This window comes from Melanerpes formicivorus, unplaced genomic scaffold, assembly GCF_026170545.1.
Source record: "Melanerpes formicivorus ecotype bairdi unplaced genomic scaffold, bMelFor1.0.p_v2 SCAF_73, whole genome shotgun sequence".
Classification (NCBI taxonomy): Eukaryota; Metazoa; Chordata; class Aves; order Piciformes; family Picidae; genus Melanerpes; species Melanerpes formicivorus.
Window position 1 is genome coordinate 2,487,434 of NW_027142425.1, and position 69,784 is coordinate 2,557,217.

The 69,784-nt window shown below is 53.8% G+C and overlaps 1 protein-coding gene across 2 annotated transcripts; it reads right to left on the bottom strand.

Annotated features, from left to right (window-relative positions):
* Nucleotides 1-24,455: 24,455 nt before the first annotated feature.
* Nucleotides 24,456-58,432, bottom strand: SLC6A14 (solute carrier family 6 member 14). Of its 2 annotated transcripts, none has more exons than XM_068163637.1 (14): nt 58,367-58,432; nt 56,218-56,386; nt 52,442-52,573; nt 50,435-50,596; nt 47,104-47,239; nt 42,944-43,076; nt 37,943-38,083; nt 36,663-36,891; nt 36,452-36,577; nt 36,244-36,362; nt 33,837-33,936; nt 32,466-32,575; nt 31,032-31,199; nt 24,456-24,689 (listed from the first exon to the last, which is right to left on the bottom strand). In XM_068163637.1, exons 1-14 carry the CDS (start codon nt 58,412-58,414, stop codon nt 24,651-24,653), a joined length of 1,812 nt encoding a protein of 603 aa, XP_068019738.1. In that variant the 5' UTR covers nt 58,415-58,432; the 3' UTR covers nt 24,456-24,650. The 2 variants fall into 2 exon arrangements, with proteins under 2 accessions (XP_068019738.1, XP_068019737.1); XM_068163636.1 differs by lacking the exon at nt 24,456-24,689 and adding an exon at nt 26,888-28,953.
* Between the last annotated feature and the right edge of the window lie 11,352 nt (nt 58,433-69,784).

Genomic DNA, 69,784 nt, shown 5'->3' on the forward strand with positions numbered 1-69,784 from the left:
TGCAGTAGATAATCTCTGAGGTCCCTTCCAACCCTTCTTTGAATCACAGAATCCATCTTCAGTCTTCCCCTTTCTTTTTGTGCTCTTCAGCTGATTTTGCTGCAATTGTCAGAAACTGGAAACCAGACACCTTCTAAGTCAGGAGGTCTGAGTATTCCTGCTGGATAAATGTGATCTTCTGCAGCTCAGAGGATCTCAGGCGAGAGGCTTTGCCCTCATCCCAGCTCATTGCTGCCATGCTCTCAAGCAACGAAGCTCAGCACAGCATCTGCTGAGCACTGAGCTCCAAAGCACAGAAAGGCAGAATTAAGCAAGAGCAGAAATTGCACTCTGGGTCACAAGAGATTCTTCTGAGCCATTCTGAGGGGCAGACTCCTTCAGAGCTGTTAAGGCTTAGGGCTGGGCTGGTTGCTAGATAAATGGGATCTCCTCTATGAGCCTCTCTCTTCCCAAAGAGAAGAGAAAGGGAATCAGGGAGAATCACAGAATCATAGAATCAATAAGGTTGGAAAAGACCTCAGAGATCATCAAGTCCAACCAAGCACTCAACACCTCCTGACAACTAACCCATGGCTCCAAGTGCCACATCCAATCCCCTCTTGAACACCTCCAGGGATGGGGACTCCACCACCTCCCTGGGCAGCACATCCCAATGGGCAATCACTCTCTCTGTGTAAAACTTCCTCCTAACCTCCAGCCTAAACCTCCCCTGGCACAGCTTGAGACTGTGTCCTCTTGTTCTGGTGCTGCTTGCCTGCCTGGGAGAAGAGACCAACCCCCACCTGCCTACAACCTCCCTTCAGGGAGTTGCAGAGAGCAAGAAGGTCTCCCCTGAGCCTCCTCTTCTCCAGGCTAAGCAACCCCAGCTCCCTCAGCCTCTCCTCACAGGGCTGTGCTCCAGACCCCTCCCCAGCTTTCTTGCCCTTCTCTGGACACCTTCCAGCAGCTCAACATCTTTCCTAACCTGGGGAGCCCAGAACTGGACACAGGACTCAAGGTGTGGCCTAACCAGTGCTGAGCACAGGGCACAAGGACTTCCCTGCTCCTGCTGGCCACACTCTTCCTGATGCAGGCCAGGATGCCCTTGGCCTTCTTGGCCCCCTGGGCACACTGCAGGCTCATGTTCAGCTGCTGCCAATCAGCACCCCCAGGTCCCTCTCTGCCTGGCTGCTCTCAGCCACTCTGACCCCAGCCTGTAGCACTGCCTGGGGTTGTTGTGGCCAATGTGCAGCACCTGGCACTTGGACTTGTTGAATGCCATCCTGTTGGACTCTGCCCATCTGTCCAGCCTGTTGAGGTCCCTCTGCAGAGCTCTTCCACCCTCTAACAGATCAACTCCTGCTCCTAGCTTGGTGTCATCTGCAAATTTACTGCTGATGGACTCAATCCCCTCATCCAGATCATCAATAAAGATATTAAAGAGCATGGGGCCCAGCACTGATCTCTGGGGCACACCACTGGTGCCTGGCTGCCAGCTGGCTGTGGCACCATTCACCACCACTCTCTGGGCTCAGCCTCCAGCCAGTTCCTAACCCAGCTCAGAGAGCTGCTGTCCAAGCCAGGGGCTGACAGCTTGGCCAGGAGTTTGCTATGGGGGATGGTGTCAAAGGCCTTGCTGAGGTCCAGGCAGACCACATCCACAGCCTGCCCCACATCCACCAGGAGGTCACCTGGGCATGGAAAGAGATCAGGTTGGAGAGGCAGGACCTGCCCTTCCTAAATCCATGCTGGCTGTGAGGCTTTGCCCTCATCCCAGCTCGTTGCTGCCATGCTCTCAGACAACGAAGCTCAGCACAGCATCTGCTGAGCACTGAGCTCCAAAGCACAGAAAGGCAGAATTAAGTAAGAGCAGAAATTACACTCTGGGTCAAAAGAGATTCTTCTGAGCCATTCTGAGGGGCAGACTCCTTCAGAGCTGTTAAGGCTTAGGGCTGGGCTGGTTGCTAGATAAATGGGATCTCCTCTATGAGCCTCTCTCTTCCCAAAGAGAAGAGAAAGGGAATAGAGGAGAGAGGCTCCTCTGGAGCCTTTCCAGCCCTGTCTGGATGCCTTCCTGTGCACCTGTGCTGGATCCTGTGGTCCTCCTCTGGCATTTTCATGGCCCTCCTTTGGAACTTCTCCATCAGGTTCATGTCCTTCCTATATTAAGGGCTCCAGCAGCATCTGGAAAGAGGAATGGAGTGAGGCAGCTGCTCTCCATAGCATTTTGGATGGCATGACCTTAAATCTACCCTTCCCAAAACTGCCATATGAGGAACTGGGGTTGTTCAGCCTGGAGAAGAGAAGGCTCAGGGCAGACCTCATCACCATGGAGCAGGACATGAAGGGTGGCTGCCAGGAGGATAGAGACTCCCTTGGTACAAGGAATGCCATGGAACAGCCAAGGGGGGATGGGGACAAGGTACTGCTGGGGACATTCCCATTGCACTCCAGGAGAAAATGTTTGCCATGAGCACAGTCAGAGCCTGGAATCATCTCCCAAGGGCAGCAGTGGAGTGCCCTGCACTGGGCAGTTTGAGACTCAGCTTGCCAGGGTGCTGAGCCAGCTCATGGCAACTGCACTGTCACCTGGAGAGGCTGGAGCAGAGCATCCTTGGGGTCCCTTCCAAGCTGGCAGTCTGGGAGTCTGTGTGCAAGCTAAGCCATCCTGCATGGCACCTTTCCATGCCAAAGGGCAGGAAATTGTGTGAACAAAACAACTCTCAGACGGTGCACAAGCATTAGAGAGCCCCCAGGCCTTGCCAGTGCTCTGGACAAAATGATCACAAGCCCTAAAACGTTTTCTTGAGCACAGGCTTGAGGAAGCCTCTTTCTGCAAGCCCAGTCACTTGGAGAAGGGGCTGAAATCACAGCTCACTGGGAGGCTCATTACAGCCAACCCAAGGACAGTTTTATGACCTACTTAACATGTAATGGGCAACATTAGCAGCTTCAGCCCTCTGTGTCACAGAACCTTGGAGGTGTTCATCTTTTTCCACGCTGCTGAGAGCTTGCTGGATGCTCAGAGGGCTGGAGCACCTCTGCCACGGGGACAGGTGCAGAGTGTGGGGGCTGTTCAGCCTGGAGAAGAGAAGGCTCCAGGCAGACCTCAGAGCTGCATTTCAGTATCTGCAGGGGAGCTGCAGGCAGCTGGGGAGGGACTGTTCAGAAGATCCCAAACTCCAAGCCCAAGTCCTTCTCTGAGCAGCCTCTTCAGCTCTCAGCCTGTCCCCACAGCAGAGGTTCTGCAGCCCTCTGATCATCTTGGTGGCCTTCTCTGGTCCTGCTCCATCAGCTCCAGGTCTCTCTTGTGTTGGCAGCCCCACAGGTGGGGCCAGCCCTGCAGGTGAGGTCTCCCCAGAGCAGAGCAGAGGGGCAGGATCCCTCTCTCCAGCTCTGGCCACACTGCTTTGGATGCAGCCCAGGCTGCCCTTGGCCTTCTGTGCTGCCAGTGCCCATTGCTGGCTCCTGCCCAGCTTCTCCCCCACCAGCACCCCCAAGGCCTTCTCTGCAGGGCTGCTCTCAATCTCATCACCCCCAGCCTGGGTTGATAACAGGGATTGCCCCAACCCAGGTGCAGGACCTTGCACTTGGCCTTGGTGAACCTCACGTAGGAAGATTCTGCTCAGCTCTGCAGACAACCCAGGGAGCTTTAAAACCCAGGGGCTTGGGGAGCAGCTTGGCAGGGGAGGGATGAAGCAAACATGTGAGTTTTGCTTCGTGCTCTGCCTGTGCCACAGTGGGTTTAAACAATGCCAAGCTTCCCACTCTCCTGTCAGTTCAAAGCTGAGCTCTTCTCCCCCTTCCAGGATGAATCACAGGGTGATGACCTTGCCTGCTGTGTCAGGGCACTAATGCAGCACTGCACTGCCTGGCACCAGACCCTGCCCAAAGCTCCAGTGGCTTTATTAAGACTCTCTGAACTCTCATGTCCACGGTAGTAGGTCATGATATAGGGCTGGGATATTTTTGTGTTGGCTCCCAGCAAGCAGACTCATTTCCAAGTGAAGCTTTCCATCTGTGTGCACTGGGGGGAGGAAATGAGATAGCCAACTGGATGTCTCTCAGGATGGCATGCACCAAGAGAGACTGACAAAATGTCATCTGCATTGCTCAGCTGCTTAGCAGGGACACATGGAGCAGGGAAATTGGCTGCAGTCATAGCAGAGAGCTTGCTGACTGAGCCAGCTTCCCACAGGGCAAGGAATTAACAAGTGGTGCTCTGGAAAGAAGCAGCAGAAGAGAAGGGCCATGGCAGAGCAGGCTGGGGTATCCTTGTCCTGCTTCTGTTGCTGTGGTAGTTTTAGGCTGTGCCTTTAAAATCTTCCATGGCTCCTGAACAGGAAGTGGTGAGATGGAAATAAATCACTGCTGGGGGTGACAAATTCAGGCACCAGTGGTGTCCCCCAGGGATCAGTGCTGGGCCCCAGCCTGTTCAATAGCTTTATTGATGAACTGGAGGAGGGGATGGAGTCCATCAGCAGTAAATGTGCAGATGGTACCAAGCTGGGGGCAGGAGCTGAGCTGTTAGAGGGTTGGAGAGCTCTGCAGAGGGACCTGGACAGGCTGGACAGATGGGCAGAGGCCAAGGGCAGGAGATTGAACACATCCAAGTGCCAGGTTCTGCACATTAGCCACAACAACCCCAGGCAGAGCTACAGGCTGGGGTCAGAGTGGCTGAGAGCAGCCAGGCACAGAGGGACCTGGGGGTGTTGGTGGACAGCAGCTGAACAGGAGTCTGCAGTGTGCCCAGGGGGACCAAGAAGGCCAATGGCATCCTGGCCTGCATCAGGAAGAGTGTGGCCAGCAGGAGCAGGGAAGTCATTGTGCCCTGTGCTCAGCACTGCTTAGGCCACACCTTGAGTCCTGTGTCCAGTTCTGGGCTCCTCAGGTCAGGAAAGATGTTGAGCTGCTGGAAGGTGTTCAGAGAAGGGCAACAAAGCTGGGGAGGGGTCTGGAGCACAGCCCTGTGAGGAGAGGCTGAGGGAGCTCAGAGGTAAGTGCAGATCAGGTTCGTGATCATCTGAAGAACCTGAAAGTGTTCAAGTCCATGGGACCCGATGGGATACACCCACGGGTGCTGAGAGAACTGGCAGAGGAGGTTGCTAAACCCCTCTCTATTATATTTCAAAAGTCCTGGCAGTCTGGTGAAGTCCCCACAGACTGGAACAGGGGAAACATTGCCCCCATCTTCAAAAAGGGCAAGAAGGAGGAACCAGGGAACTACAGGCCAGGCAGTCTCACCTCTGTGCCTGGAAAGATCATGGAACAGATCCTCCTGGAGTCACTACTCGCTCAAAAGAATAGTGAAGAGGTGATTGGGAACAGTCAGCATGGCTTTGCCAAGGGCAAATCCTGCCTGACCAACCTGGTGGCCTTCTATGAGCAGGTGACAAAATTAATAGACGAGGGGCGAGCAACTGATGTCGTTTACCTGGACCTGAGCAAAGCCTTCGACACTGTCCCACACCACATCCTGGTCTCCAGGCTGGTGACACATGGGTTTGATGGGTGACCACTAGATGGATAAGGAACTGGCTTGATGGCTGCACCCAAAGAGTGGCTGTCAATGGCTCCATGTCCCAGTGGAGGCCAGTGACAAGTGGAGTCCCTCAGGGATCAGTCCTGGGACCTGCCTTATTCAACATCTTTGTGGGGGACATGGACAGTGGCATTGAGTGCACCCTCAGCAAGGTTGCTGATGACACCAAGCTGTGTGGTGCAGCAGACAGGCTGGAGGGAAGGGAGGCCATCCAGCGGGACCTGGACAGGCTGGAGAGGTGGGCACAAGCCAACCTCATGAGGTTCAACAAGACCAAGGGCAGGGTCCTGCATCTGGGTGGAGGCAATCCCAGGCACAAATACAGGCTAGGCAGTGACTGGCTGGAGGATAGCCCTGAGGAGAGAGACTTGGGGGTGCTGGTGGACAAGAAGCTCAACATGAGCTCTCAGTGTGCACTTGCAGCCCGCAAAGCCAATCAGATCCTGGGCTGCAGCAGGAGAAGTGTGGCCAGCAGGTCGAGGGAGGTGATCCTCCCCCTCTACTCAGCCCTGGTGAGACCCCACCTGGAGTACTGCCTCCAGTTCTGGAGCCCCTATTGCAAGAGGGATGTGGAGGTGCTGGAAGGTGTCCAGAGAAGGGCCAGGAGGATGAGCAGAGGGCTGGAGCACCTCTCCTATGAGGGCAGACTGAAGGAGTTGGGGCTGTTCAGTCTGCAGAAGAGAAGGCTCCCAGGTGACCTCATTGTCGCCTTCCAGTATCTGAAGGGGGCTACAGGAAGGCTGGGGAGGGACTGCTCAGGATATCAGGTAGTGATAGGACTAGGGGGAATGGAATGAAGCTGGAGGTCGGGAGATTCAGGCTGGATGTGAGGAGGAGGTTCTTCACCATGAGAGTGGTGAAACCCTGGAATGGGTTGTCCAGGGAGGTGGTCGAGGCCCCGTCCCTGGGGGTGTTTAAGAGCAGGCTGGATGAGGCTGTGGCCAGGCTGATGTAGTGTGGGGTGTCCCTGCCCATGGCAGGGGGGTTGGAACTAGATGATCCTTGTGGTCCCTTCCAACCCTGAATGAAACTATGAAACTATGAAACTATGAGCTGGGGTTGCTTAGCCTGGAGAAGAGGAGGCTCAGGGGAGACCTTCTTGCTCTCTCCAACTCCCTGAAGGGAGGTTGTAGCCAGGTGGGGGTTGGTCTCTTCTCCCAGGCAGGCACCCAGCAGCAGAACAAGAGGACACAGTCTCAAGCTGTGCCAGCGGAGGTTTAGGCTGGAGGTGAGGAAGAAATTCTTCCCAGAAAGAGAGATTGGCCATGGGATGTGCTGCCCAGGGAGGTGGTGGAGTCCCCATCCCTGGAGGTGTTCACAAAAGGCTTGGAGCCATGGTTTAGTTGTCAGGAGGTGTTGGGTGCTAGGTTGGACTTGATGATCTCTGAGGTCTTTTCCAACCTTATTGATTCTATGATTCATTGGATTCATATCTAGAACAGGAAGGGCTGTACCTAACCAATTCTCTTCTTCTCTCCTGATCTCTTCTGTTTTGCTTCACTCAGGAGAGATTAACCTGCTTGTCAGCTGGCCTTGGCTGAGCTGCTTAGTTAAGTCTAACTCACTGCTTTCTGTCTGCTTCTCTCCCTCTTGTGGGACAGGGGGAGGGGGGGCAGGGGAACAACTTCCCTGCTCTCTGACCAGGGAGGCTTTAGTGCTGTTTGCCAGTTATAAATCTGTGTATAACATTGCAATCCTGGATATTTTGTACACATTCACTGCACTCCATTGGGGAGGGGAGGTCTGGCTTGTAAATACAGCTTCATGTGCTGCTAGCTGAGTTGGTCTGGCAAAGTTAATGCTGGGGGAGGGGGAAAACTTCAACCCACCACATGCAGGTCTAACCTAACCCTAACCCTAACCCTAATTCCTAACCCAAACCCCTAAAACTAATCCCTAATCCTAACCCCTAACCCCTAACTGTAAACCCTGATCCCAAACCCTAACCCCTAACCCTAACTCCTAACCCTCACCCTAACCCCTGACCCCTAACCTGTAACTCTAACCCCTAACCCTAACCACTAACCCTAATCCTAATACTAACCCTAACCCTAATCCTAACCCCTGACCCCTAACCACTAACCTTAATCCTAACCCTAACCCTAATCCCAAACCCTAACCCTAATCCCAAACTCTAACCCCTGACCCCTAACCCATAATTCTAACCCCTTACACTAACCATTAACCCTAACCCTAACTCTAACCCTAATCCCTAACCCTAACCCTAAACCTAACCTGAATCCCTAACCTTAACCCCTAAACCCTAACCCCAACCCCTAACCCCAACCCCTAAACCTGATCCCTAACCCTAACCCATAACCCTAATCAATAACCCTAACCCCTGACCCCTAACCCATAACCCTAACCCCTAACCCTAATCCCTAACCCCTAACCCTAACCCTTAACCCTAACCGTGACCCCCTGACCCTTAACCCTAACCCAATCCCAGCTCCCTCATTCTCTCCTCATAAATCCCACTCCCCAACCTCCTCCCCAGCTCCATGGCCCTCCAGAGTCACAGATGGGGTGGGAAAGGGAAACAGAATAGAGCTCTTTCCTGTTTTGTTTTGAACAGAGTCACAGCATGCCAGGGGCTGGAAGGGACCTCCAGAGCTCATCCAGTCCAACCCCCTGCCAGAGCAGGGTCACCTAGAGCAGCTCACACAGGAACACAGCCAGGTGGGGTTGCAATATCTCCAGAGAGGGAGACTCCACAGCCCCCCTGGGCAGCCTGCTCCAGGGCTCTGGCACCCTCACGGCGAAATAATTCTTCTTGCTCTTTCTTTCAGCCTCATTCCAAACCAGGAGAGGGAGCAGCTCCATTCCTGCGCAGAACAGATGCAGGAAACCCTTGTGGGGCCGTGCCCTGCTGGAGGGGAGCTTCCTCCTCCCATCGCTTGCACAAAGCAGCTCTGAGCCTCAGGAAAGATTTTTAGGTGAAGTGTTTAAACCCGCATTGCTCCAGGGGTCCAAGTCACTCCCACCAGAGCTCACAGAGCTCATTTGCTCTGCTTAAGCTTTCTTCCTTTTTAGGTGGTGTTGGATGATAGGTTGGAGACGATGATCTTGAAGGTCTCTTCCAACATGGTTTATTCCATTCCATTCCATTCCATTCCATTCCATTCCATCCTATTCTTTTCCATTCCATTCCATTCCATTCTATTCCATTCCATTCCATTCCATCCTATTCTATTCCATTCCATTCCATTCCATTCCATTCCATTCTATTCCATTCCATTCCATTCCATTCCATCCTATTCTTTTCCATTCCATTCCATTCCATTCCATTCCATTCCATTCCATTCCATTCCATTCCATTCCATTCCATTCCATTCCATCCTATTCTATTCTATTCTATTCTATTCTATTCTATTCTATTCTATTCTATTCTATTCTATTCTATTCTATTCCATCCCATCCCATCCCATTCCATTCCATTCCATTCCATTCCATTCCATTCCATTCCATTCCATTCCATCCTATTCTATTCTATTCTATTCCATCCCATCCCATTCCATTCCATTCCATCCCATCCCATCCCATTCCATTCCAACACATTCTCTTCCCCCTCAATGAAGGGACATTAGCTCCATCACACTGTGGCACCACCAGGATGCAGTTGCCAAGTGACTACCATGGGAAGAGGAGGGGCCAGGACTTCATGAGAAAGGTTGATGTGCCTGGCTGAGAGTTTTGCCTGGTATGATAAGAGAGGCTGAGAAATGAGCCCAACCCCCACACCACAGAGATTTAATCCCAATCCCCCTGCTTCCAGTATCCTGAGGGATCTGATCCACAGACAGACTGAGAGAGCTGGGGCTGTTCAGTCTGGAGAAAGAGAAGGCTCAGAGGAGACCTTCTGGTGGCCTTCCAGTATCTGCAGGGGGCTACAAGCAAGCTGGGGAGGGACTTTTCAGGGTGTCAGGGAGGGATAGAACTCGGGGGGGTAGATCCAAGCTAGAAGAGAGTAGATTGAGATTGGATGTTAGGAAGAAGTTGTTCCCCAGGAGGGTGGTGAGAGCCTGGCACAGGTTGCCCAGGGAGGTGGTGGAAGCCTCATGCCTGGAGGTGTTTAGGGCCAGGCTGGATGGGGCTGTGAGCAACCTGCTGTAGTGTGAGGTGTCCCTGCCCATGGCAGGGGGGTTGGAACTGGCTGAGCCTTGAGCTCCCTTCCACAGAATCACAGAATCACAGAATTGCCAATGTTGGAAGACAGCTCAGAGATCCTCAAGTCCAACCTGTCACCACAGACCTCATGACTGAACCATGGCACCAAGTGCCACATCCAATCCCCTCTTGAACACCTCCAGGGATGGGGACTCCACCACCTCCCTGGGCAGCACATTCCAATGGCTAACAACTCTCTCTGGGAAGAACTTCCTCCTCACCTCCAGCCTAAACCTCCCCTGGCACAGCTTGAGACTGTGTCCTCTTGTTCTGGTACTGCTTGCCTGGGAGAAGAGACCAACCCCCAGCTGGCTACAACCTCCCTTCAGGGAGTTGTAGAGAGCAAGAAGGTCTCCCCTGAGCCTCCTCTTCTCCAGGCTAAGCAACCCCAGCTCCCTCAGCCTCTCCTCACAGGGCTGTGCTCCAAACCCCTCCCCAGCTTTGTTGCCCTTCTCTGGACACCTTCCAGCATCTCAACATCTTTCCTAAACTGAGGGGTCGACAACCCTGACAATCCTATGATCCTGTGGGACCCTGAAGGATTCATTCCCCAGCTTCTCCTGCTCTCATCCCATGCATGCTGCTGCAGGATGGGAACTCTCTTCTGTCTTCCACAGCTGTGAGGCCCTCGATGCCGTGAGGAGCAAGGTCAGGATCTGTGAACTGCATATCAGGGGCACAAAACTCCCAGGGGAAGGGGCAGGGCTTCAAACTGTGGCAAACTCTAGCACAGGAGTAAGGAAATCAGGGCAAATGCTGCCAAAGCAAGAGAGGAGAGATAGCATCAGATGGGAAGAGCTAATTGAAATTATCCCAGTGTGGATAAAATAATTAAGCTGAAGTTTACTTCTAATAGCAGCTAATTCTCCTCTGAAGGAGGCTGCCTTCCAGTGCCAGCTGGGCAGGCTCCCTCTCACACCCTGCCAGCCCCCACCACTGCACCAAACCCACCCACTTCCCCACCTCAGGCTGGACACTGCCATCCTGAGAGGGGCTGCAGGTCCCTGCTCACCTCTGAAACCAAAAGGCTCTGGGGTTGAAGTGCCTCAAGCCCCTGCATGGCACAGAGCTAGAGGAAAGGGGACCCAAAGTAGAGGCATATCCCTTCCTCCCAAGCTGGTGCCTGAAGGCAGCAAAGGGATAGGCCATGCTTTGGGGCTGGGGAGTTTTGCTTCCACTGCTGCCTCAAGGGAAGGTCCTCCTCCCTAAAACAAGAATGCTCCCAGCTCACCCTGAGGCTACAGATGTGGAGCAAACCCAGCAGCACCTCAGGTAGCTGCTCATCCACACACAGCAAACAGCCTTAGAGCTGAGTCCCTTCTTGTCCCCAGGAAAGGGTCTCCTGGTAGAGCCCTCTCTTGTCACCCTTGTTTCACAACACCACAGAAACAACCAGGCTGGAAGAGAGCTTCAAAATCATTAAGTCCAACCCCAGCTCCCTCAGTCTCTCCTCACAGGGCTGTGCCCCAGACCCCTCCCCAACTTTGTTGCCCTTCTCTGGACACCTTCCAGCATCTCAACTTCTTTCCTGACCTGAGGAGCCCAGAACTGGACACAGGACTCAAGGTGTGGCCTCAGCAGTGCTGAGCACAGGGCACAAGGACTTCCCTGCTCCTGCTGGCCACACTCTTCCTGATGCAGGCCAGGATGCCATTGGCCTTCTTGGCCCCCTGGGCACACTGCTGGCTCCTGTTCAGCTGCTGTCAACCAGCACCCCCAGGTCCCTCTCTGCCTGGCTGCTCTCAGCCACTCTGCCCCCAGCCTGTAGCTCTGCCTGGGGTTGTTGTGACCAAAGTGCAGCACCTGGCACTTGGATGTGTTCAAACTCCTGCCCTTGGACTCTGCCCATCTGTCCAGCTCTGCACCTCGAGTTCCCTTAGTTCTCTCTTGTATACTCCAGCTTCTGCCCGCCACCATCAGGGACCCTTTCTCTCTGTGCCTGAGGCTCACATTCATTGGTGCCTTGCAGTCCCTTAGTCCCTCAGCTTGCAGAATCATAGTATCACAGTATCAGTCAGGGTTGGAAGGGACCACAAGGTTCATCTAGTTCCAACCCCCCTGCCATGGGCAGGGACACCCCACACTAGATCAGCCTGGCCACAGCCTCAGCCAGCCTGGCCTTAAACACCTCCAGGAACAGGGCCCCAACCACCTCCCTGCACAACCCATTCCAGGGCTTCACCACTCTCATGGGGAAGAACTTCCTCCTCACCTCCAGCCTCAATCTCCCCACCTCCAGCTTCATTCCCTTCCCCCTAGTCCTATCACTCCCTGAGATCCTGAGCAGTCCCTCCCCAGCCTTCCTGTAGCCCCCTTCAGATACTGGAAGGCCACAATGAGGTCACCTGGAAGCCTTCTCTTCTCCAGACTGAACAGCCCCAACTCCTTCAGTCTGTCCTCACAGGAGAGGTGCTCCAGCCCTCTGATCATCCTCCTGGCCCTTCTCTGGATCCTCCTGAGCCAGAGGGCTGAAGCCACCTGCTGCTCTTCTCCATGAGGCTCTTCCAGCCTGCCCTGTGGTCAGCTTTGGCCCTCAGCTCCCAGGAGTGGCAGCAATCAATGACTTGCAGGCTGCAATGATGAGGAGTGATTGCACTTCAATCAGCAGCCGGCCCTGCAGGGGTCAGCAGGTTGGATTGTGCCTGAGGGCAGAAAGGGATGTCAGAAATACTCCAGCCTTGAGCCTAGCTGGTCAGGGGAATTCTTGAGAGATGAAGTGAAGCAAAGATGATGTTAGGAGGGGAAGAGATTTCCACCCCACAAGGCTGACCTGAGTGCTCAGTGGTGCTGTAGGTGATATGCTGGAGGTACCTGAACTGCCTTCACAGCTGTAATAGGAGGAAACTGTCACCTTAAGAGCAAGACCCCAATGCTTGCCTCTCCCAGAGCCCAGGGCTCTTGCTGCAAGTATTTGGCAAAGTTAACTTCTGCCTCCACTTTTTGGTGCCTCAACAGGGGACTGGCACTGACACAGCTCAGAAGGTTAAAGCACTCAGATGGATTAGTTGTCTAAAGCAATGGGCTGGGGTCGACAGTGCCAGTGGCAGTGTGCCCAGAGATGTCCCTCTCATGGGTTTGATCACAGGGGCTGGAAGATCTTCCAGTCCAACCACCCTGACAGAGCAGGAGCAGAGAATCCAGCACAGGTCACACAGGAACACATCCAGATGGGGCTGGAAAGGCTCCAGAGAAGGAGACTCCACAACCTCTCTGGGCAGCCTGCTCCAGGGCTCTGGGACCCTCACAGGGAAGAAGTTCCTCCTCATGTTGAGGTGGAACCTCCTGTGCTGGAATTTATATCCATTGCTCCTTGTCCTATCCCAGGGCACAGGTCATCAGAGGCTGTATCTATCCCTTCCCTCCTGACCCCCAGCCCTCAGCTATTGATAGACATTGATCAGATCCCTCTCAGCCTTCTCCTCTCCAGACTAAACAGCCCCAGGGCTCTCAGCCTCTCCTCCCCAGGCAGTGCTGCAGTCCTTTCAGCATCCTTGTAGCCCTCCCTTGGACTCTCTCCAGCAGATCCCTGTCCCTCCTGAACTGGGGAGCCCAGACCTGGATGCAATTCTCCAGGTGAGGTCTCAGCAGGGCAGAGCAGAGGGGGAGGAGAACCTCCCTGGCTCTGCTGGACACACTCCTCTGAATGCCCCCCAGGACCCTCTTGGCCTTCTTGGCCCCCAGGGCACATTGCTGTCCCATGCAGAACTTGTTGTCCAGCAGCACTCCCAGGTCCTTCCCCAGGGGGCTGCTCTCCAGCAGATCCCCTCCCAGCCCAGGCTGTTCCTGCCTTCCAGGGGGCAGGAGAGATTTGGGTCACACAGTCATAGCTGTTTATCATGCACTTGGTTTCCCTCATTAGCACCCTGAGGGGTGTCAGCTTCCATATTACCACTGCAGTTAATTGGGCAAAGGGCACCCTGGCCCTCACAACCTGCTCTGCACTTGGGTGTTTCTGTTACTTGAGCCATGCTCCATCACTTTTAGCCAAAGCAGAGCTGCCTGCTCTTCACAAGGCTCCCTCCTTCAGCTCCCTGGCAGTCAGCTGGGTGGCTCCTCACTGAACACAAACCTGCTGACTGGAAATGACCTTGGTCCCAAAGCAGCCAAATCAGCTTCCCTGCCAGCTGGGTGGTTTTATCCCAGAAACCCAACTGATGTTGTGAGCTGCTGCAGTGCACAAGGGAGTACTGCACCCAGCCCAGGACATTTGTACTCTGAAGGGTGCTGCTGAAGTCACTGCATGAAGATGAGAGGCTGGGTCCATATTTAGTGACATCCCTAAACAACAGCTAAGGAAGTTATTAATGAAATCCAAGAGAAATTGAGGGTACAATCAGCATCCTCAGCACAGCACAGCAAGGACTGAGTCATGGACTCCAGCTAGGAGCAGAGGAGCCTGAGGGCAGCCCTCATGGCTGGGGATAAAGATGTGCAGGGCTGGAGCCAGGCTCTGCTCAGGGATGGCCAAGCACAGCACAAGGGGCACTGGGGGCAAGCTGGAGCAGAGGAGGTGCCAGGGCAAAAGAAGGGAGAAGTTTGTCCCTGTGAGGATGCTGAGGCCTGGAGCAGGCTGCCCAGAGAGGTTGTGGAGTCTCCTGCTCTGGAGCCTTTCCAACCCCACCTGGATGTGTTCTGTGTGGCCTGCCCTGGGTGACCCTGCTCTGGCAGGGGCTTCGACAGAATGGAATGGAATGGAATGGAATGGAATGGAATGGAATGGAATGGAATGGAATGGAATGGAATTAACCAGGTTGGAAGAGACCTTTGAGATCCAACCTATCACCCAGCACCATCTGATCAACTAAACCATGGCACCAAGCACCCCAATCCAGGCTCGTCCTAAACACCTCCAGGGATGGTGACTCCACCACCTCCCTGGGCAGCACTTCCCAATAGCCAATCTCCCTTTCTATGAAGAACTTCTTGCTAACATCCAGCCTAAACCTCCCCTGGCACAGCTTGAGACTGTGTCCTCTTGTTCTGGTGTCATCTTGACTGGATGATCTCTGGAGGTCCCTTCCAGCCCCTAATGTTCTGTGAGTGTGTGACTGCCACCAGTGCTGGGGAAGTTGGCAAGTGTGACTGCCAAGCTGCTCCCGAGCTGTCAGGTGCCTGCATGGCCTCTTCTGTCAGTGTCTCCTGCCTCTTGTGATGTGAAGGCATAGGTGAGGAATTGCTGATCTATCCAAACCATTAACTGAACACCACCAGTTTCCTAATTGGTTATTGGGATGTGCTGCCCAGGGAGGTGGTGGAGTCCCCATCCCTGGAGGTGTTTAGAAAGAGCCTGGATGAGGCACTTGGTGCTATGGTTGAGTTGATCAGGTGGTGCTGGGTGATAGGTTGGACTCAATGATCTCCAAGCTCTTTTCCACCCTGGTTAATTCTATTCTATTCTATCAGCTAAATGCAAAAATGAAGAATGGAGACTAGTTGATGCAACCTGGGAAACCCATCTGGGCCAAGCAGCAGGAGTGAGATGCCAGAAGTTCTCAGCTCTGTGTGTCCTGTGCTCCCTCACCCAGGAGCCATGCCAGCCCTGCAGCTCTGTGGGTTTGGAGCTGCCCTCCTCACCTGCTGTGCCTGGCTGAAGGCACTTCTCCCCCTAAGCCTAACCCAGAGCTGGAACTCTGGTCTCATCTCCCCTGCAAGCCCCTGATCAGTGCTGCACATGCTTCATGCTGTGGGAATTAAAACCCAGGCTGAGTCCTTGTTGCCTTCCCACAGCTAAGTCAGGAGTTCAGCCACTGCAGCCCAGCCAGTCACACACAGCAGAGTGAGGAACAAATCATCTCAGAGCCACAAATCGAGGGGGCTTGTCCCACATCCCCCGTGGTGGCAATCAGCCTCATCTCAAGCTTGTCTTTTTCTACCTGAAAGTTATAGGTTTTATAATGCACAAGTAATCTGCCCTCTCTCTTCAGAGCAGCACCTCCCTGCAGGAGCAGGGAAGTCATTCTGCCCTGTGCTCAGCACTGCTCAGGCCACACCTTGAGTCCTGTGTCCAGCTCTGGGCTCCTCATCTTAGGAAAGATGTTGAGCTGCTGGAAGGTGTCCAGAGAAGGGCAAGAAAGCTGGGGAGGGGTCTGGAGCACAGCCCTGTGAGGAGAGGCTGAGGGAGCTGGGGTTGCTTAGCCTGGAGAAGAGGAGGCTCAGGGGAGACCTTCTTGCTCTCTCCAACTCCCTGAAGGGAGGTTGTAGCCAGATGGGGGTTGGTCTCTTCTCCCAGGCAGGCAAGCAGCACCAGAACAAGAGGACACAGTCTCCAGCTGTGCCAGGGGAGTTTAGGCTGGAGGTGAGGAGAAATTTTTCCCCAGCAAGAGAGATTGGCCATTGGGATGTGCTGCCCAGGGAGGTGGTGGAGTCACCATCCCTGGAGGTGTTCAAGAGGGGATTGGATGTGGCACTTGAAGCCATGGTTTAGTTGCCAGGAGGTGCTGGGTGACAGGTTGGACTTGATGATCTCTGAGGTCTTTTCCAACCTTATTGATTCTATGAAAATCCACCTTTCTTTCCTGCAGAGCACTCCAGCTTTGCCAGCTCACCTCTCTAGCTGCCAGGCAGAGGAGAGCCTGCTGCAAGGCTGAGCTTCCCTGATTTCCATGCCTACCCTGCACCCAGCCTGCCCTGACCTAAGCAAAACTAAAACCCAGCCAGTAAGGACATCCCAGGCAGGATCAGGGCAGTGACTGTCCCCCAGTGCTCAGTATTTCAAGGTACACACCTTGAATCTTGGGCTCTCTTTTGGGGCCTTCATTGCAAAGAGGGAACTGAGGGCATTGATCTTGTCCAGGGGATGGCAGTGAAGCTGGGGAAGGGTCTGGAGAACAGGGCTGGGGAGGAGCAGCTGAGGGAGCTGGGGGTGTTGAGTGTGGAGAAGAGGAGGCTGAGGGGAGACCTCATTGCTCTCTACAGCTCCCTGAAAGGAGGCTGGAGCCAGGTGGGGGTTGGGCTCTTCTCTGTAGTACCAAGTGATAGGATGAGAGGAAATGGCCTCCGGTTGTACCAGGGGAGGTTTAGATTGAATATTAGAAAGGTTCTCAAAAACCAGAACGTGGTCCCCAGGGAGGTGGTTGAATCCCTATGCCTGGAGGTGTTTCAAGGAGGCAGAGCTGTGGTGCTGAGGGCCATGGCTTAGCAGCAGCCTGGGCACAGCTGGAGAATGGTTGGACTCCTTGATCTTAAAGATCTGTTCCAGCTGCAGCCATTCTATGACGCTGTGCTAAAATCTCAGCACAGGGAACACCTCTGGCAGGCAACTACTGCAGAGAGACAGATTTGTAATCTCAGGGGTGGCTGTGTGGATAAAGGAGAGCAGGCAAGGGCTGAAACCAGCAACACCTTCCCCCTGCACTTCCAGGCTTTGGACTTTTCACAGATCTTCCATGAAAAATGTGAAGCCACTTGGACTTGCAGCTTTTCCTTTTACATCTCTTTTGTCTTACTGTGGCTGTTTGGTGACTTACTCTGTCTAAAGCCTCCTTTCATCTGCCCACGCTCCACAGGTGCACTTGAGAGAGACCAAGGATGCTGGAGGGACTGGAGCACTGCCTGGGGAGGAGAGGCTGAGAGCCCTGGGGCTGTTTAGTCTGGAGAGCAGAAGGCTGAGGCGGGATCTGATCAATGTCTATCCAAATCTGAGAGCTGGGGGTCAGGAGGGAAGGGATAGATACAGCCTCTTCTGACCTGTGCCCTGGGATAGGACAAGGGACAGTGAATGGAAACTCCAGCACAGGAGGTTCCACCTCAGGATGAGGAGGAACTTCTTCCTTGTGAGGGTCCCAGAGCCCTGGAGCAGGCTGCCCAGAGAGGTTGTGGAGTCTCCTTCTCTGGAGCCTTTCCAGCCCCATCTGGATGTGTTCCTGTGTGACCTGTGCTGGATTCTCTGCTCCTGCTCTGGCAGGGGGGTTGGACTCGATGATCTTCTAAGGTCCTTTCCAACCCCTAACATCCTCTGAGCCTGTGAACCTGTGACTGCAGCTCTTCCCCATGCTGGCTGAGCCAGTGTTGCCCTGGGGCTCCCAGAGCAGCTGTGTTCAGTCAGGTTGGCTTTGGGGAGAGAGCAGCATCTGCCTCTGAGCATCCAGGTGAATCCAGGTCAGAGTCTGGCTGGGATGTGTTCCTTTGTGCCCTCTGCTGGATTCTATGCTCCTGCTCTGGCAGGGGAGTTGGACTGGAAGATCTCCAGAGGTCCCTTCCAACCCCTAACATCCTGGGATCCTGTGTGATCCTGTGTCAGATCCCTCTCTGCAAGCATGATAAGATGGAATGGAATGGAATGGAATAAATAAGGTTGGAAGAGACCTTTGAGATCATCAAGTCCAACCTATCCCCCAGCACCATCTGATCAACTAAACCATGCAACCAAACACCCTATCAAGTCTCCTCCTAAACACCTCTAGGGATGGTGACTCCACCACCTCCCCAGGCAGCACATCCCAATGGGCAATCACTCTCTCTGTGTAGAACTTCTTTCTAACCTCCAGCCTAAACCTCCCCTGGCACAGCCTCAGACTGTGTCCTCTTGTTCTGGTGCTGGGTGCCTGGCTACAACCTCCCTTCAGGGAGTTGCAGAGAGCAAGAAGGTCTCCCCTGAGCCTCCTCTTCTCCAGGCTAAGCAACCCCAGCTCCCTCAGCCTCTCCTCACAGGGCTGTGCTCCAGACCCCTCCCCAGCTTTCTTGCCCTTCTCTGGACACCTTCCAGCAGCTCAACATCTTTCCTAACCTGAGGAGCCCAGAACTGGACACAGGACTCAAGGTGTGGCCTGAGCAGTGCTGAGCACAGGGCACAATGACTTCCCTGCTCCTGCAGGGAGGTGCTGCTCTGAAGAGAGAGGGCAGATTACTTGTGCATTATAAAACCTATAACTTTCAGGTAGAAAAAGACAAGCTTGAGATGAGGCTGATTGCCACCACGGGGGATGTGGGACAAGCCCCCTTGATTTGTGGCTCTGAGATGATTTGTTCCTCACTCTGCTGCCTGTGGCTGGCTGAGCTGCAGTGACTGAACTCCTGACTTAGCCGTGGGAAGGCAACAAGTCCCTCAATGTCCTTTTAAACTGAGGGGCCCAGAACTGGACACAGGACTCAAGGTGTGGCCTAACCAGTGCAGTGTACAGGGGCAGAATGAGTTCCCTGCTCCTGCTGGCCACACTGTTCCTGATGCAGGCCAGGATGCAATTGGCCCTCTTGGCCCCCTTGGCACACTGCAGGCTCATGTTCAGTTTACCATCAACCAGCACCCCCAGGTCCCTCTCTGTTTGGCAGCTCTCAGCCACTCTGACCCCAGCCTGTAGCTCTGCCTGGGGTTGCTGTGGCCAATGTGCAGCACCTGGCACTTGGATGTGTTGTGCCAGATGGCACAGTGCCACACGGGACACCTGTCTCACAGACTTCCTAGGCCTTTTGTTTCCTTTCCCATCAAGGCACTAAGCCATTTCCAGGCACTCCAGAAAGCCAGCAGGGTGCCCACGGTGCCCCAAGATCAATCCCCAGCTTTACCTTAGCTCTGTCAGGAAATAATGATGCACCTGATGGCAGCATAATGAGGCAAAGCTTAAGGCAGCTGCCTGGCAAGGAAAGATGAGGATGACTTCACAGGACCTGGTCCTTTCTGCAGTGAAGTCACCTCTCTGTCTGCAGGCCAGATTTGAAGCTGTGCTTTTCTCTGATGTGGAATTGAACCTTCTGATCAAAAAAGGGGGGAAAAAGGAGGGGGGAAAAAAAGCCCACATCTGACAGGAGCAACTGGAGCCAATTTGATTTGCAGTGCTAATCTGCAGCTTCAAGAAGGTTACCATGTGGAGCAGCCATTAGAAGCATCAGGAAATCCTGGGATGGGATAAAGCAGATAAAAGCCTCTTTGTCTGGGCTGTGATTGCAGGTGAAGAGTGCTGCAGAGAGGCAATGTCCCTGCAGTCCACTCTCTTGACAGGTTCAAAGCTGGGATCAATCCTTCCCACAGTGTGCTTGTGCAGAGAGACTCTACAGCAGTCCCCTAATTACAGCAGTCCCCTAAACTCTTTCTCTCTTTGCCTTTGTATGCTTTGGGTGCTTCCTGAGTTCTCACATCCACCCCCCAAGGCCTTCCACACTTCCTTCATTCTCCATGAGTGGCCCAAAAAGAAGGGTGGGGTGTGCTGTCTTTGATTCTTCAGGGGCCCAGTGGCCCACTGGAGATATGCCAAGGGGTGTGGGAAGCAGCCAGGAAGGTCCTGAGCTCTTGGAATAGGTTATGCAGGGAGGTGGTGGAGTCCCCATCCCTGGAGGTGTTCAAGCAACCTGTGGATGTGGCACTTTGGGCCATGGTTTCATGGCCATGCTGGTGTTGGGTTGATGGTTGGACTGGATCTTGGAGGTCTTTTCCAACCCAAACTCCTTGCACAAAGCTCACAGAATTGCCTGGACTGCAGAAGACCTTTAAGATCATCATGTCAATCATTGGCCTGCCACTGACAAGTCCTTGGCTAAACCACAATAAGGTTGGAAAGACCTCAGAGCTCATCAAGTCCAACCCAACACCTCCTGACTAACTAAACCATGGCTTCAAGTGCCACATCCAGTCCCTGTCACCTCAGGCCCTGCTCAGAAGTCTGTCCCCAGCTTTCTGCTCAGCCCCTGAAGCACTGAAAGGCCACCAGAAGGTCTCCCTGGAGCCTTCTCCTCTCCAGACTGAACAGCCCCAGCCTGGCCTCACAGCAGAGGGCTTCCAGCCCTCCCATCACTGCTGTGACCTCCTCTGGCCCAGCTCCCACAGGTCCCTGTCTGTGCTGAGGACTCCAGAGCTGGCCCCAGCACTGCAGATGGGGTTTGAGGAGAAGGCTCTGCCTCAGAGGAGAAGGAAATGCCTCTTCCCAAATTCTTGGAAGCAAGTCCCATGTAAACCCAATGTCAGCTTTGTCAGTGTCTCCAACACCACCAAATCAAATCACACCAGGAGGCTGAAGGAGGCTGAAGGAGCCCCACCTGGCAAGGAGCAGGAGGTTTCCATTGCTCCCTTTGCCAACTCTAGGCAGAAGGGGGGAGCAGCCAAAGCTGCTCTTAAACAGCTGGGGAAGGGCCCTTGAAAGACCTTGCAGGGGAGGAACAGTCAGGCATCTAGGACTGCCTGGGGTTGTTGTGGCCAGTGCACCAGGACATAGCACTCTGTAGTTATGTTTAATGATCTGATCCAGAGACCTCTCACATCACCCCCTCCAACCTTCCTGGCTGTGTATTTCCTACTTCCATGCAGATTATAGATTCACAGAGCCACAGAATAGGTTGGGTTGGGAGATAGCTTAAAGCTCCTCCAGTCCCAAACCCCCTGCCATGGGCAGGGACACTTCCCACCAGCCCAGCTTGCTCAAGGCCTCATCCAGCCTGGCCTTCAACACCTCCAGGGAGGGGGCAGCCCCAACCTCCCTGTCCCAGTGCCTCCCCACCCTCCCTGTGAAGAACGATGGAGATGTCATTTTCACTTGTATTTTCTCTTAATATCCCTGGATGTGATGAAATTCTGGGTTTTAATGGTTGAAGCACAGCATTTTGCCAGGCAGATTTATTTCCCCCTCCCCCCAGAACCCCTCCCCTCCTTCTTTTGCTGCTGCTGCTGCTGCTCTAACATCATTATGTTGTTTGCAGGAATTATGGGGTTTGACTCCCTGTCAACAAAATATGCATGCAAATAAGACTTGGATTATTTATAGAGCAACACCCAATTAAACTGCTTGTCTAATGACTTAAAACTGGTGATCTCCACCCTGCATAATGTCTGTTTGAACACAGCCCTTGCAGCGAGCTTGGCTCATCAAAGGGGGAAACAGAAACACAATGGTGCTGATTTTAATGCATCCCAGAATGTGCTCTGCAGCTCCCAGCACTGCAGCCCTTCACAGGGCAAGGGAAGGTTCACAGACCCTCAGAAACATTCAGGTTGGAACAGACCCTCAGGATCACCAAGTCCAACCCAGAGCCCTGCTCTGCAAGGCTTACCCCTAAACCATGGCCCCAAGCACCACAGCCAAACCACCTTCAAACACAGCCAGGCCTGGGGACTCCACCACCTCCCTGGGCAGCACATTCCAATCCCTGACCACTCTGGATGGGGAAAATGTTTCCCAATGTGCAGTCTGAACCTCCCCAGTCACAGCTTGAGGCTGTTCCTCTTGTCCTGTCACTAATGACCTGTGAGAAGAGACCAGCAGCAGCCTCTCCACAACCTCCTTTCAGGGAGCTGTAGAGAGCCAGGAGGTCTGCCCTCAGCCTCCTCTGTTTCACACTAACCATCCCCAGCTCCTTCAGTCTCTCTCCATCAGATTTCTTCTCCAGGCCCTTCCCAGCTTCCTTGCCCTGCTCTGCCCTGGCTCCAGCACCTCCACATCTCTCTTGGATGGAGGTGCCCAGAACTGGACACAGCACTCAGGGAGTGCCAGGGGACAATCCTTTCCCTGTTGCTGCTGGACACAGCATTGCTGATCCCAGCCAGGAGGTCTTTGGCTTTCTTGGCCCCCTGGGCACACTGCTGGCTCCTGTTCAGCTGCTTGTCCATGAGCACCCCCAGGTCCCTTTCTGCCAACAGCTTTCCAGCCACACTGCCCCAAGCCTGCAGTATTGCTGGCTGGGGAGGGGTCTGGAGCACAGCCCTGTGAGGAGAGGCTGAGGGAGCTGGGGTTGCTTAGCCTGGAGAAGAGGAGGCTCAGGGGAGACTGCCCTTCAGGAGGTTGCAGCCAGGTGGAGATTGGTCTCTTCTCCCAGGCAAGCAGTGACAGTCTCAAGCTGTACCAGGGTGGTTTAGGCTGGAGGTGAGGAAGAAATTCTTCCCAGCAAGAGAGATTGGCCATGGGAATGTGCTACCCAGGGAGTCACCATCCCTGGAGGTGTTTAGGAAGAGCCTGGATGAGGCACTTGGTGCCATGGTTTAGTTGATCAGATGGTCCTGGGTGCTAGGTTGGACTTGAGGACCTCTGAGGTCTTTTCCAATCTGGGTTAATTCTGTGATTCTGTTTACCAATATAGAATCAGAGAATTGGTAAGGAAGGAAAAGGCCTCCAAGATCACCCAGTCCAAGCATCAACCCAACCCCATCATGGCCACCAACCCAGGGCCCCAGGTGCCATGGCCACAGGTTTCTTGAACACCTTTAGGGAAGGTGACTTAAGGGAAGTGATCTTAAAGATCATCTAGTTCCTGCCCCCCTGCCATGAGGGATAGTTAAGTCTTGTAGCTTCAGTCAGGAAAGCAGCCTAGTGCCAGCCTCCAACAAGCAACTCAGGTGGGGGTTGGTCTCTTCTCCCTAGTACCAGGTGATAGGAGGAGAGGCAAGAGCCTCAAGTTGTACCTTGGGAGGTTTAGGTTGGAGATGAGGAAAAATGTCTTTGCTGCAAGGGTGGTCAGGGATTGGCACAGGAGGTGGTGGAGTCCCCATCCCTGTGGGTGTTCAAGAATCCTGTGGCCATGGCACTTGGGGCCATGGTTTGTTGTCCATGGTGGTGTTGCGTTGCTGGTTGGACTGGATGACCCTGGAGGGCTTTTCCAGCCTTAATGGTTCTGTGCTTCTGTTTTCTATGTCCTGTGGCAGACAGGCTAAGCTGGCTGGGTTTTGTCACTCCACCTCCCTTGGCACTCCATGCCGTGCACCCAACACCACCAGTTCTTGGGGGGTTATGAATGGAAGATGGGGGCTCAGACTGTCAGCACTGCCTCAGCTTACAAGCTTCAAAAGCCTGCAAACTGTCTCCAAGGTGGTGAGGACAAGCAGTACTTATGGTGAGCAGAGCTTTTGGAGGCAGGTAAGGAATTCATAGTCACAGTATCACAGTATCACCAAGGTTGGAAGAGACCTCAAAGCTCATCGAGTCCAACCTGTCACCACAGACCTCATGACTAGACCATGGCACCGAGTGCCACATCCAGTCCCCTCTTGAACACCTCCAGGGATGGGGACTCCACCACCTCCCTGGGCAGCACATTCCAGTGGCCAATTCCTCTCTCAGTGAAGAACTTTCTCCTCACCCCCAGCCTAAACTTCCCTTGGCACAACTTGAGACTGTGTCCTCTTGTATTGCTGCTGCTTGCCTGGGAGAAGAGACCAACCCCCAGCTGGCTGCAACCTCCCTTCAGGGAGTTGCAGAGAGCAAGAAGGTCTCCCCTGAGCCTCCTCTTCTCCAGCCTAAGCAACCCCAGCTCCCTCAGCCTCTCCTCACAGGGCTGTGCTCCAGACCCCTCCCCAGCTTTCTTGCCCTTCTCTGGACACCTTCCAGCAGCTCAACATCTTTCCTAAGCTGAGGAGCCCAGAACTGGACACAGGACTCAAGGTGTGGCCTAAGCAGTGCTGAGCACAGGGCACAATGACCTCCCTGCTCCTGCTGGCCACACTCTTCCTGGTGCAGGCCAGGATGCCCTTGGCCTTCTTGGTCCCCCTGGGCACACTGCTGACTTGTGTTCAGCCAGCTCTCAGTCAGCACCCCCAGGTCCAGCTCTGATTGAGGAGAGGCTGCTCAGTCCTCATCACACTGATGCATGTGAGTCTGACAGGAAATAAATTGGACCTCCAGCCAGCCATGAAGAAACTCCTCAGTACAGCTCATTTGATTTGGTAAGGGGAAAACCCAGGGGTGGATTTTTTCTTTCCTGCCTCCCTGGCTGTTATTTCCTCCTGGACTCACTGTGCTGGTGAGGGAGGAGCTGATGCCATAGAAAGCCTCATGTTGGTGGCTCCAGTCCACGCAGAAGCAGGACTCAACCTTTCTTGCCCATACAGTTTAATGCCACTGGGTTGGAAGTGTTGCCATTTACTCACAGAAGGCAGCAGGAAGGGGAAATCCATCCCTTTTTCATCTGCTCTTCATCACAGCTGCTGCTCTGAGGTTTGTCACTGCTGTGATCAAAAGGCTGTCAGCTGTTCCCTTGCAAAGCTGATGGTGGTCACCAGCATGGAGTAAACAGGGCAGGGAGAGAGGAGGAGCAGAGCCCTCTCATCCTCCTAAGATCTTCTTCTGCCTTCACCCCTTGCATGTCCCTGCTGGAAAGAGGAGAAGGAAACCATCCCTCCCTTCATAAAATCATAGAATCACCAAGGCTGGAAAAGACCTCAGAGGTCATCAAGTCCAACCTGTCACCCAACACCTCCTGACAACTGAACCATGGCTCCAAGTGCCACATCCAATCCCCTCTTGAACACCTCCAGGGATGGTGACTCCACCACCTCCCTGGGCAGCACATTCCAATGGTGAACGACTCTCTCAGTGAAGAACTTTCTCCTCACCTTCAGCCTAAACCTCCCCTGGTGTAGTTTGAGACTGTGTCCTCTCATTCTGGTGCTGGTTGCCTGAGAGAAGAGACCAGCCCCCTCCTGGCTACAACCCCAGAGTGGAAGTCTTCTTGCTGCCCCTCTTAGATTGACTCAGTACTGAAAATTCAATTATCTCATGGTCGCTGGCCCCTAAACACCTCCGACCACCACACCCCCACCAGCCCTTCCCTGTTGGTGAAGAGGAGGTCATGGCCCCCAAACACCCTCTGACCACCACATCCCCACCAGCCCTTCTCTGTTGGTGAAGAGGAGGTCATGGCCCCCAAACACCCTCTGACCACCACATCCCCACCAGCCCTTCTCTGTTGGTGAAGAGGAGGTCATGGGCCCTAAACACCTCCAACCACCACATCCCCACCAGCCCTTCCCTGTTGGTGAAGAGGTCATGGCCCCTAAACACCTCCAACTACCACATCCCCACCAGCCCTTCTCTGTTGGTGAAGAGGAGGTCATGGCCCCTAAACACCTCCAACTACCACATCACCCACCAGCCCTTCCCTGTTGGTGAAGAGGAGGTCATGGGCCCTAAACACCTCCGACCACCACATCCCCACCAGCCCTTCCCTGTTGGTGAAGAGGAGGTCATGGCCCCTAAACACCTCCAACCACCACATCCCCACCAGCCCTTCCCTGTTGGTGAAGAGGAGGTCAAGCAGAGCCTTGCCCCTGGTAGGCTCTCGCAGCACCTGGGATAAGAAGCTGTCCTCCATGCACTCTAAGAACCTCCTAGGCTGTCTCCTCTCTGCCGTGTTGAGATCCCAGCAGATGTCAGGCAGGTTGAAGTCGCCCATGAGAACAAGGTCAGGTGATATTGAGACAGCCTTAAGCTGCTTATAGAATGCTTCATCAACATCTTCCTCCTGGTTGGGTGGTCTATAACAGACACCAACCAGGGTGTCAGCCCTGTTGGCTTTCCCTCTAATTCTCACCCACAAGCATTCAACCTGATGGTCCCTGATCTCCATCTCAATGGCATCTAGTGCCTCCCTGATGTACAGGGCCACCCCTCCACCCCTTCTTCCTTGCCTGTCTCTCCTGAAGAGCCTGTAACCGTCAATTGCAGCACTCCAGTCATGTGAGTCGTCCCACCACGTCTCTGTGATGGCAACTACATCATAACTTTCCTGCTGCAGCAAGGCTTCCAGCTCCTCTTGTTTGCTGCCCATGCTTCGTGCATTAGTGTACATGCACTGCAGCTGGGCTGCTGGCTTCACCCCTGGCGCTGGCTTGTCACCCCCAGAGTCCTGCCTGGGGGGACTGGTTCCAGCCCCTTCCCCCTTCAAATCCAGTTTAAAGCCCTGTCGATGAGACCTGCCAATTCCCTTCCCAGGGTCTTTCTCCCTTTGAGGGATAGGCCATTCTCGTACACTCTGATCTTTCCCCTCCTCTGGGAAAGGAGGGGACAGGGACAGGCTCTGCTCACTTGCACCCTGGGATAGGACAAGGGATGGAAACTCCAGCACAGGAGCTTCCACCTCAACATGAGGAGGAACTTGTTCCCTGTGAGGCTCACAGAGCCCTGGAGCAGGCTGCCCAGAGAGGTTGTGGAGTCTCCTGCTCTGGAGCTTTTCCAGCCCCATCTGGATGTGTCCCTGTGTGACCTGTGCTGGATTCTGTGGTCCTTCTCTGGCAGGGGGGTTGGACTCAGTGATCTCTTTGGGTCCATTCCAAGCCCTAAGATCCTGTGGGCCTGTGATTACTCTCTGCCTGCTCTGAGCCTGCCCCAAGGCAGAGCTCTTGCATGAGATCTGCGAGAAACTCCCTGCAGCTGAACCTCCCACAGGGTTAGGGTCCTAGGAGGGGTGGTGATCCTCCCCTCCCCAACACCTGCCCTCCACACAAAAGCCTGAAACAAAACCCAATCTCCTTTTCAGTCCCCAAACCACTCAAACCTTAATGGCTTTGATTAGGAAAAAAATCAATCACATTTTATTTGCCAGGAAGTGTTGGAAGGATGAAGCACAGAGCAAGGGAAGCAGCTTGGGCACCAAGCCACTAGCCACACTCCTTCGTGTCCACAGAGAGCGACAAAGCCCTGAGAGGAGGTGACAGCTTCCTAGCCTGCTGTGCCCTTCCCAAGGATCCCTGCTCACAGGGAGAGACCTTCCTTAGCACACAAAAGCCAGAGGTCTTCTTCCCTTCATCAGGAACCCACCTGGATTCCAAGTGAAGTCAGCTTCTCCTTAACCTAAGCCCCTCCTGCCTAGGTAAAAGCATTAAATCTTTGCTCCCATTACCAATTCCTTCCCTTTGCACTGCCCTCCTGCCTTCAGCAAATGTTGGGGTGCCAGCATGACAAGGTAGCTGACCTCCTTTCAGGGTAAAGCTTTTGGCTCTACCACAGCACTAACACCCCTGCCTGAACCTTTAAAAAGGCACTTTGGGCCTCCACTGGAAGGGAAAAAACCAAGCCTGAGTGAAAGATGCAGGGGCCAACCATGTGCTGGGCTGCAGCCAGAGCAGGGAGAGCAGCAGCACAGGGAGCGGATTCTGCCCCTCTGCTCTGCTCAGACCCCACCTGCAGCACTGCCTCCAGTTCTGGGGCCCCCAGTGCAAGAAGGACCTGGAGCTGCTGGAGAGGGTCCAGAGGAGGCCCCCAAGACAATCAGAGGGGTGGAGAAGCTCCCCTGTGGGGCCAGGCTGAGAGAGTTGGGGCTGTTCAGCCTGGAGAAGGCTCTGGGGAGACCTTAGAGCAGCCTTCCAGTACTTGAAGGGGCTGCAGGAGAGATAGGGAAGGACTTCTGACAAGCGCTGGGAGTGCCAGGACAAGGGACAATGGTTTTGAGCTGGGAGAGGGGAGATGAGGAAGAAATTCTTTACAGTGAGGGTGGGGAGACACTGGAACAGGGAGGTTGTGGCTGCCTCCTCCCTGGAGGTGTTGAAGGCCAGGTTGGATGAGGCCTTGAGCAAGCTGTGCTGGTGGGAGGTGTCCCTGCCCATGGCAGGGGGTTGGAGCTGGATGATCTTCAAGATCCCTTCCAACCCAACCCATTATGTGAATTAACTGCTGGGTAAAGGCTTGGTGAGCAGAGAAGGGGGCAGAAATCAATGACTGCTCTTGCATCTTGCAGCCTGATGAGAGACTATGGAAACAAGGGATTGGTTTTAGTTAGAGATGAACTCTGAGCATGGAGCAGGAGACAAGAGATGGCTCCTCCTTGGGGATCCCCAGGGGAATGAGAAGCAGCAGAAGGAAGCCTTGTTTCCAACATTTAGATGAGCACACAAGACACAATCACACACAGACAGGAGTCAGCATCCGACCATGAGCAGCCTCCCAGCACTGAGCAAGGCTCAGGCAGAGGAGGGATGACTCCTGTTCCCTGAGGCACTGTGGCAGGCAGCAGCACACCCCTCCCCCTCTGGCTGGCCAAGCACAAGAGGAGGGAGCAGCTGCATGTGGCACATGGGGACATGCAGGCACAGCACTCTTTTGGCTCCAGGCTCCTGCAGCTGAGGAGCACCAGCCTGAGTCCTTCCTCTCTTCCACACCCACATCTGCAGTCCAGCTGGAGGGGGTTTGGAGGGGGTGAAGCATGTCCAGTCCCTGGGCCTGGGAAGCCTGCGATGCATTCTCCTGGCCTCTCACCCCCAATCCCTGGGGGGATCTCAAGAGGCTAAGTTAACTGCTGTGGTCCTCTCCAGCACTGTACAAATAAATAGCATGGCTCACTCTCAGCTGGGTGGTGGAGGGCAGAGGCTTGGGCTGCGTTCTGTGCTGCTGCTCTTCGCCGTCGTCGCTTTTTAAGGCTTACATTAAAATCTCAGGAAGGTGGTTCCAAAACCACCCCCCCAAGACTCCACATCCCTGGTCCAAGCAGGCAGCTCAGTGCTGGGTGCACACAAAGGCAGACACAGTGGGGATCTCCAGCTCCTTCTTTTTGGGGTCCACAACGTGGCTGTACCTTTCCCCTCGGTTGGACTGGAGGTAGGGGCCCCAGTTGGGAGCAGGCCTGCAGCAGCTGACAAGGCGCTGCAAAACAAAGCCGAGATGCACTCACCTTAGACCAGGCTGCTGGCAATGCTTCAGGGAAGATGGAGCTCTAGGTGGGCCTTGCAGCTCAGCAGAGCACCAGAACCAGAAGCCTTGTGGTGGCAAAACACCTCTGAGATGATCTGAGTGCAACCCTTCTCTAGCTCTGCCAAATGTGCTCTCAGCACCACCTCTCTGAAACACCTCCAGGTCTGGGGGATTCGGCCACCTCCCTGGGCAGCCTGTGCCAGGCTTTGAGAACCCTTTCAGTCAAGAAGCTTCTCCTCATGCCCAACCTAAACCTCCCCTGGTGCAACTTGAGGCCATTTTCTCTCATCCTATCACTTGAGACTAGGGAGCACAGCCTCACTGCAAACTCCTTTCAGGGAGCTATGGAGCAATGAGGTCTCCCTCAGCCTCCTCTTCACTAAACAAACTCCAGCTCCCTCAGCTGCTCCTCCCCAGCCCTGTTCTCCAGACCCTTCCCCAGCTTCATTGTCCTTCTCTGGGCCTGCTCCAGCCTCTCAATGTCCTTCTTGGAGCGAGGGCCCCAAAACTGAAGGCAGGACTCAAGGTGTGGCCTCCCCAGTGCTGAGTCCAGGGGGACAAACAGATTGCCAAAGCACTGTAAAATAATTCCAAACCTCTTTGGGTTGGGTGGATTCTGGACACTCGAGTCAAACAAGCTGGGAAAGCTGTGGGCAAGAGGAGCCCTGGGCAAAGCTGGGCAAGAGCAGCATCTCCCAGACCTTGCACCTGCTCCTTTCTTTGAGGAACAGGAGGCAAAACCCCAGAAAAGGATATGGAGATAAAAATCTTTCAGAGAACATAAAGCAGCTGAAGTAACAACAGAGACCATGCAAAGCACTGCTGAGTGTGTGGGGACACTCACAGAGAATTAGGCTTTGGGTTGGGCCAGCCCAGACACCAATCCAGGCTGGGTGCAGAGTGGGTTGAGAGCAGCCCTGCAGAAAAAGCCTTGGGGGTGTTGGGTGCTGAGCAGCTCCCCAGGAGCCAGCAGTGCCTCCTGCTGCCCAGCAGGCAGCTGTGTGCTGGGCTGCAGCCAGAGCAGGGTGGGCAGCAGGGCAGCAGAGGGGATTCTGCCCTTTGACTCTGCTCTGCCCATACCTCACCTCCAATCCTGCCTCCAGATCTGCTGTCCCCAGCAGAAGGAGGACACAGAGCTGCTGGAGTGAGGCCAGAGGAGGCCACAAGGATGATCCAAGGGCTGGAGCAGTCCTGCCATGGGGACAGGCTGAGGGAGCTGGGGGTGTGCAGCCTGGAGAAGAGAAGGCTCCAGGGGGACCTCAGAGCTGCCTGCCAGGACCTGAAGGGATCCTGCAGGAAGCTGCAGAGAGACTTTTGCTGAGGGTGTCTGGAGGCAGGCCAAGGGGGAAGGGTTTGAAGCTGAGGAAGAGCAGGGCTAGACTGGAGCTGAGGAAGAAGTTCTTCAGTGTGAGGGTGGTGAGACTCTGGCACAGGCTGCCCAGGGAGGCTGTGGATGTCCCTTGCCTGGAGCTGTTGAAGGCCAGACTAGATGAGGCCTTTGGGCAGCCAAGTCTCATGGAGGTGTCCCTGCCCATGGCAGGGGGGTTGGATCTCCAAGGTCCCTTCCAACCTAAGCCATTCTAAGGTTGTCAGAACAGAGCAGGGTAAACCTGCCTCTGATGCAGCTGGTAGAGGTGGTTTGGTCTAGAAATCCAATTAACAAAACACCTCAAGGGACTGAACCTCTGTTGTAGAAGATAGAACAAACCACTCTGAGGGTAGCAGACCACTGAGCCAAGCTGGCCAGAGAGGGTTGTGGAGGAATCTCCTTCTCTGGAGGCTTTCAGAATCCTCCTGGACAGGTTCCTGTACGACCTGCCCTAGGTGCAGCTGCTCTAGCAGGGGGATTGGACTTGATTCAGTCATGAGGTCTGTGGTGACGGGTTGGACTTGATGATCTTTGAGGTCTCTTCCACCCCTGGTGAGTCTGTGATTTGAGGAGGTCCCTTCCAACTCCCCACCATCCTGTGATTCCCAATCATGGCAAGGGAAGCAGGATTTAGGGTGATGCCAACCTGTTGTGCCCTTACCTGCCAAAGGTTGCCTTCAGCTTTCATCAGCTTCACAACAGCAACGATGGGGATCCAGATGACACAGAAGATAATCATGCACCAGCCAACAGCAGTGCCCCAGACTGGATATGGCAGGGAGCCATAGGAGGGGCTTGTAAAGGTGGCCAAAGACCAGACCAAAATTGCCTGTTACACAGAGATGGAAGAGAGGAAAGCAGTTAACTTGAGCTAGCTTGAACCTGCACCCTGTTGCCAAGCTCCCTCTTGCTTTCTGAGGGTGAGAACAGTTGTGCAGCGGTTGGAGCCTCAGGCCCCGGCCGAGGGGGTTCGGTGCCTCAGGGTCCGGCCGAGGGGGTTTGGTGCCTCAAGCCCTGGCCGGGGGGGTTCGGTGCCTCAGGCCCCAGCCAGGGGGTTCGGTGCCTCAGGCCCTGGCCAGGGGGGTTCAGTGCCTCAGGCCCCGGCCGGGGGGGTTCGGTGCCTCAGGCCCTGGCCGGGGGGGTTCGGTGCCTCAGGCCCTGGCCAGGGGGATACGGAGCCTCAGGCCCCGGCCGGGGGGGTTTGGAGCCTCAGGCCCCGGCCAGGGGGGGTTTGGAGCCTCAGGCCCCGGCCAGGGGGGTTCGGTGCCTCAGGCCCTGGCCAGGGGGATACGGAGCCTCAGGCCCCGGCCGGGGGGGTTTGGAGCCTCAGGCCCTGGCCAGGGGGATACGGAGCCTCAGGCCCCGGCCGGGGGGGTTCGGTGCCTCAGGCCCTGGCCAGGGGGATACGGAGCCTCAGGCCCCGGCCGGGGGGGTTTGGAGCCTCAGGCCCTGGCCAGGGGGATACGGAGCCTCAGGCCCCGGCCAGGGGGGTTTGGAGCCTCAGGCCCTGGCCAGGGGGATACGGAGCCTCAGGCCCCGGCCGGGGGGGTTTGGAGCCTCAGGCCCTGGCCAGGGGGATACGGAGCCTCAGGCCCCGGCCGGGGGGGTTTGGAGCCTCAGGCCCTGGCCAGGGGGATACGGAGCCTCAGGCCCCGGCCGGGGGGGTTTGGAGCCTCAGGCAGAATGACCTCCCTGCTCCTGCTGGTCACACTGTTCATGACACAGGCCAGGATGCCATTGGCCTTCTTGGCCTCCTGGGCACACTACGGGCTCATGTTCAGCCGCTATCCACCAGCAGCCCCAGGTCCCTCTCTGCTGTCTTCTCTTGTGTCTCAGTCTGAACTAAAGCCAATCCAGCTCCTGAAATGGGCACTCTGGTTGCTCTGTGTCACTCCCTGGAGGGCAGAGCCAGCTGACCAGGCAGAGATCTGAAGGTCCAGCTTCTCCTGGAGAGCACCCAAGGAGCAGGAAGCACAGGCAGCAATGGAGTTTGCTTCACTGGCACAGCCACAGCCTGGACACTCAGCACTGAACCTCTGCAGTACCCAGCTCCTAAGCTGTGTCCCCCTGGCACAAGGCAGCCAGCCCCACTCACCGCTAGCAGCACAGGGGTGATGAAGAACCAGCAGAGTCTCCACCACAGCCAGAAGGAGCAACTCTTCTTCCCAATCATCATTTCAATGTCTTCAATGAACCTGTTCCCTCCTGTTGGAAGACAGCCATGGGTTGCTTTGGGAAGCAGGTGCCTCCCTTGCAGATGTGGTTCACCAAAAAGGGTTAGAAAAATCATCACAGAAAACAGCCACTTGGAAGAGACCTCAAAGCTCATCCAGTCCAACCTGCCACCGAGTTCAGGCTCAATCCTGAACCACATCCCTAGGCACCAGCTCCAAAGGCTGCTGGAACCCCCCCAGGGGTGGTGACTCCAGCACTGCCCTGGGCAGCTTTTTCCAATGTCTGAGATCCCTCTCTGGGAAGAACTATTTCCTAGCACCCAGCCTGAACCTCCCCTGCTGCAGCTTGGAGCCATTGCCTCTGCTCCTGTCCCTTGCCACCAAGGAGCAGAGGCTGCCCCCTCCTCACTCCAACCTCCCTTCAGGGAGCTGTAGAGGGCAATGAGGTCTCCCAGCTCCCTCAGCCCCTCCTTGCAGCCCAGGTGCTGCAGCCCCTTCTCCAGCCTCATTGCCCTGCTCTGGACAGGCTCCAGCCCCTCAATGTCCCTCCTGGAGTGAGGAGCCCAGCTCTGAACACAGCACTCCAGGTGTGGCCTCAGCAGTGCTGAGCACAGGGGGATGATCACCTCCTGACCCTGCTGCCCACCCTGATTCTGATCCAAGCCAAGCTGCCATTGGCTTTCTTGGCCCCCTGGCCACACTGCTGGCTCCTGTTCAGCTGCTGTTAACCACTACCCCCAGGTCCCTCACTGCCTGGCTGCTCTCAGCCACTCTGTCCCCAGCCTGTAGCACTGCATGGAGTTGTTGTGGCCAGTGTGCAGAACCTGGCACTTGGACTTGTTCAATCTCATGCTCTTGGACTCTTGTCAAGCCTGTCCAGGTCCCTCTGCAGAGCTCTCCTACCCTTTAATAGATCAAATCCTGCCCCCAGCTTGGTGTCATCTGCAAACTTACTGATGATGGACTCCAGCCCCTCCTCCAGATCATTGATAAAGATATTGAACAGGCTGGGGCCCAGCACTGATCCCTGGGGCACACCACTGGTGCCTGGCTGCCAGCTGGCTGTGGCACCATTCACCACCACTCTCTGGCCTCAGCCATCAGCCAGGTTGTGGAGTCTGCTTCTCTGGGGACTTTCAAAACCTGCCTGGCCATTGTGATCCTGGGGTAAGCTGCTCTGGGTGCCCCTGCTTTAGCAAGGGGGTTGGACTAGATGATCTCCTCAAGTCCCTCCCAGCCTCCAGCACTCTGAGGTTCTGTCAAATCATGGATTTTCAGCACAGGTAATTTACCATAAATGTAGATGATGCCAATTATCTCCAGGAGAGCTGCAATAAGGATTCCCCATCCAGCACAAAAGTGATCTATGAGGTTAACCCAGTAAATTCCTGCCTGTGGAGCAAACAACAGAGAGGTTAAAACCTACCCAGTCCCAGCAACATCTTCATGCAGATGAAAGCACCTCAGATAAAATCCTGTAGGCTGTGTACTACTACCAGGCTCTACAGAAAGAGCTGAGAGCAAGGTTTACATTTGGAACATCTGAGCTTTAAAGCTCTCAAGAGAGTATTAAATGAGGCCATTGCTCAGATTCTGTCCTATTGGATCAAAAAAGTTCCCATCAGCATCTCTCAGGGGCACCCACAGCACTGCAGACACACTGCATGTGTGCTTGAAACCACACAAATAACCTCCTGAACTGAGGAGCAGGTCACAGCCTCCAGGCCTTCTATGTCAAAAGCACATCCCAGTCCAATAACCACAGAAAGCCTTCAGGTTATTCAACCCTTCCCTCTGGGAATTCCTTATTTGCATGTCCAAGAGCACTGAGAGAATTGAAGAGGTCCTTAGATCAAGCCATGCAGAGAGGAGCAGCTGGGAAGGCTGCTTTGAGCTGAGTGTAGCACTTGCAGCATTACTAACCCAGGGCTACAAGAATCATTTCAGTCCATGCAGAGAGGGAACAGCTGGAAGGGTGCTTTGAGCTGAGTAGCACTTGCAGCAGAAACAAACCCAGGCCCATAAGAATCATTTCAATCCATACAAAGAGGAGAAGCTGGAAGGCTGCTTTGAGCTGAGTTGAGCACTTGCAGCAGAACCTGACCCAAGCCCATAAGAATCATTTCAATCCATGCAGAGAGGAGAAGCTGGAAAGGTTGCTTTGAGCTGAGTTGTGCACTTGCAGCATTACTAACCCCAGGGCTATAAGAATCATTTCAATCCATGCAAAGAGGGAACAGCTGGGAAGGCTGCTTTGAGCTGAGTTGAGCACTTGCAGCATGAGTAACCCCAGGCCCATAAGAATCATTTCAGTCCATGCAGAGAGGAGCAGCTGGAAGGGTGCTTTGAGCTGAGTTGAGCACTTGCAGCATTACTAACCCCAGGGCTATAAGAAGCATTTCAGTCCATGCAGAGAGGGAACTGCTGGAAGGGTGCTTTGAGCTGAGTTCAGCACTAGCAACAGAACCCAGCCCAGGGCTATAAGAATCATTTCAATCCATGCAGAGAGGAGCAGCTGGAAAGGTTGCTTTGAGCTGAGTTTAGCACTTGCAGCAGAACCAGAACCAGGGCTATAAGAATCATTTCAATCCATGCAAACAGGGAACATCTGGAAGGGTGCTTTGAGCTGAGTTGAGCACTTGCAGCAGAACCAAGCCCAGGGCTATAAGAATCATTTCAATCCATGCAGGGAGGGAACAGCTGGAAGGGTGCTTTGAGCTGAGTTGAGCACTTGCAGCAGAACCAAGCCCAGGGCTATAAGAATCATTTCAATCCATGCAGGGAGGGAACAGCTGGAAGGGTGCTTTGAGCTGAGTTGAGCACTTGCAGCATTACTAACCCCAGGGCTATAAGAAGCATTTCAGTCCATGCAGAGAGGGAACTGCTGGAAGGGTGCTTTGAGCTGAGTTTAGCACTTGCAGCATTACTAACCCCAGGGCTATAAGAAGCATTTCAGTCCATGCAGAGAGGGAACTGCTGGAAGGGTGCTTTGAGCTGAGTTTAGCACTTGCAGCATTACTAACCCCAGGGCTATAAGAAGCATTTCAGTCCATGCAGAGAGAGAACTGCTGGAAGGGTGCTTTGAGCTGAGTTCAGCACTAGCAACAGAACCCAGCCCAGGGCTATAAGAATCATTTCAATCCATGCAGAGAGGAGCAGCTGGAAAGGTTGCTTTGAGCTGAGTTTAGCACTTGCAGCAGAACCAGAACCAGGGCTATAAGAATCATTTCAATCCATGCAAACAGGGAACATCTGGAAGGGTGCTTTGAGCTGAGTTGTGCACTTGCAGCATGAGTAACCCCAGGCCCATAAGAATCATTTCAGTCCATGCAGAGAGGAGCAGCTGGAAGGCTGCTTTGAGCTGAGTTTAGCACTTGCAGCAGAACCAAAGCCAGGGCTATAAGAATCATTTCAATCCATGCAGAGAGGAGAAGCTGGGAAGGCTGCTTTGAGCTGAGTTTAGCACTTGCAGCAGAACCAAGCCCAGGGCTATAAGAATCATTTCAATCCATGCAGGGAGGGAACAGCTGGGAAGGCTGCTTTGAGCTGAGTTCAGCACTTGCAGCAGAACCAAGCCCAGGGCTATAAGAATCATTTCAATCCATGCAAAGAGGAGCAGCTGGAAAGGTTGCTTTGAGCTGAGTTTAGCTCTTGCAGCAGAACCAAGCCCAGGCCCATAAGAATCATTTGATGTCTTACCTGAGTAACACAGATAAGACCAAGCAAGAAGAGCACGATGCAGACCCCCAGGGTGATGGGGACCCTTAACTTCTTCATTGCTTGAGGATATATATCTTGCAAGGTGGTGGTAAGTGTCTCTGCAAAGGAAGGGGGGTGGGGTTTGAGCAGTGCCATTGAAGGTTAACAGCCAGCTGGAGCACCATAGCTTGCTCAGAACCCTACTCACCTATGCTGGCAAACTGAGAGTCGAGGCCCAAGAGCAGGAGCATGAAGAAAAACAAGAAGGACCACAGAGGAGAGACTGGTAGCCTGGAGAGAGCCTCTGGGTAGGCTACAAAAGCCAGATCAAACCCTGGTGGGCAGTGGAAGGAAGGAGGTTAATTCCCAGGCCTTGGTCAGAGCGAGTCCTGACCCCAACCACGTCGCAATGGACCTACCTGAGTCCACCACCTCTGAAACAGGTCTCTCAGACACAAATGCCATGTGCCCCAAGATGGAGAATATGGCAAAGCCAGCAAAGATGCTGGTGGCACAGTTGGTGACACAAACAAAAATAGCATCTGAGTAGCAGTTGTTGTTGAACTTGTTGTAGGAAGAGAGCGCAACGAGGCCGCCCCACGCCACCGACAGCGAGAAGAAGATCTGGGTGGCTGCATCTTTCCAGACCTGCCACAAACAAGAAGAGGGAAAAAATTACTGTGAGAGTCACTGCTCAGACCCCAGGTTAGGGGTTGGAAGGGACCTCCAAAGATCTTCAAGTCCAACCCCTCCTGCCAGAGCAGGAGCATAGAATCCAGCACAGGTCACACAGGAACACATCCAGATGGGGCTGGAAAATCTGAGAGTCCTGGGGCTGTTTAGAATGGAGAGGAGAAGGCTGAGAGGGGATCTGATTAATGTCTATCAATAGCTGAGGGTGGGGGTCAAGAGGGAGGGGACAGGCTCTGCTCAGTTGTGCCCTAGGATAGGACAAGGGGCAAGGGATGGAAACTCCAGCACAGGAGGTTCCACCTCAACAGAAGGGCAACAAGGCTGGGGAGAGGCCTTGAGCACAGCCCTATGAGGAGAGGCTGAGGGAGCTGGGGTTGCTTAGCCTGCAGAAGAGGAGGCTCAGGGAGACCTTCTTGCTCTCTACAACTACCTGAAAGGTGCTTGTAGCCAGGAAGAGGTTGGTCTCTTCTCTCTAGCAACCAGCACCAGAAGAAGAGGACACAGTCTCAAGCTGCGCCAGGGGAAGTTTAGGCTGGAGGTGAGGAGAAAGTTCTTCAGCGAGAGAGTTGTTGGCCATTGGAATGTGCTGCCCAGGGAGGTGGTGGAGTCCCCATCCCTGGAGGTGTTCAAGAGGGGATTGGATGTGGCACTTGGTGCCATGGTTTAGTCATGGGGTCTGTGGTGACAGGTTGGACTCGGTGATCTTTGAGGTCTCTTCCAACCTTGGTGATTCTGTGATACTGTAACATGAGGAGGAACTTCTTCCCTATGAGGGTCCCAGAGCCCTGGAGCAGGCTGCCCAGAGAGGTTGTGGAGTCTCCTTCCCAGCCCCCTCTGGATGTGTTCCTGTGTGACCTGTGCTGGATTCCATGCTCCTGCTCTGGCAGGGGGTTGAACTTAATGATCTCTGGAGGTCCTTTCCAACCCCTAGCATCCTGTGATCCTGTGACAAGCCCTTAGAAGCACAGGAGTGTGTGTCCCTTCCAGCAGTGAGGGCAGCTCTCACCTCTGCCTCCATCAGCTTGGTGATGTTGGACTGTTTGCCAATGTAGTACTCGATGCCCTCCCGAGCCCCCTCCAAGGTGGCTCCTCGCACCAGCAGGATGAGCAGGATGACATAAGGGAAGATGGCAGTGAAGTAGACAACCTGCAGGGAGAAGTGCAACAAGACACATTAGAAGCCAGGGGATGCAGAGAGCACCCTGCAGGAGGAATGAGCAGGCTTTAGGCTAAGCTCTGCTGGTACAATAAAACAGGTGACCAGGGAAGTGGATTCGCTCTGAGCACTAAGCAGAATCATGGAATTGTTGAGGCTGGAACAGACCTCTGAGCTCATCCAGCCCAGCCTGTGACCCAACACCACCACACCAGCCACACCACGTCCCAGAGTGCCACATCCAGCCTCTCCTTAAACACCTCCAGGGATGGTGACTCCACCACCTCCCTGGGCAGCACATCCCAGTGTCTCATTCCCCTTTCCATGAGGAATTGCTTCCTAACATCCAACTTAACCCTCCCCTGGCACAGCCTCAGGCCATGCCCTCTGTCTTGTCACAAGCTGCCTGGGAGCAGAGCCTGACTCCCACTGACTACAACTTCCCTTCAGGTACCTGTAGAGTGTGGTAAGGTCCCCCCCGAGTCTATTAGCTCCCTCAGTCTCTCCTCATCAGACTTTCCTTCCATCCCTTCTCTAGTCTGGTTGCTCCCCTCTGGACCTGCTCCAGCACCTCAACATCTTTCTGGCAGTGAGGGCCCAGAGCTGCACACAGTGCTAGAGGTGAGGCCTCACTGGTGCCCAGCACAGGGCAGAATTCCATCCCTGGTGCTGCTGGCCACAACCATCTGGCTCAGCCAGTTCTGGAGCTGCATTCCAGCAGAAGGCCCAAGCCACACATCCACTGTGCAGACAGCCCTTCACCGCTTTCAGGAACGTGCTCTCTGACATCACTGAGTGCTGCAGCAAGCCAAGCTAACCCACAGCTCTCTTCCACTGCCTCTGGGAAAATGCAAACTGAAAACCAGACAAAATTAGGTGACCAGGATGGGATTCCCCTGATGAGACCTGGGAGGAGGTGGAGAACAAACAGGCAAAAAACTACAACCCATCAACAACCCAAAATCAAAGGAACAAAGACCACAAACACCAAAACAAAGGGGGGAAGGGGGGAAACCAAACCAAACCACAACCAAAATCAAAACCAGCACAGAATCAACCAGGTTGGAAGAGACCTCCTAGATCATCAAGTCCAACTGATCACCCAGCCCTATCTAATCAACTACCACCCCCCCAAAAAACCCCACAAAAAAGCCCAAAACAAAAACCCAAGCAAACCAATAAGACCAAAGAAGTATGCTGGAAGCTTTGTCCACCCCCCCTGGGAACAAGGACTTTCAGTTTCTCTTGGATACAGATTGACTTAGGTTGGAAGGGACCTCAGAGACCATCTACTCCAACCCCCTGCCATGGGCAGGGACACCTTCCACCAGCCCAGGCTGCTCAAGGCCTCATCCAGCCTGGCCTTCAACACCTCCAGGGAGGAGACATCCACAGCCTCCCTGGGCAACCTGTGCCAGAGTCTCCCCACCCTCACTCTAAAGAATTTCTCCCTAATCTCCAGTCTCAACCTCCCCTCCTCAAGCTCCACTCCATTCCCTTTCACCCTGTCACTACAAGCCCTTATAAAAAGTCCATCCTTAGCTTTCCTGTAGCCCCCTTCAGGTCCTGGAAGGCTGCTCTAAGGTCTCCCTGGAGCCTTCCCTTCCCCATGCTGGACAGCTCATCTGTTTCCCTCCATCACTGGCAGTGTGATCCAGGGCAGGCTCAGGGCTATTATCCTGCAGGCTACCTTCAACGCCGCTCTTGTTTCTCAAGCCTCAGTTTCAGTGTTATGCAGGCAGATAATTGCCCTGGTACTGCTGGTTACACCAAGGCAGAGCATTGCACCATCAAGCAGTGAGTCTGCCAGGGCTGAAGACCTCCTTCATGTTTGCCCAGAACAGTCAACTGTCTCTGCTTTTCATCTTTGCCTTCTTCCTGCCCAGCGAGATTCTTCTGAGTCTTACCTTACTGCTCCGAGAGCTTTACCTTTGTGCCAGAAGTGACAACAGGAAGAGCCAACTGCCAGCAACCCAAAGAATGTGAATCTGAGAGGAAGCCATGCAGCAGAACAACTGTGGCTGGGAAAGCAGAGAAACTCCTCCCTGAAGTGCTGAGATGGGGGCAGGGGGAGGCAGAAAGCTTCACAGAGAAAGCAGAATAAGAGGAGACATCAGGCTGAACACAGAGCCAGCTGGATCCTTTTTTCTCCTTCAGAATATAAGGTTTCTTCTAGAAACCCTGGAATAGAACAGAACAGCATAGAACAGCATAGAATAGAATAGAATAGAATAGAATAGAATAGAATAGAATAGAATAGAATAGAATAGAATAGAACGGAACAGAACAGAAGAATTAACTAGGTTGGAAAAGACCTTTGAGATCACCAAGTCCAACCTATCACCCAACAACTCAACCATGGCACCAATGCCTCATCCAGTCTCCTCCTGAACACCTCCAGGGATGGTGACTCCACCACCTCCCTGGGCAGCACATTCCCATGGCCAATCTCTCTTGCTGGGAAGAATTTCTTCCTCACCTCCAGCCTAAACCTCCCCTGGCACAGCTTGAGACTGTGTCCTCTTGTTCTGGTGCTGGTTGACTGGGAGAAGAGACCAACCCCCTCCTGGCTACAACCTCCCTTCAGGGAGTTGCAGAGAGCAAGAAGGTCTCCCCTGAACCTCCTCTTCTCCAGGCTAAGCAACCCCAGCTCCCTCAGCCTCTCCTCACAGGGCTGTGCTCAAGGCCTCTCCCCAGCCTCCTTGCCCTTCTCTGGACACCTTCCAGCAGCTCAACATCTTTTCTAAACTGAGGGGCCCAGAACTGGACACAGGACTCAAGGTGTGGCCTAAGCAGTGCTGAGCACAGGGCACAATGACTTCCCTGCTCCTGCTGGCCACACTGTTCCTAATGCAGGCCAGGATGCCATTGGCCTTCTTGGTCCCCCTGGGCACACTGCTGGCTCATGTTTAGGCAGCTGTCAACCAGCACCCCCAGGTCCCTCTCTGCCTGGCTGCTCTCAGCCACTCTGATCCCAGCCTGTAGCACTGCCTGGGGCTGCTGTTTTGGCCAAAGTGCACCAGGACATAGCACTCTCTGATTATGTTTAATGACCTGATCCAGCGACCTCTCACATCACCCTCTCCAACTTTCCTGGCTGTGTATTTGCTACTTCCATGCAGATTATAGATTCACAGAGTCACAGAATAGGTTGGGCTGGGAGATACCTTAAAGCTCATCCATTTCCACCTGACACTTAGATGCCCTTGGCCTCTGCCCATCTGTCCAGCCTGTCCAGGTCCCTCTGCAGAGCTCTCCAACCCTCCATCAGATCAACTCCTGCCCCCAGCTTGCTGGCATCTGCAAACTTACTGATAATGGACTCCATCCCCTCCTCCAGATCATCAATAAAGATATTGAACAGGCTGGGGCCCAGCACTGATCCCTGGGGCACACCACTGGTGCCTGGCTGCCAGCTGGCTGTGGCACCATTCACCACCACTCTCTGGGCTCAGCCTCCAGCCAGTTCCTAACCCAGCTCAGAGAGCTGCTGTCCCAGCCAGGGGCTGACAGCTTGGCCAGCAGTTTGCTGTGGGGGATGGTGTCAAAGGCCTTGCTGCAGTCCAGGCAAACCACATCCACAGCCTGCCCCACATCCACCAGGCAGTCACCTGGGCATAGAAGGTGATCAGGTTGGTGAGGCAGGACCTGCCCCTCCTAAATCCATGCTGAGGAGAGGAAGACAAGGAGTGAGGAAGCATGGAATGGCACAATGAGGGAAGGGATCCAAGGAAGGAAAACACAAACAAAACAACACCACCACCCCCACACACTTCTACTACTGCTATTATTACTATTATTATCATCATCATTATCTGTACCCCAGCAGAGCCAGAGTCTGCAAACAAGCACCTGTGGATCTAGTCCCTAAGAGCAGTTTGGAATCTTAGGCACAAGCCCCATTTCACAACCTGGCAGGAACCTGCAGGCACACATCTGTGTGCTGCACTGGAGCTGCATTGGCCAAGCAGCCCAGCTGGGCTGGAGGAGCAGGTAATTGCCAGGTGTTGCCAGGGTGTGTGCCCACACCTGCACAGCTCCCTCGCAGCAGGCTGCCAAAAAGCTCAGCCTGAACCACCTGCATGGCAGCAGGGTCCCCAAGCACCTGGCAGTGCTGGTGGAGCACCCAGGTGTTAAGTAATTGCTGTGGAATCAGCACCTTGAGCATATTCTGTGTAGCAGTTATGAAGCCAAGGAGCAGAAAGGAAGCCTCCTGCAGAGCCCAGTAGAGAGCAGGGGGTTAGGACTGCATCCTGCCTTCTGTTAATCCTCCCTGAGTCCAGCTGACATAGGCCACACCTTGACTGCTGTGTCCCTCAGATTAAGATGTTGAGATGCTCAAATGTGTCCAGAAGGGCAATGAGGCTGGGGAGGGGTCTGCAGCACAGCCCTGTGAGGAGAGGCTGAGGGAGCTGGGGTTGCTTAGCCTGGCGAAGAGGAGGCTCAGGGGAGACCTCATTGCTCTCTCCAACTCCCTGAAGGGAGGTTGTAGCCAGGTGGGGGTTGGTCTCTTCTCCCAGGCAGGCAGCACCAGAACAAGAGGACACAGTCTCAAGCTGTGCCAGGGGAGGTTTAGGCTGGAGGTGAGGAAGAAATTCTTCCCAGCAAGAGAGATTGGCCATGGGAATGTGCTGTCCAGGGAGGTGGTGGAGTCATCTTCTCTGGAAGTGTTTAAAGAAAGACTGGATGAGGCACTCAGTGCCATGGTTTAGCTGATCAGATGGTGCTGGGTTGGACTTGATGATCTCTGAGGTCTTTTCCAACCTGATTGATTCAGTGACACTGGAAGGGCAGGATCAGAGCAAAAACCCTGCTAGTTGCTTTTCTTAACTCCCTTCCTTCCTTCCTTACCTTTCCAGAAGATTTTATTCCTTTAAACAGCACAGCTCCAACAATGACCCAGGAGAGGAGGAGGCAGAGAGCCAGGTACCACACGATGTCCCCAGTCTCATCCAGGCCGCTGGAGCGCTGCAGAGCCACTTTGCTGCAAGCACAAAACACTGCAGTGTGAGGACAGCATCAGCAGCACAAACTCCTCCTCTTCAGCCACATCCTGAAGGAAAGTGAGCTGGTTTAGGTAGCTCTGGCACCCCAAACACAAGAGAGACATAGACCTGCTGGAGAGGGTCCAGAGGAGGCCACCAAGATGATCAGAGGGCTGGAGAGCCTGCCCTATGGGGATAGGATGAGAGAGCTGGGGCTGTTCAGCCAAGGAAGCTCTAGGGAGATGTTAGAGCAGCCTTCCAGTACCTGAAGGGTGCTACAGGAGAGCTAGGGAGGGACTTTTGACAAGGGTTGGGAGTGATAAAACAAAGAGGCAGTAGTTTGAGAGTGGAGCAGGGCAGAGTAAGGTTGGACATCAGGAGGAAGCTCTGCACAGGGAGGGTGGTGAGACACTGGCACAGGCTGCCCAAGGACATGGTTGAGGCCCTGTCCCTAGAAACACTCAAGCTCAGCCTGGCTGTGTCCCTGGGCAGCCTGCTCTAGCTGGAGCTGTCCTGCTGGCTGCAGGGGGTTGGACAAGATGCCCTTGGAGGCTCCCTTCCAAGCCAGAGCAAGCTGTGACTCTGAACTTGACTGCTACAAAGTTGTTGAGTAATAAGTAAGTGACAGGAATATTCTGGGAACTGGGAGGGAAAGTCAGATCCCTTCAAACTTTGTGTGGCTGCAGGGGGGTTGGGTAAGCCAACCTCTGAAGGTCCCTTCCAACCCGATGCAACCTGGGCCCATTACAAGATGCAGCAGCAGCTTCTGGGAGCCTGCAGTCAGAGCTGCATGGCTGCCACTGCCCAACTGGCTAGCTGCAGTTTGCCTCTCCTTTTAAGGTCCACCAGCCCCCAGCTCTCTACACATGTCCCATAAGGGCCTACCTACATCAGCAAATTTGCAGATGACAGCAAGCTGGGAGCAGATGTTGGTCAGTTAGAGGGCAGAAGGGCTCTGCAGAGGGACCTTGACCGACTGGACAGGTGGGCAGAGTCCAACAGGATGGCATTCAACAAGTCCAAGTGCCAGGGGCTGCACTTTGGCCACAACAACCCCATGCAGAACTACAGGCTGGGGTCAGAGTGGCTGAGAGCAGCCAGGCAGAGAGGGACCTGGGGGTGCTGATTGACAGCTGCCTAAACATGAGCCTGCAGTGTGCCCAGGGGCCAAGAAGGCCAATGGCATCCTGGCCTGCATCAGGAAGAGTTTGGCCAGCAGGAGCAGGGAAGTCATTCTGCCCCTGTACACTGCACTGGTTAGGCCACACCTTGAGTCCTGTGTCCAGTTCTGGGCCCCTCAGTTTAAGAAGGACATTGAGAGACTTGAAGGTGTCCAGAGAAGGGCAACAAAGATGGGGAGAGGCCTTGAACACAGCCCTGTGAGGAGAGGCTGAGGGAGCTGGGGTTGCTTAGCCTGGAGAAGAGGAGGCTCAGGGGAGACCTCATTGCTCTCTACAACTCCCTGAAGGGAGGTTGTAGCCAGGTGGGGGTTGGTCTCTTCTCCCAGGCAGGCAAGCAGCACCAGACCAAGAGGACACAGTCTCAAGCTGTGCCAGGGGAGGTTTAGGCTGGAGGTGAGGAGAAAGTTCTTCCCAGAGAGAGTTGTTAGCCATTGGGATGTGCTGCCCAGGGAGGTGGTAGAGTCCCCATCTCTGGAGGTGTTCAAGAGGGGATTGGATGTGGCACTTGGTGCCATGGTCTAGTCATGAGGTCTGTGGTGACAGGTTGGACTTGATGATCTTTGAGGTCTCTTCCAACCTTGGTGATTCTGTGCTACGTCAGCTCTTGGGCACTGACTACAAGATGCTGGTGGCAAAAGAAGAGCCTGGGAGGAGAATCAGCTGTCAAGAACCCAGAGAAGATGAAGCAGATTGAAAGCATGGGGCAGAAAAAAAATGACAGTGTCACCACAGGCCCAGATTCAGAGCAGGCTGAAGAAATGGTGCACAGGAACCCCTGACAAAAAGCAGGTGCAATAGACAAAAGATGCTAAACTGGTCCTGAGCAGGGCTCCAGAGCTGAGGACTTCTTTAAGCTGCAGTATTGTTTCAGGTTGCCACAGAGTGACTCAGTTTTCAATTAGTTTGTTTGAATTTGGGTTGGAGTGTAGTTTTGATTGGGTTTTGGTATGTTTGGTTGGTTGGTGGATTGGTTTGGTTCTTCTTGTAAAGACCCAGACTCATCACAGTATCATAGTATCATTCAGGGTTGGAAGGGACCACAAGGATCATCTAGTTCCAACCCCCTGCCATGGGCAGGGACACCCCACACTACATCAGCCTGGCCAGAGCCTCATCCAGCCTGGGCTTAAACACCTCCAGGGACAGGGCCTCAACCACCTCCCTGGACAACCCATTCCAGGGCTTCACCACTCTCATGGGGAAGAACTTCCTCCTCACCTCCAGCCTCAATCTCCCCACCTCCAGCTTCATTCCATTCCCCCTAGTCCTATCACTCCCTGACATCCTGAGCAGTCCCTCCCCAGCCTTCCTGGAGCCCCCTTCAGATCCTGGAAGGCCACAATGAGGTCACCTGGGAGCCTTCTCTTCTGCAGACTGAACAGCCCCAACTCCTTCAGTCTGTCCTCATAGGAGAGGTGCTCCAGCCCTCTGCTCATCCTCCTGGCCCTTCTCTGGACACCTTCCAGCACCTCCACATCCTAAATTGTAAGTCTCCTCTACAGGGATTTGTACCCCCACCTGCCTTGGCTAGATTGACAGCAAAAGAAGACACAAACTGCCTCACAGAAACATTCAGGTTGGAAGAGACCCTCAGGATCACCAAGTCCAACCCAGAAGCCTACTCTACAAGAGTCACCCCTAAACCATAGCCCCAAGCATGTCTGAGAACAAGGGGAGAAGCTGCAAAGGAGACCAGCTCAGGATGCTTAAAAGAAGGAGGTTATGCAGAGCTGAGAGGGTGAAAGATGGGAGCCAGATGCAGCTCTCCAGCTCCTGCCCTCGAGGAAAAACTCCACCATGCACAAAGATTATTTCTGTTTTCTGAGCACACCAACCACAGACTCACAGAAACAAAACAATCAGGTTGGAAGAGACCCTCAGCATCACCAAGTCCAACCCAGAACCCTACTCTGCAAGGGTCACCCCCAAACCATAGCCCCAAGCAACACAGCCAAACCACCTTCAAACACAGCCAGGCCTGGGGACTCCACCACCTCCCTGGGCAGCACATTCCAATCCCTGACCACTCTGGATGGGGAAAATGTTTCCTAATGTCCAGCCTAACCCTGCCCAGTCACAGCTTGAGGCTGTTCCTCCTGTCCTGTCACTAATGACCTGTGAGAAGAGACCAGCAGCAGCCTCTCCACAGCCTCCTTTCAGGGAGCTGTAGAGAGCCAGGAGGTCTGCCCTCAGCCTCCTCTGTTTCACACTAACCATCCCCAGCTCCTTCAGTCTCTCTCCATCAGATTTCTTCTCCAGGCCCTTCCCAGCTTCCTTGCCCTGCTCTGCCCTGGTTCCAGCACCTCCACATCTCTCTTGGATGGAGGTGCCCAAACCTGGCCACAGCACTCGGGGTGTGGCCTGCCCAGAGCTGAGTGCCAGGGGACAATCCCCTCCCTGCTGCTGCTGGACACAGCAGTGCTGATCCCAGCCAGGAGGCCTTTGGCTTTCTTGGCCCCCTGGGCACACTGCTGCCTCCTGTTCAGCTGCTTGTCCATGAGCACCCCCAGGTCCCTTTCTGCCAGCAACTTTCCAGCCACACTGCCCCAAGCCTGTGGTATTTCTTGGGGTTGTTGTGCCCCACTAGCAGGACCTGGCACTTGGCCTTGTTGAAGCTCATCCTGATAATGTTGGCTATGGACCCAATCTATCCAAATCCCTCTGTTAACCCTCATGAAGATCAATACTCCACCCAACTTGGTGTCATCTCCTCACTTACTGCTGGCACACTCTGTGTCTTCATCAATGAAGATGTGAGACAGAAGTGATCCCAACACTGCCAACCTCCCAAACCACAGAGCACAATTAAAGCATTTTTAGCAGTTTCATGACAACCTTTACTTACTTCCAGTACTGCTGACTGGGGAACTGCCCTGGTCTGTAGCTGATGGTATCATTCATGCAGGTGAGGTTGTGGCTGGAGACGAAGGAGTAGTTTGCATGAATGGTTTCTCCCCCGAAGGTCGTGTTGCAGCCACTCACTGCAAGCAAGCAAGCAAAAGGGGTTGAGGAGCACAGGGATGGCTCTGACAAAAGCCAGGCTCTTAGAGCAAATAGCTTTGGTTCCAAACAGTCACAGCTTCTCCTTCCCATCCCCAGGGAGCCCAATGGGCAGCCACTTTCTGATCTTGCCCCTCTGCTCTTTCATGAGCTGCTTCTGAAGAAGCTCCATCAAGGCGGCGTTTAGGAAGAGCCTGGATGAGGCACTTGGTGCCATGGCTGATTTGATCAGATGGTGCTGGGTGATAGGTTAGACTCAAAGATCTCAAAGGTCTTTTCCAACCTGGTTAATTCTATTCTATTTTTCAGACTTTTCATAAAGGCTTGCAGTGACAGGAAGAGGGACAATGGCTTTGAGCTGTGGAAGAGGGGAGACTGAGATTGGAGATGAGGAAGAAATTCATTACAGTGGGGGTGGGGAGACTCTGGCACAGGTTACCCAGGGAGGCTGTGGCTGCCTCCTGCCTGGAGGTGTTGAAGGCCAGGCTGGATGAGGCCTTGAGCAAGCTGGGCTGGTGGGAGGTGTCCCTGCCCATGGCAGGGGGGCTGGAACTAGATGATCTTTAAGGTCCCTTCTGACCCAACCCATGCTGTGATTCCATGACACAATTTGCCTACTAACAGCATTTAGACACAAAACTGAGCTATCACTTGCAGCTGTGAGGTTTTTCACAGCTGACTGTAAATCAAAACCCCAAGAAGCTGGTGTCCTCAGCTCCACCTTTCACTTCCCATGGAGACCACTTGCCAAAAAACCCGATCCCAGCTGAGAAGAGTCAAAGCCTTAACCTTTGTCCTAAACTAGGCTTACACACAGACCATCCTCCAGCAGCTTCACCTTATTTTTAGCAGAGGGCTCATGAGAGGTCTTCAATTTTCCTTAGGAGGTGGTGGCAGGGGTGGGGATGTGCTGGGAACTGTTGGGTTTCTTTGGGTTGAGATTTTCTTTTGCAAGAACACAAGAGTAAAGGTCACCACAGCAGCTTTGGCTGGAAGAGCCTTCTTGGAGCCCCTTTCAGGGCAGTTGCTCCAGTTCAGTTTTGCATGTCTTTGGCACTTCCAACTTTTAAGCTCAGCTGGTTTTAGTTAGCTCATTAGCAAGGGGCAGCTTTTGGTTAAATAAGGCATCTCAACCTCATTTTGAGAGGTCTCTGGATCTCAGAAGAGACTTTTCAGGCATCTGGTTGAGTGAGTTACAATCACACTGATACTTTAAATGACACAAACCATCAGGAAGCTGTCCCTGTTATTCTGATAATCTCAGGGGTTACCTGGCAACACCAGCTCCTAACTACTAATTACCTTATCAGCTTCACCTTTTACCTTCAACTGGGGTGAACTGGTGAGATAACAAGCGTTTCACCCTATATCTTGCTGCCAAACATCAAGAGCAATGGTGTGGAGGTATGTCCTAAAGAGTTCCTACATTGTGAATCCACTGCCTCAGAGGTGCTCAGGATTGCCATAGCCACAGGGGGGAGGCAAGAGGCACTGAAAGAACCCCAGATGAAAGCTGTAGCAATGCTCTTGCTTCAGGCAAGTTTGTGTAGCCATGAAGCCTGATGAAATGGGAATGCAGTATTTCCAGGGATTCAGTTCTGTTCTGTTCTATTCTATTCTATTCTATTCTATTCTATTCTATTCTATTCTATTCTATTCTATTCTATTCTATTCTACTCTATTCTATTCTATTCTACTCTATTCTATTCTATTCTATTCTTGACCACAACCACCCCAGGCAGTGCTACAGGCTGGGGACAGAGTGATTGGAGGGCAGCCAGGCAGAGAGGGACCTGGGGGTAGTGGTAGACAGCAGCTGAACACAAGCCAGCAGTGTGCCCAGGGGGACAAGAAGGCCAAGGGCATCCTGGCCTGCATCAGGAAGAGTGTGGCCAGCAGGAGCAGGGAAGTCATTGTGCCCTGTGCTCAGCACTGGTTAGGCCACACCTTGAGTCCTGTGTCCAGCTCTGGGCTCCTCAGGTTAGGAAAGATGTTGAGCTGCTGGAAGGTGTCCAGAGAAGGGCAACAAAGCTGGGGAGAGGTCTGGGGTTTTTTAACCTGGAGAAGAGGAGGCTCAGAGGAGATCTTCTTGCTCTCTGCAACTCCCTGAAGGGAGGTTGTAGCCAGGTGGGGGTTGGTCTCTTCTCCCAGGCATCCAGCACCAGAACAAGAGGACACAGTCTCAAGCTGTGCCAGGGGAGGTTCGGGCTGGAAGTGAGGAAGAAATTCTTCCCAGCAAGAGAGATTGGCCATTGGAATGGGCTGCCCAGGGAGGTGGTGGAGTCACCATCACTGGAGGTGTTTAGGAAGAGCCTGGATGAGGCACTTGGTGAAGTGTGAAGGTTGGACTTGATTTCTGAGGTCTTTTCCAACCTTGTTAATTCTGTATTCTATTCTATTCCAGGGTTTCTAGAAGAAACCTTACATTCTGAAGGAGAAAAAAGGGTCCAGCCAGGAGAAAAAAAGGATCCAGCTGGCCCTGGTGACATTGAACATCAGACTTGATGTGGGCAGACTGATCTAGTTGGGCAAGCCCTGGGCAACCTGCTCTAGTTGGAGGTGCCTCTGCTTACTGCAGGGGGTTTGGACAAGATGACCTTTGAGGATCCCTTACAACCCAATGCAATCTGTGAACCTGTAAAAGGAGAGCTTTCAGCCCAGCCCTCTGGAGCACCCAGAACTGGTGGCAGGGAAGCAGCCAAGCATCACAAAACCAGAAACAGAATGATTTGGGTTGGAAAGGACCTCCAAAGCTTATCCAGTCCAACCCCCTCTGCAGTCAGCAGGGACATCCTCCACTAGATCAGGGTGCTCAGAACCCTGTCCAGCCCGACTTTGAATATCTCCAGGGATGGGGCCACAACCACCACCCTGGGCAAACTGCCCCTGTGTTCCACCACCCTCATGGTGCAGAACTTGTTCCTCACATCCCATCTCATTCTGCTCTTCTCTCATTTCAAACCCTTGCCCCTCCTCCTGTTCCTGCAGGCCTTTGCAAGCAGCCCCTCTGCAGCCTTCTTGTAGCCCCCTTCAGCTAGTGGAAGACTGCTCCAGGAGGGACATTTTAAGCCACAGGTTGCTGTTTTGCTCCTTGTAATTCCTGAGTCCAAAGGAAACAGCACCCAGCAGAGTTATCCAAGGCAGTGGTAGGAAGGTGTAGCTGTTAAGTACGGTACCTAACCGTGTTTTGCTGCAGGACTCATCTGCCCAGGAGAAACATTCTGACCAGGGGAGCACTTTTTGAAAGGAAGCAAACAAGTAGTAGAGAGAATAGGCAATGATGACGTTGTAGTAGATCGCCACAAACGTTGAGATGAGGACCATCGTGACGCCCACTCCTAGGAAAGAGGAAGACAAAAGGATCTCAATCACTTCAGAGCTGGCTTGGAAAAAAATCAAGCAAAACAAAAAGTGACCTTCCCTTGACTTGTAAAACGCTGTTTGGGAAGAAGCTGAGGTGGCTTTGAGCTTTAAATGGGTTTTAGCAGGAGCCACAGGGAAGGAGTAACGCTGTGAAGGAAGATTAAGATCCAAACTGATCACCTCAGATGTAGTTTTGATACAGGAGTTTGAATCAGGCTTACAGAAGAATTGGGAAGGAGTAAAGCTGTGAAGGAAGATTAAGATCCAAACTGATCACCTCAGATGTAGTTTTGATACAGGAGTTTGAATCAGGCTTACAGAAGAATTGGGAAGGAATAAAGCTGTGAAGGAAGATTAAGATCCAAACTGATCACCTCAGATGTGGGTTTGACAAAGGAGTTTGAATCAGGCTTACAGAAAAGTTGGGAAGGAGTAAAGCTGTGAAGGAAGATTAAGATCCAAACTGATCACCTCAGATGTGGGTTTGACACAGGAGTTTAAATCAGGCTTACAGAAAAATTGAACTAGATGCTAAGGCTGAGCCTAAAGGAGAAATTCAGTACTCTGTTCTCTCCCAGTTGGATGGGAAGCTTCAATTACTTAGTAAAATAAGCTCAAGGGGAGAGTTAGATTTGGACTGGAGGTTAGGAAATTCTTTGCAGTGAGGGCGGTGAGACACTGGAACAGGTTGCCCAGGGAGGTTGTGGATGTCTCTTACCTGGAGGCCAGCTTCGATGAGACCTTGAGCAACCTAGTCTAGTGGAAGGTGTTTTTGCCCAGGGCAGGGAGGTTGAACCTGTGATTCTCCTGCAGTATTTAAGTGGGAGCCCAAGCAGTGAGCAGCAAAGGTGTGCCCAGCCCTGAGGTGCTCAGGGAGGCTGAGCCATGGGGTTTGGAATTCCCAGAAGGCGGCTCTGGGTTGGAATTTACAGGTCCCTTCCTACCCAAACCATCCTGTGATGCTATGATAATAAAAAGAACTATGCCAGGACTAACCAACGCTTTTAAAACCCTCCCTGTAATGAGCAGCTTTGCCACCGAGTAGCTTGGCCAATAAAGCAGCAGCAGCAGCAGCAGGGAAAAGTAAAGCTGTGCCAAGAGCAATGCTCTTCCCCTTTGTTCGAACGAGCTTTGTTCTGGCCGTTTGGGAGAGCCTGCCAAACTGCCTCGGTCACCTCGGGGGTCAGAGTTAAATGTACATCTTCACAGACAAAGATTTGCTGTGTCTATAGACTTTGAAGGTCAAATACAGCGCTCCCGTGAAAGGCTACTTGTGCTGCAGAGCAGAGGCTGGCAACAAGAGTAGGCAACGAGGCAAGAAACCACTTGGTAATCCCTTTTGTTTCTGGAGAAGGTGGCAAGTAAGATCCTTTGCATTAGAAAGAAAGCTCCTCGTTCCTCTGGTAGATAGAGAGGACAAACAAGAGCAATTACAGAGCACTTGACATGCATGGCTGCAGGACCTGGGGGGATAGGAGTGAGTAGCACAGAGTGCTTTGTTGCTCCCAACACAGAAGTTTCCCCATGACATTCAGCCCCTCACAAGGGACAGGCAAACTACCGCTGTTTTGCTTCTCACAAGTGGCACCTCACCTTCCAAAGCCGGGACGCCCTCCAGCCTGTTTTGTCACACCAGCAGATGCAGACTCCCAGCCCACATCTGCTTATTGACTGAACAATAAGGAAGGCTCTCCCTGGGCTCATACTTGTAACACTGGGAGGATTCTCTCCTTCTCAGAAGGAGTAATTTTGTGAAGAACCTATGAATCACAGCTGGTTATGATTAACCAACAGAGCCAAGGAAACATAGCCATACCAACCTTGAAACAATGGCAACACTCTCCAGACAGAAATTGGCCCTTGGCTGGCAAACTGCCCCAGGGAACATTCCAGGAAAAATAAAGGCAAGCCAGCTAATGCCAGCATCAAGGTGTAGGGGATTAGAAAAGCACCTGAAAAGAGAATGGACATAAAAAACCCACAACACACACACACACACAGAGGAAACAACTCATGTTTCAGTATTCACCACAGTTCTATCACGTTTTATACTTCTCTTTCCCCTTCCCCCCTCCTCCTCCTCCTCCTCACCACAGTTCTATCACGTTTTATACTCCTCTTTCCCCCTCCTCCTCCTCCTCCAAAACTGGGAGGACTCTGGGGGGTTTCTTGCTTTGGGCAGAATGTAGAGATTGGTTTGGATGAGGCCAAACAGCACCCCAGGGGAAGAGCCACAGTTTGTAGATCCTCTGTTAGAATCATAGACTCAAGAAGGTTGGAAAAGAGCTCAGAGATCATCAAGTCCAACCTGTCATCCCAAGACCTCGTGACTACTAAACCATGGCTCCCCAGTGCCATGTCCAAGCCCCTCTTGAACACCTTTTGTGTGAGGCTGTCCTGGTTTGAGGCCAGGCAGATCCTCTCTTGCCCCTGAGAGGGGCAAAAGAATGCCACTCCTCACACAAATGGAATGCAGAAGTGATGGCAAGTTTAAATGGAAAGCAGGAAGTGCTGTACAGAAGCCACAAAGCAGTGACAAAAGAATCCCAAAGCACACAGAGTCCCCTGCAGCACACCCAAAAGCCTCCCAACACTTCCCTTCTCCCCACCTGAGGGTATACCCAAAACCCCAGGGCTCTTTCTTCCCCTCCTTGCTCCTGCTGGCTGGTCTCGGGCTGGCCAGGTCTGAGACTCTCTCCCCACCTTCTCCTCCTGGCATTAGGCATAGCCAGGCCTGAGAGGCCTTGAGACACTCCCCCAGCGTTACCTGATAGGGAGCATCTCCCATGGGAGCAGAGAGGGAAGAAAGAGGAGAAGGACTTTGCAGAGGGATTTATAGGGAGCAGGATATTATGGGTATGAAACAGGCTATTTCCTGTGTCCACCTGGGTGAAGGCAATCCCAGGCACAAATCCAGGCTGGGCAGGGACTGGCTGGAAAGCAGCCCTGAGGAGAGAGACTTGGGGGTGCTGGGGGAGGAGAAGCTCACCAGGAGCTCTCAGTGTGCACTTGCAGCCCACAAAGCCAATCAGATCCTGGGCTGCAGCAGGAGAAGTGTGGCCAGCAGGGCAAGGGAGGTGATTCTCCCCCTCTGCCCCACTCTGCTGAGACCCCACCTGGAGTACTGCCTCCAGTTCTGGAGCCCCTATTGCAAGAGGGATCTGGAGGTACTGGAAGGTGTCCAGAGAAGGGCCACAAGGATGGTCAGAGGGCTGGAGCACCTCTGCTGTGAGGACAGACTGAAGGAGTTGGGGCTGTTCAGTCTGCAGAAGAGAAGGCTCCCAGGTGACCTCATTGTGGCCTTCCAGTGTCTGAAGGGGGCTACAGGAAGGCTGGGGAGGGACTGCTCAGGATCTCAGGGAGTGATAGGACTAGGGGGAATGGAATGAAGCTGGAGGTGGGGAGATTGAGGCTGGAGGTGAGGAGGAAGTTCTTCCCCATGAGAGTGGTGAAGCCCTGGAATGGGTTGTCCAGGGAGGTGGTTGGGGCCCTGTCCCTGGAGGTGTTTAAGGCCAGGCTGGATGAGGCTGTGGCCAGGCTGATCTAGTGTGGGGTGTCCCTGCCCATGGCAGGGGGGTTGGAACTAGATGATCCTTGTGGTCCCTTCCAACCCTGACTGATACTATGGTACATACTGGGCTGTGCTGGAGGTGTAGCTTGTGTGGCAGTAACAGGAGGCACTCAGCCTGAACTGCCACAGAGGCTAAAGAGGACCCAAGATGAAGAGGGACAGTAGCAGGAGACTGGTGGTTCACATGGGGTGGCTTCTCTCACAGAATCACAAAGGATTTTTACAAGCCTGCAAGCAGGAGCACTGCTCAGCAGTAGGCACCATCAGCTGTAGCTGCTTTCTAGTTTCTCTCCCAGCTTTTAACCTCAGAAGGAACCCACTCCTTCATGTACCAAGCTGTGATTTGCCTTCCTGGAGCAGCCACTGGATGTCAAAGCACAAAAATTATTTGCTATGGTTAGCTGACTCCTGTGTCAAACAGCATCTCAAGAGTGGCTCTTGCTCAAGGCTGGTTTCAAGTGCACATTAACCTGGTGTCAGTGACAGCCCTGCTCAGCGAAGGGGACTGGCACTTCATTGTGTGCCTACAAAAGGCAGGGAAAGTGAGAGCGCTGGAGTTTCCTAACCACCACCCAATCCCCCTGCAGAAATCTCATCACTCTCAGTGACTGGGAGCAAGCAAGGACCCAGTTCTGCAAGGAACTGCAAAGACCTGCTGTCATTTAAGGAAGTAAACAGTCCCACAGAATTAGGTGGATCACTTCTGAGTTTCGAAACAAGGATGTAAGAGGTGCGTTTTATCACTTGTGGACAAGGGGCACAGGGAAGGATACAAAGCAGCAGCATAAATAAGCTTTACATGCAAATCTGCCTGCTGTGGCTGGCAGGGAAGAAACAGCAGGCTGCCCAGAGAGGTTGTGGAGCCTCCTTCTCTGGAGCCCTTCCAGCCCCATCTGGATGTGTTCCTGTGTGACCTGCGCTGGATTCTACGCTCCTGTTCTGGCAGGGGGGGTTGGACTTGAAGATCTTCAGAGGTCCCTTGCAAGCCCTAACCTCCTGAGCTGTGATCTGGGAGGGGGTGATGTAACCACTCGTTTTGTTGTCACCGTTTTCTTCAGCACAGCTGTGAGTAACCCAGCCTGGCCAAGCTCACTGCAGCAAAACTTCTGTACCAAGAATGCCACCTTGTGTTCCTCACCCAGCTGCTCGGGGCTCTGCTGCCTTTGCAAGGCCAGAGCTTGGCTTGCAACAAGTGTCAGGCAGAGCAAAGCAAGTCCATCGGCAGCGCCTCGGTATTTATGCTCTCCCTAATTACCAGCGGTTGCCTGGCAAGTAGACAAAGCACTGGATTAGCAGTCAGGGAAGCCAGTGCCTCCACTTGGCTTTGCCACTACTTCATTGTGTAAGCAAGTAGAGCCTCTTACTGCCTCGCACTTCCCAGCTATCAGATGGGGATAATTACTGAGCTTGGATAATTATTCCAGCTTAGCTTGTTTGCCTGGCAAAACAAAAGGTGCAGAGGGGATTCAATTGTTCTGTATAAACATACCAGGGAGGTAAGCAGTGGAGAGGGAGAACAGCCTGTTAGGGAAACTGGGAATGTCAGTACACAAAGAGGCATGTTGGGCATGAGTACATCAGAAGAGCTCTGGAATTCTCAGGTAGAATTTTGCAGTGAAAGGTAAATGCTGTTTTGCTCCTCAGCTGGTACCCAAAAGGCTCGGAGATGCCTCTGACTCCTCAACATGAGGAACAACTTCTTGACTGTGAAAGTACCAGAGCCCTGGAGCATGCTGCCCAGAGAGGCTGTGGAGCTTCCTTCCCTGGAGACTTTCAAAACCTGCCCTGGATGTGTTCTTGTGTGACCTGCCCTAGGTGAGGTTGGACTGGATGATCTCTGGAGGTCCCCTCCAACCCCTCCCATTCTGTGCTTGCAGGACTGTTTCTCCTCCCATCAGCAGGCCAGGGTGATGCTCACACATCCAGCTTTGACAAAAGCCTGCCCAGCCTTAGAGCTGGCCCTCCTCTCTCCTGGGGCTAGCAAAGCCTGCCCCCCTCTCCCAGCAGCACCCTCAGCACAGGTACCTCCTCCGTTCTGGTAGGTGAGGTACGGGAAGCGCCAGACGTTGCCCAGGCCCACGGCGTAGCCCACCATGGAGAGCAGGTACTCGCTTTTGTTGGACCAGTTGCCACGCTCCGAGCTCCCCTGGCTGCCACCGGCCTGGCCATCTTTTTCATTTGACAAGCTGAAGTCCTTGCAAGAGAAGAGGGAAGGGTGAGGATTGCCCCACGGGTGAGCGGGGCCGTCAGGTCCTCACTTCTCCTTGGCATCACCGGGCAGGGCAGCTAGGCAGGGGAGGCAGAGCCAGGAGGGCTGCCAGGGCAGCACAAACCTTGGACAGAGGGTCCCACCAGAGAGCCCAAACAACCTTCATGGTCACTTTTGCCCTGATCTTGTCTTAGCCCTCTGTGCTGTCAGTACTTCCAGGGGACTCCCCTGCTCACACCCAGACACCCTCAAGCCCATTCAGATGTTCTCCCCAGCACATACCTGCATGCCACTTTAAAAGCACTTGTCCCGGCTTTCACCCCAGGTCATCCCTCTTGACTTACCCCACACCTGTCTGGATCTCACCTGCCCAGGTGCCCCATACATCCCCTGCCCAGTGTGCCTGGAGCTGCCCCAGGAGCCTGCATCTTGCTTGCCTCCCCAGGTAATTCCATCAATCCCCATGAACCCGCCACCCAGTGCCCAGCTATTCAGGAGTGTATACCTGCCCAGGTATCCCAAATATTTCACCTCCCCAGGTAATTCCATCAATCCCCAGGTACTCACCCAGTACACACCTAATTCAGGAGCTTTATACCTGCCCAGGTATCCAAATATCCAACCTCCCCAGGTAATTCCATCAATCCCCAGGTACTCACCCAGTACACACCTAATTCAGGAGCTTTATACCTGCCCAGGTATCCAAATATCCAACCTCCCTAGGTAATTCCATCAATCCCAGGTACTCACCCAGTGCCCAGCTATTTAGGAGTTTATACCTGCCCAGGTATCCAAATATCCAACCTCCCCAGGTAATTCCATCAATCCCCAGGTACTCACCCAGTACACACCTAATTCAGGAGCTTTATACCTGCCCAGGTATCCAAATATCCAACCTCCCCAGGTAATTCCATCAATCCCCAGGTACTCACCCAGTACACACCTAATTCAGGAGCTTTATACCTGCCCAGGTATCCAAATATCCAACCTCCCCAGGTAATTCCATCAATCCCAGGTACTCACCCAGTGCCCAGCTATTTAGGAGTTTATACCTGCCCAGGTATCCAAATATCCAACCTCCCCAGGTAATTCCATACATCCCCAGGTACCCACCCAGTGCTCACCTGTTCAGGAGCTTTATACCTGCCCAGGTATCCCAAATATTTCACCTCCCTGGGTAATTCCATACATCCCCAGGTACCCACCCAGTGCTCACCTGTTCAGGAGCTTTATACCTGCCCAGGTATCCCAAGCATCCCTAGCTCCCCAGGTACTTCCATACCTCCCCAGATACCCTCAATGTCACAATCTGTTGAGGTGCTTCTATACCTGTTCAAGTGTCCCCAGCATCCCACCTCCCCAGGTACCCCCCCAGTGTCCCATCTAACTCAGGAGCTTTATACCTGCCCAGGTATCCCAAATATCTCACCTCCCTAGGAACTTCCATACCTGCCCAGGTACCCACCCAGTGCCCACCTGTTCAGGAGCTTTGTACCTGCCCAGGTATCCCAAACATCCTACCTCCCCAGATACCCTCAGTGTTGCAGTCTGTTCAGGTGCTTCTATACCTGTTCAAGTGTCCCCAATATCCCACCTCCCCAGGTCCCCCCCAGTGTTCCACCTGTTCAGGGGCTTTATAGCTGCCCAGGTATCCCCAGTATCCCACCTCCCCAGGTACCCCCCCCAGAGTTCCACCTGTTCAGGGGCTTTATAGTGCCCCTGTTCAGGGGCTTTATACCTGCCCAGGTATCCCCAGTATCCCACCTCCCCAGGTACCCCCCCAGAGTTCCACCTGTTCAGGGGCTTTATAGTGCCCCTGTTCAGGGGCTTTATACCTGCCCAGGTATCCCCAGTATCCCACCTCCCCAGGTACTTCCACACCTGCCCAGATACCCCCCAGCGTCCCACCTGCTCAGGTGTCCCCACTGCCCCCCGCCAGCCCAGGCGCCCCGACCCCCGCCTCACCTTCCTCTTGCCGCAGGAGAGGAAGCGAGGCAGGCTGGGCATCCCCATCGCCGCCGCTGCCGCCGGAGCCGCTGCGCTCTGCCCGCGCCGCCCGCCGCCCGGCCCTTTATCGGGGCCGCCTCTCGCCCGCCCCCCGCCGCCCTGCCGGGAACCGCGGCCCCTGGGCTGCCCCGCGGCCCGGGCGGGGCTCTCAGCCGTGCGGCCCCCTCCCGCCCCGCCGGGCCACCCCAGCCCCGTGCCCGCTGACCCCGCTCCGGCCCCCCGCCCACTTCCTCGGCGGCGCTCGGAGCGCTTCTCCGCCAGCCCTCTGCCCACTTCCCCTGCCGCGCACCGCCGGCTCTCGCCCGCTCCCACTTCCCGTGCCGCTCGCCTGCCTGCCCTGGCTCCCTCCATCCTCCTCAGCTCTCCCCGCAGCCGGGGCTAGCTCTCCCCGCAGCCCGGGCTGGGCTAGCCCGTCCTGCCCCCACCCCCCACACGTCCCCGTCTCTGGCGGCATACAGGGGCAGACTGGATGGGGCCCCGAGCAGCCAGCTCTGCTTGGAGATGTCCCTGCTGCCTGCAGGGGGTTTGGACAAGATGACCCTCGAGGGTCTCTTCCAAGCCGATGCCTTGTGTGGGTATGGTTCTTCTCCCCGAGGGGAATCTCGCACCCGCCGCCCTGCCTCCATTGCTGCCAACTGCTGCCAGCGGCTGCCACACACTGACCTTCAGTGAAGCCCTCCCAGCCTCTGCCAGCCTGCGGAGCCCTGGGTCTCCCTGCTCCTCCTCACAGCACCCCTGCCCGCCTGCCCCCCTGCTCGTGGCTCCCTCTCCACCCACATCTTGCCTGCTGCCTGACCCAGCAGAGAGCAGAAGGGGGTTAAACGGAGTGGAAAGTTTAGCTTCTCCGCACACCTTCCACGTACACATGACAGGCACAGAAAGGGCAGGGTCATAAAAGCCAAGGCATTGCCAGGGGAGGAATTCGACAAACAACGACCTAAGCTCTTCTCTGAAGCACTCTGCTGCTTCTCCCACCGAAGTGATCTTCCCCAGGCATCTCCTAAGGACGTGCCAGGAGATCGCTGGCCAAAGCACGCTCCCCGTGCAGGCACAAGGGGACACTGCTTGACTGGCTGCTTAATTCCTCCCCTCCATTTCCCGCTGTTTTCCGTGGCTCTTTCAGGTCGTACCGTGACAGGCTTTCTGTCCTCAACCAGTGGGGCTTTTCGTTGAGATCAGGTCAGACCCTGGCCGCAGCCAAGAGGCACACCAGGAGTGAGAAGCGTGTGGTACAGCCCCTGAAAGGTAGGAAGGTGAGGTCAGATTGTTTTGTCACCCTGTGCAGCAGGTTCTCTGCGAGACTCCTCAGAGAGGAAGGAGTGCCAGGATAGTCTCTATCCTTGGAACAGAAAGCAAGCAGAAGTATAGGGAAAATAAACAGGTAAATGTGGGGGGAAATAAATACATAGAAGTGGGGGGAAATAAATAGATAAACTCTGAAGAAAACACAGGCAGCCTGAGCCCTCCGGAGTCAAGAGGCCACGGTGCCAAACAGAAACCTTCAGCCTGCTTCTGTATGAAACCAGTGCAAAACCCACTCACAGCAAGGACATGCTGAGCAACCAGTCAGCATTCTTCCACAGCTCATCAGAGCTGTAGCTGAGAATCAGTGACCCCTCCTGACAATCCCAATCCGACTGGACATCAAATGGGACAGCAGGGTTTGGGCCCTGGGGACCTTCAGTATCTGTGTGTCACCACCTCCCCCGGGGGAGGGGGGAAACAAAACTGTTCCCGTCGAAACGGCGCTGGGCCTGGCAAGAGCAGCCACTTCTCCAAACTCATGATTCAGAAGTGGTTATCAGCTTGTTTAGAAACGGGCTGAGATGAAAAACAACCTGCTAGCCACAGCCTCTCCCTCCTTATTAGGATTAAGTGCATGTTGTAACCCTGCGGAGTCACCCCTTGTGGCATTCTCCCTGTGCAACTCAGGATGACTCCCAGCAAAGCCATACTAGAGGTACCACTCCTGGGATGCTTTTGGTGCCTGACCATGTGTGTGAAGTTTGATTTCTAGTGCATTGTCTGTGCTTAAAGAAGGAAGTGTAAAATGGCAGCAGGGTGGTGACTCCAGGGAGGGGGAGCAGGGGGAGAGATGAATATCGCAGGAGAGAGGATTGTGCCTGAAGCAGGGCTTTATTCTGCCTCTGCTATGCAGCTGCATTTGCATTCGCTAGAGGCTGGGGCCATCGAGTTGAGCCCCGGGGGCTGGTTCCTCACAGCTAGCACAGCCACCCATCATGGGCCAAGCACTCTGCAAAGCCTTTTACCCCTGGAATGTCTCTGCTAGAAATGCAGAGAGAGCAGCCAGCAAAGCGCAGCCAGCTTGGCTCTGCCATACAGAATGTCATAGCTTCATAGAATGGCTTGGGTTGGGTTGGAAGGGACCTTAAAGATCCTCCAGTTCCAACCCCCCCTGCCATGGCCAGGGACACCTCACACTACAGCAGGTTGCTCACAGCCACATCCAGCCTGGCTGCAAACACCTCCAGGCATGAGGCTTCCACAGCCTCCCTGGGCAACCTGTGCCAGGCTCTCCCCACCCTCACTCTAAAGAATTTCTTCCTAATCTCCAGTCTCAATTTCCCCCTCCTCAAACTTCAATCCATTCCCTCTCATCCTATCACTACAAGCCCCTGTAAAAAGCTCCTTCCCACCATATCCCATGGCATGTCTCATCTCCTGACTAGCAGCACAACTGAAGCGTCTATGTAAATAGTGCTTTTTTTTTCTCCCCTTTGGGGAATGCCCCTGGATTACCCTGAACTCCACTTGCTGAACAGCCCTGCTGATCCAGCAAGGGGGGGAAAAAATAGAACAGGGGGAAATAAATAAATAAATGAAGGGACCAGTAATGATAACCTTAACAGGCTGACAACACAGCAAACAATCCTGACACTTCCTAGGTGCAGTGAGATACCATTTGGTTGCACCAGGGCTGTTATCAGCGTCAGGGTATGGCCCTTGGCTAACACAAACACAGCTCTGGTGATGAAGTAGAGGTGTTTGGTGTTCTTATTTAAGAGCACCATGAGTAAATTCTGCTGCCTAATCTATATCCTCTCTACCAGCAGTGATAACTAATTTGGGCACCTGGCCCACATGAAAAGCTGATTCAGCAGACAAAGCTGGGGCTGGTTTGCCTCACCTCTCTCCCAGCTGGCAGGAGCTAGAGACCCAGGAGCTAGAGAGCCTGGGGTGCATTAATAAAAGTGTGGCCAGCAGGTCTAGAGAGGTTCTCCTCCCCCTCCATTCTGATCTTCAGGGTCCCTTCCAACACAAATCACTCTGTGCATCTGTGAACTCCCCTGAGGTGCTCCAGAGGAGGGTCTGCTCATGGCAACAAAGCCACTGTGAACCCCACCCCCTGCAGGCTCTAAGCATAGTGCCCTGTTCCTGCACTGTGTTTTGGAAAGGCACCTCAGAGCCAGGGAGGTTCTCCTCCCCCTCTGCTCTGCCCTGCTGAGACCACACCTGGAATACTGCAGCTGGTTTTGGGCTTCCCAGTTCAAGAAGGTCAGGGATCTGCTGGAGAGAGGCCTGCAAAGAGCTGTGAGGATAAGTAAGGGTCTTGAACATCTCTCCTGTGAGGAGAGACTGAGAGCCCAGGGGCTGTTTGGTCTGGAGAAGAGAAGGCTGAGAGGGGGTCTGATCAATGCCTATAGATATCTGAGGGATGGGTGTCAAGAGGGTGGGGCCAGGCTCTGCTCAGAGGCACTTGGTATTAGGACAAGGAATAATGGATATAAGATGGAATCCAGGAGGTTCCACCTCAGCATGAGGAGAAAGTTCTTTGCTGTGGGGGTGCTGGAGCCCTGGAGCAGGCTGCCCAGAGAGGTTGAGGAGTCTCCTTCTCTAGAGACTTCCAAAGACAACCTGGATGTGTTCCTGTGTGGCCTGGCCTAGGTGATCCTGCTTTGGCAGGGGAGTTGGACTTGATCTCTGGATGTCCCTTCCAATCCCTAACATTCTGTGGTTCTGTGATCCACTCTGCAATCCTGCCATTGAAGAGGTAAAAGGAAGCCACTGCTGTGTCCTGTGGATAAAGCCATCCAGAAGAGGAGCAAGAATGAATCCAAGAGATGCCTGCATCATTGCCATCTCTCCCCTGCATGAGCCCTGGAAAACCAGTCAAGAATCTCACAAGTTAAGTTGTGTCCCATGCAGAGAAGATCAATCAGCACTGGCAGCTGCATGTGGAAGTCTCCACCTACCAGACTTGAATTGTGTAGTTCAAAATAACCTCTGCCCTAGCCAGGAGCCCAAATTAAGTAAGAGCTCAAGTGCAGGAATCATTCAAATATTCAGAGAATGGTTTGGGTTGGAAAGGACCTTGAAGATCATCTAGTTCCACACCCCCCCCCGCCATGGGCAGGGACACCTCCCACCAGCCCAGGTTGCTCAACCTGTCCCAGTGTCTCACCACCCTCACTCTAAACAATTTCTTCCTAATCTCCAGTCTCAATCTCCCCTCTTCCAGTTCAAAGCTATTGCCACTCTTTGTAGCACTACAGGCAGTCGAAAAAAGTCCCTCCCCAGCTCTCCTGTAGCCTCCTCCAGCTACTGGAAGGCTTCTCTAAGGTCTTCCTGGAGCCTTCTCTTTTCCAGGCAGAGCAGCCCCATCTGTTTCAGTCTGTCCCCACGGGGAAGGTACCTCAGCCCTCTGATCATCTTTGTGGCCTCCTCTGGGCCCACAATTTCATGTAACATTTGTGAGCCAGGCTCTCCAAGCATGACCAAAAACTTCCAGTGCCTCCTTTCTGACTTCCTGAATCAACATGTCTTAAAATTTCCATGCCTTTAAACCTTCAGTGAAGAAGAACTCATAGCTTGGCCTCCGCATGGAGGAGATGCTTGTGTCCTGATGGCCCAGCACCCTGGCAAGCTGAGTGTGAAACTGCCCACTCCACTGCTGCCCTTGGGAGATGATTCACAGATTGCAGTGGGTTGGAAGGGACCCTCAAAGGTCATCTTGTCCAATACACCTAAAGTCAGCAGGGACACCTCCAGCTAGAGCAGGCTGCCCATCAAGTCTGATCTCAATTGTGATCTCAAATGTGTCCAGGAATGGGACCTCCACCACCTCCCTGGGCAACCTGTTCCAGTGTTCCACCGCCCTCATGGTGCAGAACTTGTTCCTCCCATCCCATCTAACTCTGCTCTTCTCTAGTTTCAAACCATTGCCCTTTGACCTATCTCCACAGGCCCTTCTGAACAGTCCCTCCCCAGCCTGCCTGCAGGTCCCCATTAAATACTGAACTGCAACTCTAAGGTCTCCCCAGAGCCTTCTCCATGCTGAACAACCACAACCCTCTCAGGCTGTCCCTCTGGCAGAGATTCTCCAGCGCTCTGACAGCAGGAACCAACATCCCAGCTATGCAGAAAAGTCCTAAAACTGGCAAGGTGAAGAGATCCAGGAAGAAGGATGTGCAAACAGATCACCTCCTTTCCCCACCAGCAAAACCTCACCTCTTAGCCTGAAGGGATCAGCAGGGCTGGAAGCAGAATGTGCTTCATATCTCAGGGGAGTTACACAAACTGTTGGATGGGGGCCAGCAGAACCAGGCAAGCCAGGATTGGCACCAGGCCTCCTGTGTAATTATTCTCCATTCTCTTTGTGTTTTGCTATAAACCCTGACAGGCTGCTGCCATAGGTACCTCTCTGGAGCCACAGATGGCTACTTCCCAAACAATTGCTTTTGTCTCTGCAATTTGTATTGCTTGTAGCCTTGACCACACCATCGTCCCAGGGAGACCTTAGAGCAGCCTGCCAGGACCTGAAGGGGGCTACAAGGGCAGCTGGGGAGGGATTTTATTTGCAGAGGTTTGTAGTGATAGTATCATAGTATCACAGTATCAGTCAGGGTTGGAAGGGAGCACAAGGATCATCCAGTTCCAACCCCCCTGCCATGGGCAGGGACACCCCACACTAGATCAGCCTGGCCACAGCCTCAGCCAGCCTGGGCTTAAACACCTCCAGGGACAGGGCCTCAACCACCTCCCTGGACAACCCATTCCAGGGCTTCACCACTCTCATGGGGAAGAACTTCCTCCTCACCTCCAGCCTCAATCTCCCCACCTCCAGCTTCATTCCATTCCCCCTAGTCCTAGCACTGCCTGAGATCCTGAGCAGTCCCTCCCCAGCCTTCCTGTAGCCCCCTTCAGATCCTGGAAGGCCACAATGAGGTCACCTGGGAGCCTTCTCTTCTCCAGACTGAACAGCCCCAACTCCTTCAGTCTGTTCTCACAGCAGAGCAGCTCCAGCCCTCTGCTCATCCTCCTGGCCCTTCTCTGGACACCTTGCAGCACCTCCAGATCCCTCTTGCAATAGGGGCTCCAGAACTGGAGGCAGTACTCCAGGTGGGGTCTCAGCAGAGCTGAGCAGAGGGGGAGGATCACCTCCCTTGCCCTGCTGGCCACACTTCTCCTGCTGCAGCCCAGGATCTGATTGGCTTTCTGGGCTGCAAGTGCACACTGAGAGCTCCTGTTGAGCTTCTCCTCCCCCAGCACCCCCAAGTCTCTCTCCTCAGGGCTGCTTTCCAGCCAGTCCCTGCCCAGCCTGGATTTGTGCCTGGGATTGCCTCGACCCAGCTGCAGGACCCTGCCCTTGGTCTTGTTGAACCTCATGAGGTTGGCTTGTGCCCACCTCTCCAAGAATGGATTTAAGATGGAAAAGAGAGAAGATTTAGGCTAAATATCAAAAAGAAATTCTCTGGAGGGTGGGGAGACTCTGGCACAGGTTGCCCAGGGAGGTTCCCTGGAGCTGTTGAAGGCCAGCTTGGATGAGGCCTTGAGCAAGCTGGGTTGGTGGGAGGTGTCCCTGCTCATGGCAGGGGGGTTGAATCTGGATGGTCTTTAAGGTCCCTTCCAACCCATCCCATTCTGTGACCCTATGACATATTTCACCAAATGTTTAGCAAAATCCCTTTTTGTTTTGCAGGGCTGTCTGCAGGGAAGCCTCCCCAATATTTGCAAAGGCATTGAGCCCTCTACCACACAGTATTTGAAGACCTGTATCAGCCTGATCACAATCACTGGCACCTGATCAGCCCTTCTTTCCCCCCCAAGCTCAACACTTTTGGCCATCTCCAAAGTGAAAAGCACAGCAAGGTACTTATGCCTTGAATTTCTTCCCAGCAAGAGAGATTGGCCATGGGAATGTGCTGCCCAGGGAGGTGGTGGAGTCACCATCCCTGGAGGTGTTTAGGAAGAGCCTGGCTGAGGCACTTGGTGCCATGGCTGAGTTGCTCAGATGGTGTTGGGTGATAGGTTGGACTTGATGATCTCCAAGGTCTTTTCCAACCTGGTTAATTCTGTGGTTGTCTCATCTATCAAGGTCTCTCTGAACAGTACCACTTCATAGCAAAAGGCTGTTTTTCAGGAGGTGAGGGAGGGAAGGCAGCTGTAATGGTCCTGATCTCAGCTAGTTGTAAACTCATTTTACTCCTTTGAAGCATGCTCAAGCCCTCTCTAGTATCAGGTGATATAATGAGAGAAAATGTCCTCAACGTTTTGCCAGGGGAGGTTGGATATTAGGAACGATGTCTTTGCTGCAAGAGTGCAGCAGGCTGCCCCAGGAGGTGGTGGAGTCCCCATCCCTGGAGGTGTCACTAGTAAGTCACCATTCCTGCCTCTATGGACAGTTTGCTATCATCACCCAAAAGAGGCCGCTGAAAGCTCACTCCTGTATCTCCTCCTGCCAGAACAGCTGCAGAAGTGCTGTAAATGCAAAATGCCAAAAGCCTCCCATGCCATGCTCCTAGGAAAATTCCTTCTCCATTGCTGAGGGTGGAAACCTCAGTACCTGATGCAAAGCGAATTTGCCTTTGGGCATTCTTAGCAGGCTGAAACCTGCAGTTAACTCAGTGCACACTGATCAGTTTAGTGATGGGGAAGTTCTGCAGAGCCACAGACCCCAAGGGTCATCTGCTCCAATCTTCCTAGGTGATGGTGGAGTGGACATAAGCTGGCCCAGCACCCTGGCAAGCTGAGTGTGAAAACTGCCCGCTCCACTGCTGCCCTTGGGAGATGATTCACAGATTGCTTTGGGTTGGAAGGGACCCTCAAAGGTCATCTTGTCCAATACACCTAAAGTCAGCAGGGACACCTCCAGCTCAAGCAGGCTGCCCAGGGACACACCAAGTCAATGGTGTCTCAATCATGATCTCAAATGAGTCCGGGAATGGGACCCCCACCACCTCCCTGGGCAGCCTGTTCCAGTGTTCCACCACCCTCATGGTGCAGAACTTGTTCCTCACATCCAACCTAACTCTGCTCTTCTCTAGTTTGAAGCCACTGGCCCTCCTCCTATCCCCACAGGCCCTTCTGAACAGTCCCTCCCCAGCCTGCCTGCAGGTCCCCATTAAGTATTGAAATGCATCTCTAAGGTCTCCCCAGAGCCTTCTCCAGGCTGGACAACCACAATCCTCTCAGGCTGTCCCTCTGGCAGAGATTCCCCAGCACTCTGACCAATTTTGTGGCCTCCTCTAGACCCCTCCATCAGGTCCATGCCTCTCTTGTTTTGTTGGCTCTTGAGTTGGCCCCAGCCCTGCAGGTGAGGTCTCCCCAGAGCAGAGCAGAGGGGCAGGATCCCTCTCTCCAGCTCTGGCCACATTACTTTGGATGCGGCCCAGGCTGCCCTTGGCCTTCTGTGCTGCCAGTGCCCATTGCTGGCTCCTGTCCAGCTTCTCCCCCCCCAGCACCCCCAAGGCCTTCTCTGCAGGGCTGCTCTCTATCTCAGCATCCCCCAGCCTGGATTGATATTGAGGATTGTTCTGACCCAGGTGCAGGCCCTGAGAGAGAGAGACTCAAGTCTCTTCAGGACAGACAGAACACACTCAAATCCTTCACTCCTTTGGACCAAAGGTCTTCCCACGGTACCACAGCCTTCCTCATGGTGGTAGCTGTCTGTAGGCCTTGAGAATCTGCCACACTGTCAGGTATTGCTAAAGCTGCCATATGGAATACAGGACACATATTCCCAATGTATGACACCTGGGCAATCTGGAGAGGTGGTGCCCAGAGGAACCTCATGAGGTTCTACAAGAGCAAGTGCAGGGCTCTGCACCTGAGTGGGAATAATCCTTGTTATCAATACAGGCTGGGGGAGGAGGGGATGGAAAGCAGCACTGTGGAAAAGGACTTGGGGGGTGCTGGTGGGGGAGACGCTGGCCAGGAGCAGGCAGGGTGAGACTGCAGCACAGAAGGCAAATCCCAGCCTGGGCTGCACCCAAAGCAGCATTGGCAGAGAGGGAGAGAAGGGATCCTGCCCCTCCGCTCTGCTCTGCTCTGGGGAGACCTCACCTGCAGGGCTGTGTGCAGCTCTGGAGCTCCCAACAGGAAGGACCTGGACCTGATGGAGAAGGTCCAGAGGAGGCCATGAAAATGGTTAGGGGGTTGGAGCAGCTCTGCTCTTAGGACAGGCTGAGGGAGCTGGGGGTGTTCAGCCTGGAGAAGAGAAGGCTCTGGGGAGACCTGATAGAAGCCTTCCAGTACCTGAAGGGAGCCTACAAGAAGGATGAAGAGGCCTGCAAAGGCCTGCAGGGACAGGGTGAGGGGCAGTGGCTTCAAAGTAGAGCAGAGTAGATTGAGATTGGGTATCTTTACTATGAGGGTGGTGGAACACTGGCACAGGTTGCCCAAGGAGGTGGTTGTGGCTCCATCCTTGGAGATATTCAAGGTGAGGCTGGACAGGGCTCTGGGCAACCTGATCTAGTGGAGGATGTCCCTGCTGACTGCAGAGTGGGGTTGGACTGGATAAGCTTTGGAGGTTCCTTCCAACCCAAACCATTCTATGATTTCTGTTCTATATGCCTCCATGACAGAGCTCCATCTAGAATAAAGAGCAAAGCAAGCAGAAAAAGACTAAAGTGTTTGAAGCAGGCTTAGAGGCTAGGCATCAACTGCACAAACCTCTGAAAATCTCTGCTGGGATACTGACTCACATTAGAGTTACCACAGTGCAGTGAACAACTCTATTTGCAACCCAGGGCTCCTAATTCCCCTTCTTCTGCTTCTGCACACGGTCCAGCACACCTCAGCTTTCCCTGGACAAAGCAGCCTGCTGCCAAAGCAGCCTCGGCACTGGTGGGGCTACACCTTGAGTACTGGGTTCAGTTTTGTGCCTCTCAACACAGGAAGGACTTTGAGGTACTGTAGTGTGTCCAGAGAAGGTCAACAAAGTTGGTGAAGGATCTAGAGAACAGGGCTGGTGAGGAGCAGCTGAGAAAAGGAGGCTGAGGAGAGACCTCATTGCTCTCCACAACTCCCTGAGAGGAGGCTGCGATGAGGTGGGGGGTTGGGCTCTGCTCCCTGGTATCAGCTGATAGAAGGAGAGGAAATGGCCTGAAATTGTGCCAGGGGAGGGTTAGGTTGGAGACTAGGAAAAATGTCTCTGCTGCAAGGGGTTAGAAGAGGCTGCCCAGGGAGGTGGTGGAGTCCCCATCCCTGGAGGGGTTCAAGACACCTGTGGGCCCATGGCACCTGGGGCTGTGGTTTAGTGGCCACGGTGGGGTTGGGTTGATGGTTGGTTTGGATGATCTCTGAAGTCTTCTGCAAGCCAAAACAATTCTGTGATTCTAAAACAAACATCCAAGACTATCCCAAGACACACCAGAGAGATCTCACTCCACCTGCCCATCTGCCAGAGGCGTGCTCCAGGCACGTTCCCTTTGGTTTTGCAGCGACCGAAACGTTGTGTAAATGCAGAACCTCAGGTGTCATGCCACGAAGAGAGAGCAGCAGGTAACCACTTAGGAGGAAGAGACCAAGTACAGGAGAACTAAAACCTGGGAGGGTGCCATTGATCAGACCTTAATGAGCACAGAGGTGTTGGAACAGAATGACTGGGCTGTTGGGAAACACTTCAGAGGCGTAGCCAGTAGAAACTGAGGAGTGATTTAATTGAGCAGAACAAAGGCTGGGAACCAGTACAAGACTCATTTTAAAGACTCTGACCTCACTTCATCAATCTCATTAGCAGTTTAATTTTCAGAGTCTTCAGAGAGTGGCTCAGGTCGGGCAGGGACACTTCTCACCTAAAATTGGTTGCCCAAGGCCTGGCCTTAAACACCTTCAGGCAGGGGACATCCACAGCCTCCCTGGGCAGCCTGTGCCAGAGTCTCACCACCCTCACACTGAAGAACTTCTTCCTCAGCTCCAGTCTAACCCTGCCTGCCTCAGCTTCAAACCATTCCCCCTTGGCCTGCCTCCAGACACCCTCAGCAAAAGTCTCTCTGCAGCCTTCCTGCAGGATCCCTTCAGGTCCTGGCAGGCAGCTCTGAGGTCCCCCTGGAGCCTTCTCTTCTCCAGGCTGCACAGCCCCAGCTTCCTCAGCCTGGCCTCACAGCAGAGCTGCTCCAGCCCTTGGATCATCCT

Bases quoted from the DNA above. Each gene is read 5' to 3' on its own strand.
- SLC6A14 (XM_068163636.1), bottom strand. From the start codon at position 58,414: ATGGGGATGCCCAGCCTGCCTCGCTTCCTCTCCTGCGGCAAGAGGAAG. The intron at 50,597-52,441 runs GTTGGTATGGCT...CCTCTTTCCTAG, and splicing joins AGTGTTGCCATTGTTTCAAG to GAGTGGGCGTCACGATGGTC. The intron at 36,363-36,451 runs GTGAGTAGGGTT...CTTCCTTTGCAG, and splicing joins CTCTCAGTTTGCCAGCATAG to AGACACTTACCACCACCTTG.